Genomic DNA, 72,089 nt, shown 5'->3' on the forward strand with positions numbered 1-72,089 from the left:
CCCAGGGTACTGCGGTGACCCAACAGCCTCACCTGGCAAATAACTAACAGAAATGTAGTGAGTTAATACCTATACGGCTACATATTTTCGCATCGTATGAAATTGGTAAGAATGCCACCGAATTGGAAAAAAGGATAATTACCAATTTGAAGAGTATTTGAAGAGTGAGAGATTAATGGTAAGAACCACAAATAGAACTCATTTTCGTGATGATACAAAACACCTATTTGATTCGCAGGTTGTCAAAAATGATTGCAGTCTTTACAATTTAAATTGGCTTAAAATGGTCGGATGAGATCGTCACTGCAGGACACACAACTCCAAACACATATATGCGGAACCATGTTTTTTGGATCCGAGTGTAATTTGAAACTCATCACAATCATACACCAAAACATGTCATTTGGTCGCTTTTAGGGCCTAAAATCATGTGAAGGAACCCGATTAGCTCCCTGAGCAGTGACGGTGCTAGCCCATTGGTGGGCCGAGCACAATTTATTTATTTATTTTGGGTGCCCTCACCCCCCACTTTCAAACTATAAAATCCTAGTGATATAGACAACTTTGAATAAGATAAGAGAAATATAGACAACAGATAATTCTCGATGAAGAGAGATGGAGATAGCAAGGACATGAGAGAGCTAACTCGCCTTTGCTACATCAACTAGAGTGTTACATTTATGAGGATATGAATTTGAGCTAAGATTTGATGCATTGCTTTTTTATACATATGTAGTGACATAGAATGGATCACTACGGCAGGTAGCGCTTAGAACAATAGATTAAGGAAATATGGGGGTAGCAGCCAGTGCAGCATGTAATACCACACAGTGGGTCGCTAGGGTGCGTGGTGCTGGCTGCTGGCAGAGAGGTGCATATGAGTCCTCCAGAGCATGGTATAGCAGCTATCCCACCAGCACAGCAGGTAATGCCACATACTGGGTCAATAGGGGGTGTGGTACTGGCTGTTGGCGGAGAGGGACATGTGGGGACACGTCACCCCGGCCGGCTGGCAAAGCACGTGATGGGCGGGGTGAAAGATGTAGGGCAAAGGTGACCGACGGGACATGGGGAGCATGGTCCAGGACCTTCTGGAGGGTTCCAGGAGGGGGAATGGTTAAGGGCAGAGCTGGGCAGGTGGCACGTGGAGGTCGACCCAGCACCTCCTGGAAGGTTCATGAAGGGGGCGTGGCGGAGGGCAGAGCCAGGTCACGCTGAGGGGCATGAAAGGGAAGCCCCGAGGCTGAATCAGGGCTGTCTACAGGTGGAATGGAACCCGAGGTGCTACATCTTTGTCTCCGTCTCCGGCGTCGTGGGTCAGACAGCATGTTGGCTGCTCTGACCCGTAATTAGTTATCCCGTATGTAAACTGTGTGTAAGATATATAATGTAGAATAAACGTTTTTGCCTCCTAAAATAGTGTCTCAGAAGTGACTCACTACACATTTGTAGAAATCCTATGCATCTGGAGCTGCATGGGGCTCTTAAGATTTGTTTGATTTGCTGATCCAGCATGAAAATAGAGATTTCAGCTACGTGTAATTAAACTGGGCTCTTAATTGCAGAGTTGCTGATAGCTTCAGCCTGCTTACCAATGATTGTATGGGAAAAAAAACGTAAAACTAAATTGGATTTTTTCACTTAATTGTATTTCTTCCAGCTCTAAGAATTAATTAATGCAACGTGTATTCTCTACATGCATACAAATGTCAGTCATTAACTTGGCTCAGCAGGTGGTTCAGTGGCTCCATCTTTTGGCTGTCTTCATTGACGAACAGCGATGCGCCCCTTTTTGAGACTTACGAATTGAAATGTACGTCTCGTGACAAGATGTCAATAGCACAATTGAAACACAGTTTGAATTAAATTAACAGATAAATGCACATAGTATGTCAACATGATGAGTGGGAGTCACGGACACATCAAGTCACTTTAACCCCTCCACCACTTCCTACAATAATAATTTACAGCCTTTGGTAAATCCATTGCTATATGAGGTCCTCCCCATCAGGGCCGGATTAAGTTTCTTGTAGGTCCTAGGCACTTTTGTTTCGTAAGCCTTCAGTGATAAATTTCTACACTTGGTTCTGCTGCCCCATGTTACTACCGCCGCTGTCACTCCGCTGATACGTTCATTATTTAGTCTGTGCCCTAATTCGATGGGAGCACGCTGTGCGCCACAGATGAACAGATTTTATTTGAAATTATTGAGAAAATAAAACAAGGTAAGCCTAAACATGTTATAAGCGAACATTTCTTCAACAATTTTTTACTATGATTATCATATCGGATGACGCAGCTTTAAAAGGATCTTTTTCATTTTCATCGATAACGTATTCAATGTTCTGATAGGATGACTGCATGGAAATCACCATATTGGTTTAATTTAGTTTAAGCTTAACCACTTATCATACAAAAATAAAAACATGGCAATATTTTTTCGTAAGCCCTTTATATAATATGGCCCTGCTCCCCATGCTTGGTCAGGTATTGGTGTTTGGCCATCTGTTTAGATGTCATTCGCCATTGAAGCGCAGAAGTCACCAGGTTCACATTGCACTCTATAACATAGTGGGAGTAAATGCACTCTACAACTTTTCATTGGTAAACAGTGGAACATATAGATCTTGCTCAGTATTCCACCAATTCCACATAAAAAAAAAGTCCAACGCACAACATTTAATTCCATCAACGCTGCTATCTCACTCATCTATGCAGGCACAAGTACCAAGAAAAGTCATCCAGCAAAGTGAAAGGAAACGATGTCATTAGCAAGTAACTTCAAATACCTGATTTTTACATCTGGGATGGACGCACACGATGTCAAAATGCAGAAACACCAGATTCGCTGACTCACACATAATACATTTTCCACAGTTAAACGTTTTTTTTCGAGGCCGTGCTGTCCTTTTCCACGATATAACAATGGATCTCGCTCTTTTGTCCTAAGATACGGTGAAATGCATCTGCCATTTAACCTTCAAGTTGCATTGCACGTAGTGAACGTTTACGGCCGAGTAATGCAAGCTGCGATGAAACGTGTTTGTGTAAAAGGGTATACGTGTGTGGAGGTGAGTGCATCGCGCTACGGAACCTAGCAACCCAACTTCGATTTACGCTCACGGCCAACATCAGTGATGAACATCTGAGCTGATCTTGGGCCTCCCCTAGGTTCACCTGACTCTAAACGAGTACCCGAAGCTGTAAGTAAACATTGGTACGCTCCCACCTCTTGTGTACTTGCGAACGGCACTCGCCTAAACAGCCTGCCTGTGCTACGTGGGGGATCCTTGTCTTTGTATGTGTGCGAGACAGACGTGGCTTTTCAGGTGAGCAGCGACGTGAGGACATCAAGAGCCATGCATAATCGTGATAACCTGGGTTATAAGATTTGCGCGCTTATAAATGTACTTACATATGCAAATAAGAGCAGGCGTGTATAGTAATTGGTGGTCATGGATTTAAACAATCTGACAGCAACATACAAATAAAGTAAAAAACTTATTTTATTACCAGTTATTTGTTTTGGCGTTCACGATGTGAGAATTACATAATGGTTAGCACACTGAACTTGCAATTCAGAGGTGGTTGGTTCAATCTCCCGGAGCGGCAATTGCAGCAATTATGCAAGTTTCTTAACTATCCACCACGTCCCCTTACCGCTCCTGTCCACCCAGAAACCTCTTCCAAAACTCCTCATTTGCGTGGACGAGAAAGGTGCAATTTCCTCGAGAGGGGCTTTCTACGGCCCTTCCCTTGTGCCAGCAGAGGTGTGAGCAAGCAATGGCAGAGATGCGCCTTTACCTCTTGCCAAGTGAACCTCCCGCAGGAATGGAATGCCAGGCCAGCAATATGCCCACGCACATTGGGCGCAGCGCCTCGTGCTCGCGTGTGGCGCGAGGATAACATACCAAAAAAACCCCCACACAAAGTGGGAAAAAATGCTCAAATATAAACATGTTTTTCTTTCATTAGGTAACTATGCACAAACATTGGCCTTGCTGTCAAGATGTCACCGCAGCTGCTCTGTGTAATGGCTGCTGCACTTGTGTACCGAAGCTTGCACAGAGCTCATAAAGCAGCGGGCGGTGTGGAAGTTGCCCGTGACCCATGGTCACACCACGCTTCCAGTTTAGTCGCAACTCTCGTAAATTGGTTCTCAGGCCAAGTTGGCCCCCTCCCATCTCAGTAATTCCCACTTTGTTTACGGGTGTGCGGCGATTTGGCGAAATCGCGTTTATTTATACGTTTTGCAATTTACGACGCGTTCAATTCTTACTCCAGGTTTATTCACCCAGTTGGCAGTGTTTATGCCTGCCCGAACATGGATCAGAGAACATATACACGCAAGTCAGAGGCACCGTATGGACTGTTAGTAAATTGTGAGTGGGCACCGGGCATTGGGCACGACACTTCACCAGAAGGGACGATGGGTTGCTGGTGGTCGAGACTAACAACGGGGTGGCAGTCAAAAGAGGGAACGTGCCCGAAAGAATGCTCGGAGCGTCGATGCAGGGATGAAATCATCTCGTGGGCAGGCACGAGAGGGGGTCCATTTTCGCCGATAAGACATAATCGGTGTGAGGGCCGCCACACATTTGAAACCATTGGGGGTTTGACAGCACTATGATTATGGGGGGGGGGGCGGTCACATGTGGCCCGCGGACCTTGCAATAAAGAACACTGCACTAGAGGGATTGTGACCTCGCGAAACAGTCATAGATGGCGACGGCTTGGAGAAGCGTTCATTCAGCAGTGGATAGACCATGATTGAATAAGTTGAGAATCACGATGAACGTGCCGTGAATGACGGTGGTTTGCCGATTCCTGTCCTGCTGTAAAGCTGCACAGGCTGGTGGTGGAAATAAAAAAAACCTTATAAAGTTACAGTGCATTCCTGGTTTTTAGTCGATTCTGTCTGGCTTGGTAGTGCTTGAGGACAAGGCTGGGCTGCAGTCCCCCCCCCCCCTCGTACTTGCCATCTTCCACTTGCTCGCTCTCATTCGCTCCTTTGGCGCACACTGGGGGAAAGAAGAAAGCGGGGAGTGGTCGGGGCAATACATCGCATTGGCAGCATTCCAACCAACGGGGCTGAGCGTCGCAGCTAACCACAATTATCACCCTTGCCCTTCACAAATTACACTGACACGAGCACTCACTCACATACAAGCACTCAAATACGAGATCCCCCCTCCCCACCACGAAGCCTTACAACAGCAACAGGCGATGTGGGCGATCTTTGACATTGGCGAATGCAGTGATACCCAGAGACACGTGTCCCACCAACGTGCGCCTCCGTATGGCATTTCAGACTGCCGTGGTTAAGCGCTGTTGGCGTGCACCTATGAAGGCCGTGACGACGTCGGAGGCATTTTTTAAAAATTCATTTAAATTCTTTGTTCGCACTATAAAAAAGAGAAGCGAAAGACAAACAACTCAAATATAAAAAATTAAGCAAAAAGTTTGTGCAGGTGAGGTTGGAAACCCAAGAGTGCTTATATGAAAACCACACCGAAAAAAAGGACATTATTCAAACAATTAAACAAAGCATACAAATTACAATTAAACGTGTTAAACTCAGTTTTCTAAAAACCATGTGTGCGCATGTGTGCGTATGTATGTATGTGTGAATGTTAGGCTACATGGAGGAGACTACTGGGTAGTTTGGCTTCTAAGGCTGACCCGTAGTCCACGCTTGAAGTTATTGAGGGATGATGATATTTTGGCAATGTGAAGACAGGAATTCCAGAGAACGGAACCTCTGTATCTGATAGAGAATTGACTCTTTGTGTGGTGCGGCAGTGGGGAGGGTGAAGGTTACCGGAGTGTCTTGTGTTGTACGCATTGGTTTGGGAATTCACCTCGAAGAATACTTTGAAGGGTTTTGGTATGATGTCTTGGAGATACGTGTATTTATAGATTAAGGTGCACATTTGGACTATTAATGTTGTAGATGGAGATGGACGTGATATTGAGCTTCGTACATACATGGGCAGATAGAGCCAAGTAGTTAGAAAGGCATTGGTATGACTATCATCATCACGCCCGGCTATTGTTGTCTTCCCAGTGCTGATTTTTATATTATACACCCCACGATGAACTAATTTAAGGTTGACTCTAGCTACAGGAGACCCAGAACAGATTAATATATTTTCGCAAATGATGTTGGCGATGAGCGGGAGTCGAATCCAGGTTATCAGGATCGTAACACAGCACACTGATCACTACAACAAAGACAGGTCCCCGTATAGCCTCTAACATACTTTTGGCATTCTCTGGTCGGACCCTGGTGAGACTAGGCTATAAAGAAGGCTGTCACTGGTGTAGGCTAATCAGTTTCAGAGACAATGCACATATTCTCAGAGCATGTTTGTTTGCATGCTCACCACACGTACGTTTGGTTAATGCAGACTTGATTCCTTGCAAAATATATCTATATGGTGTTTGAACATCTTAACACCTGTTTTATTGCCCAAAAGGGTAAAATCTATTGTTATTTTTCATACTTTAATACTGTTGGGGCAAATGCTGTTTGCGAGCACCTATGAAGGCCAGCACGGCACGGAACACGAGGGGGTGGGTGGCCAGCACCACGTCCTACTGCCTTTGTCTCTCGAGTGGCAAAATTTACACACCGCACTAGGTATTCATTTGAGGCTGAGTCGACCTAGGGGAAGCCCAGGACCGGTTCAGATAATCCTCACTGGTGTTGGCCGTGAGCGGGAATCAAACTTATTTCGCCTGAGTTCATAGCGCGAGCGCTAACCACACACTACACTACCGCTCAAATCACACGCGCACACACCTGCACGCTCACGTAACCACACAAACACGCGTGTGTGCAGCTATGTGACGCACACAGATGCGCCACACATACGCATGGGCCGTACACACCTATATCACAATACAGCTATAAACGGAGTATGAGATCAACTAAATTGCCTGGCAAGTCTCATCTGCTTCTCTCCATGGCGATAATTGTCTATCAATTTTACCTTGTGAATTCCAAACACGTGCTAAATAATGAATTAACCTGCAATTGAGTCCGAGCTAACGAACTAGTGATGGAACTTGTAGTTCAATGAGATGTTTGTTTTTATTGTAAGCGAATTGTATGGAAAAAACTGGGAATTCCACATGTGTGGCTTGGGTAAGAAATAAAATGTCATTTTTGCTCGTTGCAGTGAGGGTAAAATGCAGGAAAGAATACTGAGCAGCACAGTTCGAAAAACAAGTGGTGTAATACAACAGATGATAATGCGAAGACAAAACAATCTTAACTAATGCAGCATTTTAATAGCAGATATCAACTTGTACCAGACCTGTCATTTATCTGCTCGTGTAATAAACATTGCAGCTCCTTTTATATGAATATACAGCAACAACTAAAACAATGAAGAATTAGCAGTTGACATAGGGCGGGATACGGGAAAGTGGATGGGGAGTGTAGGTGATGTTTAAAAATAGAACAGGACGGATAAAATACCCATGTGTTACTCGTTAAACTAACGATGTTGTGGGGCCCTGGTTGCAAAGGGCAGGGGAATTTCATCCCAATTATTTCACCAGATGCCTCCTTACAGCAGCGGGCTTTAGCCAAGCACTCCACCAAACCACATTTAAATCCATTGACAAATCCTTCCCACCCCCCCCCCCCCACTAAATTGGCAGGTACGAGCTAATGTTGAAAATAAATAAAATAGTACATGTTGTCAATCAAATAAAGTGCAAATAAAGAGGCAGAATTCGCACTCTTAGACTTGTGGCAAGCGCATTTATTTAGTTCCAACACAACGGGGTAACTTCACCATTCACAACACAATGACCTCGGGTGATGACCACCATGGCAAACTACATTGGTTACTTGAGTAACTATTTACTACAGACCCGGTGTAACAGGCCATAGTATACCCACAGGCCGTAGTATACCCAGGGTTAAAACGGCCTTGGCTAGATTATACCCAGGTATATAATGGCCTAGGCCAATTTATACTCTGGGGCAGGGGCGGTTTCTTCATTAGGGCGATTGGGCGACGCACCACCAATGTGTGAAAGGGACTTTTTCAATCACATTAACAATCTCATTCAACCACAGAGCTATGCTAGCCGTTACTGTGCTTCTGGATATAGTCCAATCAGCGTCATGTCACGTTCTGTGGAGTACCGCCTCTTTTTGGGCGATTTCACTCTGGCTGAGAATCGCCCAGAGTGTTCCCATAGACTTACATTCAAAGATGTTTTTTTTCGAACGGCGGGCGCTCCAATGCATTCTCTATGGCTTCCGGGAGGGCTCGCACTAACGTGCTTACGTCATCATACGTCAGCACGTTTCATTCAACAATATTTTTGTCGCCACCAAGTGGAATTTCGATTTAAAGCTTTCGTGACTGCAGGGATTCATCTTCTTGGTTCTTTCGGTAAAGTCACGTAGAAGGGAAGTAATAAAATAATAAAAATAAAACATAATAAAATAATTCTCACGACGTTTCGGCCACAACGCAAGTATCCCTCCTCAGGTGAAAACCAGGTCTGTCGAGGCGACAGCGTCTGAATGAAACAGCACACGTGCTTGGAGCATGTATATAAGCTGGGTTGGAAGGGGGGAAGAAAGGGGGAGCCTTAACAAAGAATAATGAAATATCAAGAGGAATTTAGCATATTTATGGAAAATGCAGGTATGTGACTAGTACTGCATGTCCGTGCATTATGCAGGATTAGCAGCATCAAAGGGAGGGGATATGGGAAATGCAGGTATGTGATATGGGAAATGCAGGTATGTGAATAGTACTATTTATGCCCGTGCATTATGCAGGATTAGCAGCATCAAAGGGAGGGGATAAGGGTAGCATTAATGAAGGGAAGGAGTGTTAATAGTATGTAGCTGCAGTAACTAAAACCACCACGTAAACAACTAAAGTATAAACTACATATTATCATCAGTATACTAAATATACTCTACAATACGCTGAGTTACTAACAGTAAGTAATACATTACAATTCTACGTCGTAAAAAAATATATATAATATGCTTGCATCTAAACTTTATTCTCTTACATCACACGAGTCTACACCCTACTATATACTGCCATAGACAAACCCAACATTAAATGATATACTGTATTGCACACCAAAGAAAGGTTCTCCTTTACCGACCACCTTGTAAGTGCCACGCTGCTACAAGGAGAGATGTTTCAACAGCATGGCCATACATCCCTGTTGAGGCTCTGAACATCACTGTCAGGGCATACCCTATGTTAAATAAGGCGAAGCTGAAGACTGAACTGTCTGTCCTTTATGAGAGTCCAGAATTCAAGGGCTGCTGTGGTGCACTAGCGCAGTACCAGGTTTTGCTGAAGTACAACCTCCAGGATAGTTTTTTCAGAGACTGTTGCTCTGTTGAACATCCTCATAACCACTCCCATGACAACTGCTGAAGCTGAGAGGTGTTTCTCAACCTTAAAGAGAATCAAGACATTCCTGAGAAATGTAATGGGACAGGAACGTCTGAATGCAATGGCTATGCTTTCCATGGAGAGGGAACTAGTCAGGAACATGCCTGCTTTCAATGAGAGAGTAATTGATCACTTTGCTACTTTGAAAGAGAGAAGAGCAACATTTCAGTATAAGCAGTGTATTAAGCGAGTAATGTGATGTAAGTAGTGTAATAATAGTGAGTATAGAAACAAACAAGGAGATGTATTGTAAGAGTCACTTTATTTTTCATTAATATTAAAGTAGTGAAGTTGCCTTTACATGCTTAAGCTGTTAATTTATCCATTGCATGGGTGGACCTTATCCTTATCAATCATCCAAACATTTGCCCCCCCTGAGAGATTTTGCAGGAGCCGCCACTGCTCTGGGGTATATTATGGCCTAGGCCAAATTATATCCCTCTAGGCCAAATCATACCCCCACTATAGTAATAGTGTTGAGCGATATACACATGAATTCGCTGTGGCCATGATCTCGGCATCTGTTGCCCAGACTCTATCACGAGAGATGCCAGAGGTGTTTACATATTCATTGACATCTTGGTCCAGGTAGTCCTGTAGTTCTTAGTTCCTAACCCTAACGCTAACCCTAACCCGTGACTTCGGACAACACTTCAATGGAATTGCACGCGTATTCGACTTCACTGGCTTCGACTGCTTCTAAAAATGCTTCAATTGATCAAATTGAGATTCTTACTTCCATTTATACGCTTTTTAGATATCGATTGAAGTTAATTGTCGGCTGTTTTCTGTATGGATAATTGCCTTTGAACTTTCACATGGGAATATTCTGGCCTGGACAGGTATGGTCTGGCCAAGTCGAGTTTAAACCCCCAGGTATAGTTTAGCCTAGAACATTTTATCCTCCCGGGTATACTCTGGCCTGGGCTAAACTATACCCGGGTTTAATCGGGGCAGGGGTTATTTTAGCCTGTTACACCGGGACCAACAACATACTGCCCGGGTCCACATGCTGGAAGACTCGTAGAACGTAAATCGTAGATGAAGGATTTCTTCCCTGATCCCTCTCGGGACTGCGTATATTCTCTGCGGCGTGGTCCGGCTCCACCCTTGGCCATGTACCCTTTCCAGAACCATCGGGAAGAATCTGGGTTCCAATCACGTGACCCTCCTAGCCCCCTCTTGGGGCCCCCCTGTCATACAAACCGGTCACGTGTCCTACTGGGTCAACCAGAGTGCCATGGGCTTACCCGACCTCTCTCTTAGGTCGGCACACACACGCCGTTCACTGCACTTACAGCATGGTGCCATTCCAAGCACACCGTGCCCCTCTCGGCCCGAGACTGCACCGACAGCATGGTGACATCCAGCGATGTCACTACACATTTATATACAGTACAACCTACGGCGGCCCCGAACAACCATAGCCTGAGGTGCACCCCAACAACCACACCGTGCGGCAGCCCCCAACAGACTGGTCAAGTAAATCTTTACGATCCACTCGCACAGCATGCAATTGGCCTTCATCTAGTAGTGAATTTAAGCACACAAAAAACTCCAGTACTAATGTAATGAACAGAGCACGGCTCTGTCTCAGGGCAGCAGTGGAGATAGCGCGGCTCTCTCTCAGGGCAGCAGTGGACAGAGCACGGCTCTCCCTATGGGCAGCAGTGGAGAGAGCATGTCTGGCTCCCTTACGGCAGCAGTGGAGACAGCGCGGCTCTCCCTCAAGCCAGCACTGGAGAGCACGAGGGTCCCTCAGGGCAGCAGTGGACAGAGCACGGCTCTGCCTCACTCTCACTCAGCCGTCTCCTCACTCTCACTCACGTGATGCACTTCAACCAATCCGGGGGCGTACATGTTTTGGAGGGGCGCACCTCTGGTTGGCTGCTTGCTCGCGGTCACGTGACGCACTTCAACCAATCCGTGCCGCGTTAATCACAATGACAGTCAAAGAATGACAGAGCTGGGTGTTTATATATGAATAGATTGGCATAAAATATATATCAGTCATCTTTAGTGAATCGTATTTTATAAACAGAAGCCACCTGCACTGTGCAAGATCTTGCAGTAGGCAACCTGCGAATGCTGGAAAGTGCTTGCCACTGGAAGGACATTTGACTTTAGTGGACGGATGTGAAATATGAATAATCAGAATTAAAAAACAAGGTACAGGTGTGGCCCTGCATTTACTTTCTCATGCAATTGCTGGCACAATGTCCTTTTCTGCAAGGTGCTTGGCCTACTCTTCCACGCTGCCCAGATGTCTTTGGTAGACGTGGGAGAAACCATATGTTACCCCACCACGCGTGCATGCCGATAGCTGTAATGGACCCATTTTTATACTTCTGGGTGGGCAGAGGTGGGAAGTTTTAAGAAATCTGCTCATTGTTTCCAACTGCCGTGCCGGGAGACTAAACTTTGCGAGAGGGATGCAAATTTAAACCATGCACTGAAGTAGAATAAACATTCAGGCTTGCGTTGTCCAAAAGGTCTTTGCATTTTTTTGCTAAATGAGCCAAAATTTGGTTTTAAAATTAACTGAGGCCAAGAGGTTAATGAGGCTTATTCCACTGTGGAAAGAATACATTTGACCGCTGTTATTTATTCATATAGGTTGATGCTTTTATTCATGAGGAGGTGGCTGAAGGATAAATGAGTGTGGCTGCTCGTGTTTACTCCCGCAATGGTCATAGAATGACAATGAAAGACACTGGTGTGTTTAGGTAGTCTGATGTTCTCCATCTTAATTTTAATTATATATCCTGGAAAGCCACAATGAGTCCGAATTTTTTGAGGAGTGTCCTGCATTGGGATGTTTCACGAGCACCAATGACAATGTGTTTTTAGCTATACCAAGGATACCAGATAACTAAGCAAAAACCCAAGCAGACTAATGGGAGAACATACAAACTCCACGCATGGTCCGGAGGAGTCAGGAGTTAGGTATTGAGCAGTGATGGATTATGCTAGTGTGGGGCCTGTAGCATGTTATGAAGGGGCCATAAATAAAAAAAACACAAATATTAAAACACAAATGTTTTACTTGCATAGTAAAGTAATTGTATTTTTTTATTTGGTATACTGCCAGATAATACGACAAATCGCTAACCTTAAACACCCAGTCGTTCATACAAGTTGAAAACAGTATAGTACTATTGTAATAGAGCAAGTGCAGAATCACTGAACCGGAATTGATAGCTTGAAAGCATTTAGCGTAGGGCCCTTGAAAGCGCGGGGCCCTTGAAAGTGCGGGGCCCGTACCGTATGCTACTTTTTGTACTAAGATAATCCGGCACTGGAATTGAGCCGTTATTTGTGTGAGGCACAAGTCTCACCACTGCCAGCACCTTGCCACGCAATTTTTCAGCTGCACGCCAGCTTTTTCTTCAGTTAGACATGCGTGTCAAACTTGGAAACACGTAAAGAGAGTTATACAGAACGTCCGGGTAAATCTACCCATCAGGGGAGAGAGATGTCTGTGGAACTTTGGTTGATAACAAAACCCTGGAGACTAAAATACAAACACTGACACATTAGCGTGAGGGTTAATGTACTTGTGAATACACAAATGCCAATCCTTAATCGTGAAAAAAAAATTACATTTCGACATTTGGCAACCAAGAACGAGCGTTGTTGAACTCCCACAAAAAATAATCCTGACATTCCCATGTGTTGGTGGGCTGTGTTTCATCAGTCTGGCTGAAACAGTTTCATCTTGTTCGTATCCGAATCAAGTCTTCTGAGCGCAAGCAGCGCATTTCAGTTTTTGTGAAGAAAATTTAACAATTGAATGCACTGTATAACCCGATTGTTGAACATTTTACATGCGGCCATCTAGGACGTCGGAAGTCCTTTGTCGATTGAGAGCTTTAAATTATCGACCAATTCCTCCTGTTTTTGTGCACTGTAAAAATGAAAAAAAATCCCTCAAATGGTAATATTCATTTTTCGATTTACGTCATGAGAATTGTTTTATTATGTTTTATTTTTATTATTTTATTACTTCCCTTCTACGTGACTTTACCGAAAGAACCAAGAAGGGTAATATTCATATTAGAGAAAGCGTATACAAAAGGAGGAACACTGCAATGCATTCCTCCATTAACAGTGTGCAATAGCGCGGGAAGTTTTCGGCGTGGTTTGGTGGGCTCGCGTTTTGGTGTAACATAACAAAATAGCGAGGAACCTTTCAACTCATCCAAGTGAAAAAAGAGTAATCTTCCCAGGACCTCTGCCGGGTGAGCGCAGCTCACGGCAATCAAATGCCAGCGTCATGCACCGTTATGAACTTCACCCGGAGTTGGCACCGCCCAACATAAATCGACATCCGACTCCAGCTATCCATCATCACGAGCACCTCAAAACCACGTGGGAACTTTCGCAAGGTGCGGTGGACAGACTACACTTCAACGGTTGAGCGTGTCATTGTCTGCACCCCAGTGCCATCTCAACAGATGACGCATGCTCGCGCTTTACAGTGGCACGAACAAACGCAGCCACAGAGAGCATACCACGTGGTGTTTATTCCATCTATACCCCGTGCCTTAATGCTGGGTGTGTCAAGCTATGTGGACAATACGAGCAGCCTGGTGACCCGGAGGTAGCGACTCCTCTAGTTGGCAACGACGACATCGTGCGGTGTGCTCGCTGGAAGGAACTAGTTACCAATGCAGTCTTCTGTAAATCAAGTAGAAGGGCCTGAGCAACTTGTCCACAAGCATCGGTGCTGCCCACTGAACCAACCAGGGCGCAACAGACCACCGGTTACACCAAATCAAGTCGCGAGTCACTCAGTGCAAGTTGCTAAAACCAGTTTGGTCAAGGCACATGAGCTTTATGGACGCCACGATTGGCCTTTCACCGCTGTTGATGTACATTCAGCACTGAAACAACTGAAACCTGGCAAAGCTCCTGGTCTAGATGACACATCCCCTGAACTACTGAAGCACCTTGGATCCAACGCACGGGACTGGCTAGCAATTTTCTTCACCTCGAATTGTGTCAGAACGCCGGCTGCCCAACATTTGGAGAAGGGCCGAAATCATCGCACTCCCAAAGACAGGGAAATAATCCCGGCTAGTCAACGGCCCATCTCCCCTCTGAGTGTATACAACTCTTGGAGCGATTGGTGCTAGTGTAATAAACCTTCTTGAGACGGCTTCCGGAATCAGTCCTTTTTATTTTCAACTTCCACAGTTACACTTTACACACACACTCTCCGTTGCTGACAGACAACGGAGAGAGGGCAGACTTCCCGCCAAGTCCCCACCGCGCACGTGGCACCCAGAGCCCCCGTACGCGCGTGACTCCTGCTCTTCTCGTTCCCAAGTCTGCTCTCGATTGCTCTCTCTCTCTCTTAATCCCTTCGTCACGTGGTACCCCCCAGCCAATCCTCCATAGACAGCGTTGACCGTTCCCGATGGTTCCCTGTCAATCCCGGGACCACGCCTCTGATCCGGCTCCCCATTAGCTGAGGCCTCGAATGGCCAGGCCAATCACCCCTGCTAACATGCCGTGATCACGCTGAGGCCATGCTCCCTGGCTCATCCCTTATTGGCTACAAAGCAGGACCGGCAAGCCAATCCCCACGTGAACCCTCTATGGCTGTTATTACACGAGAACGCATTTCACCTACTGCCAACAACATATTGGGCGTCGACCGGGCTTGGCTTCAGCTATGGCCGAATCACTTGTGTTCGTAGAAAAATGCTTATAGCGACGTCTCAAAATAGATGCAGTGTTCGTGACCTTCACAGCAGCACGTGATACCGCCTGGCACGCACTAGAATTCTGCTAAAGCTGTCACGAGTCCTGCCACGCTCGGAAGTAAACACCATCGCCCCTTCCAAGTGAACACGAACAACAGAGTCAGCGCCTTACAGGTGCAAAAGAATCGAATGTCTCAGGGGGTCTCCCCGTTCTTAACCCCAACACGTTTCAACATTCACATCAATGACCCACCATCGACGATTTGTCCACGCGGATGACATCTGCATCGCAAACCAAGCCTGTGACTTTGACAGCCTGAAAAAATATCCCGAACAGTGACGTGGCCATGGTAGCAGACTACTGCATCAGATGGCGACTCCAGCAAAGCACACGCAAGACCGTCTGCAGTGCGTTTCACCTGCACAACGCCAGACCCAACCACCTACGAGCTCAAAGTGCATCCGAATGGCCAGTTGATAATACATGACCCAGAGCCCGTGTTCCTTTGAGTGACGTTGCACAGGAGTCTGACACCGTAACGTCCACACCGTGAGAAGACAGCCGGTACGTTGCGCTGACGGAATTGTCTACTGGCCCGGCTCGATCGCTCAACGTCGGACCTCTCCCTGTGTGCGGGATACCCCCGCCAATGGATTCACATGCACCGCTTCTGGTGCGGCCAGTGTGTGTGTGTGTGTGCCACTGCAGAACATCGATGGGGGAGTACTACTGCGCGACAGCACGTTGTGAGCTCGAAGCCGTGGCGAACATCGTCTCCGGCTGTGACGTGCTGGCAGGACTGGTTGCCCTGCACGTGATGCAGGAAGAGGCTGTCACGTGGCTCTGAGGCAACGTGGGCTGACGTCCACTCACGGAACATTGACATGGTAGCCAGCGATTTTGCTTCCAGCTGCTACCAATAAACTTGATGCATTGTGATTGTAGTAAGACTAAAAAGGAAACTGGTAAAAATGTCAGAAGATATGCTTGCCCGGAGCCTTACTTGCAACATTATCCACCAAACGTCCACAATTGTCAGCAGCCTTTGATTCTGTTCATAGTTCGCATTCACAATAGCGCCTTGTTGTGAAATGCTAGCAGTAATAAGTGGAGCTCAGAATAAATCTCAGATGGAAACAAAGGCACATGATTCAGAGATTATTATACATATCGCAGTGTGTCGTTAAAAAGGTGGGAAATTAAAGCATAGCAAAAAACATAATACGGTAAACACAAGTTGTGCCAATGTTATGCTAATTCCATTAGCCGTAGCTGTAAACGCATTTAGCATGAAAAAGCTCATCTTCCATTGTTCATATAAAACATGTCTGAATAAATTGTTGGATACCATTATATGAATCATCATAAATATGCATATAAATGCTGCTCATAAGCATTGCTATTGTGGACAATAATCCACCATTCTCTTCACGTGTAACCTGAGAATCAGTTGATTTATGCAAACAAAAGCTCTTTTTACTTTTGAAGGGATGCATGTGCACATCAATAAACACAAAGACTCCCGTGCAGCCTATATAGTATATCGACTGTTTGGGCAAGTGCTGTCAGAGAGCACCAAGTAGAGAGCCAAGGCAGATTAAAGTACCGCTCGCCGCTGCTGTTACCTGCGACTGCAAATCAAACCCAGGTGTTTCCGGGTTTTCAACGATGGCCCCCACTCCACCTTATCCCTCATACGTGCACCTGCTTCGCATGCACATTTTCGGAACGATAAGCCAGCCCAACTTAACAGCATGTCCAGTGGTTAGCCGGGTGTTCGTCGAACATTAAAGCCAATTGTGTGCCGTTCGCGACAATGCAAAACTGCCCTACCTTCCCGGCTTGCGGGTTTGCGGTGTACCCGAAGCTGGCAGAGAGGCATTCCTGCGAATGGCCTCAATTACTGCCCGTTTTTCGCTTTACGGCTGCGTCTCTGTGGCCCAGACGGCATGTGCACACTTGCCACTCGCACCTCAAGCGGCAGTTGTGGTGTGTCTGCCAGCAACCGCTGTCCCGTAAACATTTCTATCATATTTGAGAAACAAGGCAGCTCTTATGTAAATTACTTTCAAAGTTAAAAGCACTGCTGGCACTAATAACACAGCGATCCCATGAAATACACGTAAACCAGCATGATACTCGTGGTGGTGTAATGTTGATCCCTTCAGGCTGATATATTTGAAATAAAAAAAACTAAAGCATCTTCAACAACATTCACATTGGGTATCGTCACATGCATTAATAAAGCGTAGATAATCGTGAATACATTTGAGCCTTCAGTGTTCACCAACGGTCTTGCAGTTTATTCTAAACAAAATTATATTTTTCGCAAAACTCTCAAATTAATTGTCTGGGAAGCATGATGAAAGCAGCCATCGGTTGTGTTGTGCATGTGGTCTGGAACGCCAGTCCTGTCTGTACTCGTTTCAAAAAGGAGACGCACAGACACGGATACTGGCAACACCATTTGGCTTCATTCTGGAGAAAATAAAACAAAAAACGAAGAAATATCCACAGCAGACGAGGCACGTTAGGCGTACGAGTCCATGTTTCACCCTCCAGATCGACGGTAGTGCTGCTATCAATCGGAGTTTAAAACCAGCATGGTACATGAGACGACGGCGTGGCGAGCGCGTGCCATGCTCGTTTCAATACTTGCTTCATTGGGGGCACAAAGCAAAACCTGCACGAGACAGCTGCCTGTCTGGATGCCCTATGCCTGCTTGCATAGGGAATACAGTACACAAACAATGCTGTCCCAAGTCTGAGTGAATTCCAACTGCATATAGCACATTTTGGTTAGTAGGTTAGCTGCATTTTTGCAAAATCACACATACCCAACCCGCATTAAGAGAGGGCAATCTGTATAGCAGCCCTTTCCTAACCTGCTGCCGGCTCAAGGCGTTTTCACATAATGTCATTGGGGATGTTTGGCTATACTTCACCACAACGGTCAGCACCGGTTCAGATATCACTTGATATGTTAGCCATGGCCAGATTCCAAAGAACACAGGATGAGATGTTACTAACTCGGGTAAGCTGGATTTGTAGGGCAGTGCGTGCACCATTACTCTTTCCGCTTTGCATACATACAAACCCCCATATAGCCTATAATAGACTGTTGGGGCAAGTGCTGTGAGCAAGCACCTATGAAGGCCGGCACGGCACACGATGGGGTGTGTGGCCAACACCACGCCTGTTCGCCTCTCTTGTGATGTTTTCACACATCGCATGATGTACTCATTTGAGGCAGAGTAGACCTAGGGGAGGCCCAGAACCGGTTCAGATAATCGTCACTGGTGTTCGCCGTAAGCGGGAATCGAAGTCTGGTTGCCCGGTTAGTAGCGCAGCGCGCTCACCGCTACGCTACCGCTCCCTACATATAGACACACACAAATACATACACTCAAGCACATCACAAAGACCAAAACAATCTCAGCTTGAGCCCCCCAGGCTTGTGCTTGGCAGCGCTAATCCCACTTCAACTGCAGCGCACGCCACAATTGTAAAACACAATTGTAAAACACAATTTCCATAACAGTTGAATGGATGGCAGACAATGGACGAGACTTCTGTTCCTGCTGAACTGAGCCAGTGCTTTTTATAGACGACTGATGTCAGAACAGTAGGCACAGAAGATCCGGCCCAGATAGGGGGGGGGGGGCACTCTACCACTCTCCGGTTCTAGCAGACTTAGGACATAGAAATAACTAAAATAATTCGGAATCCGCAGCTATCCCCTCTGAAAAATCACAGCCACCCTCCTCAAGCGACGCGCGCCGGGGTCCACTGCGTGCAATCAGCAATTACATTTTTCAAACGTCACCTCAAAAATAATAATCAGCAGTTCGATTTTTACGCAGTGCACAGAACCCTGAGTGTTAATTACGCGTTTCTTTGTGTGCTGATTGAGACCATTTCGTTTTTTTCGGCTTCACCTAACCTTACGCTATGATGGGGTTTCTCTTGTCGAATTCAGAAGAGCATTTTCTTTTTTTCCTTTAACACGTAAGACAGTGCCGGGTCTGCAAGATACTTGCTATCGTGCCGAGAGGAGGGGACGAAATGTAACCCCGGACTGCAATGTCGCGGTATGCGCGATGACGCGCCCCACAACAATGCAAGTCTCTTCATGCATGGCCTGCGCTGCCGTTTGACGCATGGTCTGCTGAGGTGTGGAACTTAGCCACTGTGAACAAGACAGAAAGCAAGGCACTGCTCACAAGCAACTAAGTCCTGCACTGCAGCATCTAGGGAAGAAATGTATAGAGTTACTGTTGACATTGTGTAGGGTTTCTCTTGCGGGGAGTATTGGTGGCAGCTGAGGCTGGGCAAGATCAAAGGCTGCGGTGTCTGCGCCAGCGTTTGTGTGCGCTTGTTGCACGTAGGGAGTGGTGGCGCAATGGTTAACACAATGTGCTGCACAACTGGCAACCAGAGTTCAAATCCTGGCCACACAGCTACCATCAGCGGCGAGTGATGTTTGAACGAGTTGTGGGGCCGGCCCTAGGTTGACTCAACATTAAATGTGGTACTGGTGCAATGTGTACACATTATCACTGGGGAGACACAGGCAGCCGGCCATAGTTCTTACCACACCACCTTGTGCGCCTTAATAGGTGCCCGCGAACAGAACTTGCCCCAAAAGTCTGAATGGCTATGCGGGGGCCACATGCCCGGAGACCACTGCATCTGTCATTGTAAAATACTGACTGCAACAGTCATCTAAATCGCACATGGAAGCAATCTATATGTCAGCGGTGGCTAAGTCTCCCGTGTCTTCATGTATTAAACCTCCTACTGCTGTGGATATTTAAAATAATATTTATTTATTTTCATTCTCCAGCAAAACCTGACAATCACCCAATCCCGACTTACAAACTCACCCAGACAGGAGATTATATGAACCCCACCAATCCTGGTGAGCGAGTTACAGAATTATAACAATTTACTTTTGGAATGAGCTCCAATCTTACAGCAGAAGACAATCAAGAATGTGCTCTGTTTCACAGATTAGTATAGTCTGCAGGTAATGGGTCAGACTATAAATTGGGACTTAATACGTTGTCTTTTCATGAAAAAAGTGAGAGAATGGATGATGTTGCTACGTGTTTTTAACCCATTAAAGCAATTTGCGAGTAATTTAAAAGAACGCGATCTCACCCAAAAACTGTATTACGAGTAACACCCATTGTGACGCACCCACGACGGGACTCGGCAATAAATAGCAAAGCTCATACTCCATGTTCCAACTTTTAAAAGAGGAAGCAAGGAACAAACACAGAACCAAGAAACACAGACAAAGTCTGAGGTTTTATGATCTCCATTAAGCTTGGATTAAGTGTTGCAAACATGTGTTGTGCAATCTGCCCAAAAAATTGGAGGGCGTGACTGAGTTTGGTAGCTGCTTATACATGGGAGGAACAAAAACCGTAGTATAATTGAGGCTGCTTATACTTTTTGATAAATGCGGTGACTAATAAAACCGATTCTTAAACTACATTTTTACGAATGGTAACATGTTAATGATTGTAATGAAGGATACACATGCTCAGGACAAGTACATTTTCTTTAAAGTGGAACATTGTGCATCTCTCTCCAATCATGTCTGATGCGAGAGCTTTTTCAAGAACTGAATAGTCTGTTCTTCACATTTAACAAAGCACAGAACACCCTGCCGTTGAAGTAAAACTTTGGACAACTGAAGAACTGATCATTTCCTAAGGAGGCTCCCAACACGTGCAGTGAAACATCAGACATCATGCCGAATATTCAACTCGTTAGTTCCCAGAGAAGCACCTAGGAAGTGGAGCAAAACATCGGGCATCACTCCGAACGCGCCGTACAACCGGGAAACCGCATAGACAACCGTAAAGACCTACGCAATGCCCTGCACATTTGAGACCGCTGTTGGAAATGTTGATTAATACAATTCCTGATTAGTTTTCATGTACCATCAGTCAGTCGTAGCATTTTGAGAAACAAGGTCAAAGGGCAGAGACGCCTCGGGAGATCTTATAATTGGGAAATTTTAGGTGGCAGGCGCTCGAGACGTGAGACAAAAGTCGATCCAGCAGAAACGACAATCACTGAGCGGTAATCCCTGGCAATGTGATTTTTGTCTCTGCACATTACAAATCACCGTGCCAGGAACCCCACTCGGCGAAGGCACAGACCCACTTGCACGCGCGCACGCAGGAGCACGCTGCCACACATGCAAGGAAACATTTGTCATTCCCGACAGACTTTCACAGCCGGGCTCGACCTCTGCACATCAAACGTTGCAAACACCATAACATCAGAACGAAACAACTCAATTATTTTCCTCTCATTCGAAGGTGCGGGACGGGAAGCACACTCATGTTATAATTTAACTCCGGCCCGATGACCAGCACTATGGTCCACAGCGTGGAGGCGAGGGTTTGTAAATTGCACACAGTTTATGTAAAACTTCCAAACTCACTCAGGCTGCGAGGAGGGTCAGAGATGGCACTACAGTGGTTCTTAACCTTCACTGCAGCCTGTATCCCCCCCCCCCGCCTTTGGTGTTCAGAAAGGCCATCTCGCACCCCCGGGGGGTGAGCACACCCCAGGTTAAGAATCACTGAAGTAACCTATGTGGAGCTTGAGTGTTATCCTGTCGTGCGCACAAGTTTTCCTCTGGACACTCCGTTGCCTCCCCACACAAAGCTGAACACCCTCGTTAAATGGAATTGGCCGAACGTTGAAGATGGCAGCAGCCTCCTGAAAAAGAAGACATGAGACTCGACCGAGCCTTTCCTGGGTAAACAAAGGGCATCATTAGTTGTATTACTGTTACGTTATAGTAATGGGGAAACTCCGTAGCTTTGTGTTCAATAGCGCTGGCCTCCCGAGGCAGTTTGAATGTAATTCAAGGGTTCAATTCTTTAAGCCCCCTCTCAGCAAATCCACTACGTGAAATAGTACTCTACCAAAATTCACCATTTGATTTGCGAGATTGTTCACAAGCGGTGAGCAATTGGGCCAGTGTGTGCCCATGTAATAATCCAATTTCTGAAAAACCTACCCACAAATGAATAATAATAATGATAATCCTTTGAAGCTATGGTATCCCAGACGTCCCTTGATAACGATAAGTAGTAGAAAATCTCAGTGTTCTCACCTGGTTGAATGACGGATTCCCAACTGAGTTGCACAACAGATGCAATGGCAACTTTATCATGCTCATTCAGAAGGTGTCTTGGCTGCTGGGGAATGACAATACATAGCGAGGACATTTTCCATCGTGACTCATTTGGGATGATTCATTCTCTCACTTTTGTTTGTTATTTAAATAAAAAAAGACTTACCCACCGTATTAATTACAATGCCAATGCAGTGGTCTTACAAGAGCATTACATAATACGAAATGAACTTATACAGTACAACGTAGCATATCTGCCCCGTAGCCATCATTCTCTAAAGACGTTCAGAATTCCGACCGTTTCACACACAGTGATGCGTTCTTAATCCAGCAAACATTCGCTCACTTCTAAAAGCTCAGTCAAGCATTTCCCCATTTTAAAGCATATTGTGCTTTATTTAGTTCAGTCATTATCTATAGACGCCCATATAACCAGCCTTTTCGCCTATGTATAGAAAACTTTTTCCACACCGTATGTAGCCAAACGTGCTCATCTGAGAATACGTGACACGGTTACCGCATGTAACATCTTCTTACTAACATGCAAAGCGTTTTATGAAGCCACATTCATTGTAACGTCATGTGGGATGTATTTTACATAAGCACATTCGAGAAGCAATTTCGAGATGGAGCTGCTAAGCTTGTTCAAACAGAAATGCATCATATAACACGCTGTCTGGAAAGAGACGAGTGAATGCTGCCTGGGCTAAGCCAGCGTGGCAGATTGGTTGATGTACCTGTTGGGCGAGGGCTTACAGGTTGCATGGCGCATTTGAGTCGCAGGGCTTAGGGTGCAATGCGTGCGTCAATCATCAATGCTGAGGAATTGGTCCAGCTATGTTCCGTGTGATGAAAATTTCCACGACCCAATATTTTACGCGTGCCAAAACCATCTTGCCATCGAGTGTGCACAGGCTGGAGGTTAAACGACAACTCAATAATGTAAACCCATTCCAAAAATTGCCTTCAGTTACACAGTATATTTCAGCAAACCATGCTGTGAAATGCATGTCTTTAATACGGGGCTGGATATGCTGACGTGCGTCCGTGTTACCTTCACATTTCAAGATGAAAACTTACGGGCATACATTTCACGTTCGATATACACCTAACTAAAAAGGTGTAGCTCTGCAACGTATCGCTTGATGCCACTGTTGCGGGTGAAGCGTCTACAATAGAGAGCTCCGAAAGAGATTTTTTGGCCTACTCTTCCACACTAGCCAGAGACTTATTGAAGGTGGCGGCAATACCCACACTCACTCTACCTCACTCCACGTGACCTGCCGATCAACTTATTGTGGTGAACTCATTTACACTGCTGGGTGGATGGAGGCATGGGGATATTTCAGAAACTTTCCCCATTGTTCCAACCGCCTTCGTCGGGATATTGAACCAGTGACCTCTGGAATGCAAGTCCAGTGCGCTAACCATCCCACCGTAGTAACATTCCTTTCAATACATTTACATAACTAGATACGATGGCAGAGTCGATGTACTTCCCCGTTATCCACACCTGCAATGATTATTCGTAATCTAAGTTTATATTTTGGTTTAAATATAAAGTGAATGTGACTGCTCACCTCAAATAGGCACTTATTCATTTGCACCGTTTCATATATGAGGGTTCCTCTTCATCGCGTGCCCTCGTTCACGTGACCCTCTGTGCAGGGACCTGATAAGAAAGCAGATAGAAGAGGGAGTTCATCAAGATAGCAATGCTTTTCAAAATTGTACTATGAGTGGGGGCTCCTCCCCTTATCAATCCATATCAATGTATTTTGCTCTTTTTGTTCTTTCATCCATAAACGAACATTAATTAATTTGCTATTTATTTTAAAAACATAGTTCGGTATTATTATTTTTATATTTTATTAGAAGAATATTGAATAGGGCTGTTTTTTTACATGTAATCAAACACATACCATCTTCATCATAGCAATTTCAAGTATTGTTAATGGCATTTACTAAGTCGGGCTGTGAGATTCCCTGGTGTAAAGGGTGCTCCATAACAAGCCAACTCTTATTGTTATTAGCAGTTAAGGTAAAAAAAAAGACACCGTACATGCATCGAGGAAAATACTCAAAAACAAAAGTGTTGGAAGAACACAACTTGGAAAACACAGAGTTATAACACGCTTGATGTAGTCTCAAGCAAAATGTCAGAGATAATCGCTAAATTGGGTTGCGACATTCTTTTACCTGCGGGGTGAGCTGAAAGAATAATGACGTCAAAAAAAATTGGCCAGATAATTTCCATGGCCCATCCCGACGGTCAGCTACGAATCACAACAGGACTTGTATACCTTTGGCAGTTACTGAATGTGGATCAGGATCAACACGATGAAATACAGAGGTGAACCGTAGCAGGTCGGAGTGCTTTTGGAAAACCTACGTCTATGCTGGTATGCAACATACCAGTCTGCCTAAAAAAATTTAGACTCTCTTCGATCAGCGAATATTCCCTGTTAAGGACATTACCATCGTAAAATGTGGACAACGATAAAGGAAATGCCCAAAACCTGGCCAATACGCAATAAAAAAACGGAGAGGTGCACATTTGGAGTAACAATGTGATGCATGAAGAGGGGAACGCAAGCTCGAGAGACCGCAAGCAAGTCTAGGAGGCATCGGATTGACTGTTAAAAAAAAATGTAGGAGACCTTGGGTGGTTACATTGCGAGAAGGGATGGACAGCGGTGGAGGATAACTGTTGGGGAATAGCAGCTGAAGGATGAAACGTGTGCAAAGAGAGGGTTGAGCACCACCACAGAGATGGAGTAATGCGCGATCGGTTCATGTGAACAAGTAAAGATGTAATAATTGGTTCTTTACCCTTCTATCTGGCAACAAAACTGACACCTTTTTGCAAGGAGTCATGTTTGCATAGACCGCAATACCTGCAGTCATAAATACAAACAAAAGACATAACTCTGATAATGTGCACTGTCCTTGAAGTTGATTGGTCCACACCCGAGACAGCTTTCCTTCGAGCCTAGTCTCATATGGGTTGGACCAGATGACGCCAAAAGGCGCCTTTTGGCGTCATCTGGTCCAACCCATATGAGACTAGGCTCGAAGGAAAGCTGTCTCGGGTGTGGACCAATCAACTTCAAGGACAGTGCACATTATCAGAGTTATGTTCTTTTGTTTGTATTATGACTGCAGGTATTGCGGTCTATGCAAACATGACTCCTTGCAAAAAGGTGTCAGTTTTGTTGCCAGATAGAAGGGTAAAGAACCAATTATCATATTTTTACTGGCAAATGAGGTCCCCATAAAGTAAAGATGTACTCTGGCATTGTGGGATTGGTACGCTGTGGGGGATAAGGAAGAGGGCCTTCATCAAAAAGTGAATGCATCATGGACCAATAATGGTGACATGTATATGACAGTGTTGAAACTTGCTTTCGGTAATGATTAGGCTAAACGTTTATATTGTTTAGGTTAGTTGTAATTTGAACCCCGATTTATGACTTTGTATGTTATAAGCTAATCAATACTTTGATTGTACAAGTCCTTGATAAACAGGTAGTGTGTACTGCCCTTTGTTAATCCACTACTAGATGAAGGCACCTACCCAACCTTCGATCAAGGGGGTTGTTTGACCATACTTCACCACTCTGGTTTGGGATGGGGGTGGGGGTTTAAGAAGACTGATCCAGATATCACTCGCCAGAAGTCTTAGCCATGGATGGAGTTTGAACTTGGGTCATTGGGTTTATGGTGGAATTCTCTACAAGCAACTGCATCACCACTCCTCCCTGTAAGTCATTGAATATATGTGTAATGACCGGGTTACACCTGCTGACATGACAAAGTGACACCTGCTGGCCTGGGAAGGGTTTTACGGGTACAGCCACAGAGGTAACAGCCAATCAGGGAAGGAGACGTATCTGAAGCAAAGGTAACAGGTGGGGTTAGCCGAGATGTTCCGGGAACCTGCTCGAAGGTTCCACGAGAGGGCGTGGCCGGAGACGGGGCTTAGCCACGCCTGGGGGGATGTAAGTGGGAGGGGACCCGGGGCTCGGGCCTCGTGTGTGGGGTCCTGGGTCCTGGCTGCGTCGCTGTTCACCGACATCTCTCTCCATCGTCCGTCCACATGGATGATCTCCTGCGTGGGTTTCATCACCGTCATCGTCACGCCGCCAGCCAGCGGCGGAGACGAGTGAGGGCGAGAGGACCCCGCCGAGTGATCGGCTGTGCGTGTAGCCAGTAGAGGTGTTATTGCCTCGAGTTATATTCAGTGACAGGAAGAACCAGTGTTGGCCTGTGTTGTGCCCAGTGTGAGAAATAAAGAATACGTACCCTCTATACAACATGTCGTGGAAGTCGCTCATTACATATGTAAAACAAGAGTGCATGGCAGCATGAATATAGTTAACTACTTCGTGTCCGCTGATATACATAAATGCACAAGTACATACATATTGATGTTTTGTCTCGAATATGGCAAAAAACATGAATATAATAAACAAACTCGAACGTATTAACGTTTAACGATGTAAATCACTCTAGTATATCACACGTATAAGGAATGACGTATGTAATAATAGCTATTATTGAGCAAATAAATAAAATACGATTTTTAAGTGTTGACATTCGTGTTTTGCACACGTTTGCTGTGGCCTGCTTACACATTTCTTCATATGCACGCCTGTTGCCAAAATATTGTCCGCAATCTATATACAGTATATATAAACAATCTACATAAAAAACCAAGCTGAACCAATTTAACCAGAAAACAAAAACTGGTTAATTAAGGTAACGTTATCAGATTTGACTGACTTAATTTCAGCATTGACAAGTAAAAAGTATACACAAAAAAAGGGATGTCATGCTTTAGAACACTCGACTTGTAGTTCAGAATCTCCGGGGAGGGCAGTTTAAACGATGGGCAAATTTATGTGCCCCCCCCCCCCCACCTGGCCCCCCACCTGCCCCCCCCCCCCCCCCCCACCTCTGTCCACGCAGCTAGTACACTGTATAAATGGGTACGCCACATTTAGTCGATCCTGCACAGGTGGCGTGTGGTAGGGCAAAGTGCGAGTACTCCTACCTCTTCCGAAACATCTGGTCAGCATGGAAGAGTAAGCCAAACACCCTCTAGAGAGGGGCTCTCCACAACTCCCTGTAGTGGAGGCTCCTTTACCAGCAGTTGCACGGCAATGCAATTGCAGGGCTGCACCTTTACCTTTGCAAAAAACACCTTAAGTGAACCGTGACTAAAATTGGGGAATTTAAAATATCCATTGTGCCGTTCGAGGACTAATATTAGCTCTGCACGGGTTACTGCAAAGAGATCCATACCGTCCCTTGGCTTCTACTCGCACTTTTCTTGAGCACCTGTGGGGCATGCAGACTCCCTTCTGAATGGGCCCGAAAAATTCCACAACATCTATTGCCCCCAGCCCAGGGAAGACACAGACAGACAGAGGAGATGGGACACACACGTAAAAAAAAGTTTTGGCGAGAATCTTTTTGTTGTTGGCCAAGTGAACACCTCTTGCTCCACCCAATGTTCTAGGAGGCCATTAACCTGTCAAGGTGATGGGTGAACCCCATCCATATTTTTTTTTTAGCCAGAGCATATCTCCATAAGCACAAAGGTATATTCTCTCGACAATAATGCCCATTCAATTTCGACTTGACGTAAGGTATGCAAGAAAGGTATTAGGAACGCCCAGAGAAAGGCACGGTGCTTGTGCGCCTTTGAACTACTCACTTCTTCTATATATACACGTACATATATTTTAAACCCACTGTGTATATAATGTAGTTTTACATCATCGGCAACTATGAGGAAAGGGAAAAAAATCCAAACCTAAAAAGGTTTGTGTGCTTTTCCCCAACACGATCAAATGTTTTCACGTGATGTTAGTCATACGGTCTGTTCTCCAGCGTATATACACACATCTATAATATAGCATGTCTATGTGCAATTGGAAAAACACGCACGTATATATTGCAAGCATGTTTTTCCTATCCTCGTGCCAGCGAGCCACTTATTATTCCACTTATTTTAATGCTTCATAGTTATTTGTGATGTTGCGTTTGTATGCAAGACTTTCCTGCAAGGGAGAATAAGGCTCAAGCACAGATTCGTTTTTCAACTTAGTTTTTTTTTCATATGTTGTGTGTGTGTGTTGTCGACATTGCGTTGATTTTGAACATCAGATCTGGTCTGCAATCACCCACTGAGTAATTATCTTGAACATCTATTTGTTCCGGTACTTTGACATCTACTCCATGGGAGTTATGGTAGACATAATATAAATAATAAATGACGACGAAGACTTATATAGCTACCTCATCAACATGGGCGTCACGGTGGAAAAATGTTAACTACTTTGCCTGGTATGCAGGAGGTCGTGGGTTCCATCACGACCCATGGTCGTGTGGATATTTATTCGGGTCCTCCGGTTTTTCCCTCCACATTTAGGAACATCTGTTTAGACTATTTGGCTGATATAAGTTTCCACATGATAAGCCACTTCGTTGCTCTTTCATTTGTGGCCAGGTCGCTTATGCAAAAGAGCTATATAGCTCTGTGGGCCTTACCTGGTAAAATACAAAAATAGTTTACTCATTTTAGTTTTTTATATAAAGCCCAACATTAAGTCTACCACCTACCCCCCTTCCCTAGCCACCACACTCACAATGCACTTACCACATCTAGTTGAAGCTCCGATAACACCCTCTGGGTGCGAGTAGCCACATCCTCCTGGAGTGTTGCCCCACCGCAGCTTTAGGACATTTGGTTTCACTTGGAGTGGCCATCATCACTTTATGATGCCATATGAATAGCGGCAACCTTTGCAGTCAGTTTAACACGTAGGCTTTCGCGATAAATATCATCCATAACCTTTGCAGTATCAATAATAACCAACGATGATTTATATAGCCACTTCAAAAATACCAAATAATAATATTTACTTGTTAAGAACGCTTCTGTTAGTCTCATGAATGATTACCAACGTAGCGCAAACTAATGCTGAAAAAAAAAGAATATACTTTACCCTTTAAAGCAATACAACAGGTGTCAAGATGTGCAAACACCAATTAGACACCTATTGCAAGGCATAAAGTCTTTCTGTTCCATCATCTTGATACCGCCAAAAAAAAGTCTCTAAGATCACAAACCAAAACTTTGGAGACTGAACGTGGTTCAGCGGCCATCCCGGTCAGAATAGCGACCACCCGTCAGCACTGTCATCATCGCTGCTGCCCCCCCCCCCCCGAGCAAGCCGTACCACTGAGCGACCTTCAGTTATGCAGGTGCCATGCTACGGGTCGCCGTGGCCCGGCATTGCTACCAAAGCATTCGGGTATGCAGAGGAATATCGCGGCGCTCCGCAGTTCCCACCACCTACGCGAAATCGACAGCACCCAAAGCCCCTCTGCAGGGAAAGTGATTGCAGCTGTGTTTGGGCACTGCCAGGCCGTAATCCATGTTGACTTATTCCACCCCCACTGAGGAGGGGAGAGGGGGGGCACGCCGACGCACACCGCCCCAAGTCTGGAGGACAAACAGTCGTCTGGTTATGCTTTACAAAGGTCTTTTTCTGCTGCTGGTTGACTACCCACGCCTCTGCATGAATCGCGTGATGACTGCAGCTACAGCCGTAGCAAAGGCTGCCACGTCTGGATGATATTAACTACTGGGACGTATCATGGGGGGAAATAATATCTCGCAACCAGAAGATGGGGGGGGGGGGGGGTACAAGTGGTTACCTGGGGAAACTAGAACAGGTGGAGATCCGAGCTTCAAGAGCCACACTCGTATATTTGTAACTCCAACGTGGCAGCCCTCATGACACCGGCAGCACAAGAGACCAGTTTTGACGAGGCTATGAGGTTTCCTGCGAATCTCCCTGTCTTAGGTGACCTATACAATGTGCCTGGTTCATTAGAATATGAAGGCTTCATGTAATTAATTATTAGCTTTGGCTTACCGGCTAGACCAGTTTCCTGGCAATCTGCATCTACTGCAAGTGCTTGTGCAGGACGGTTTGGGACCTGCCTCCCACTATTCGTAGGCCCTTCACTCAGTTGCTATAGTTTGGCTGTTGGAGCCTTCGGGGTTTACACTGAATTGTACGATTCATAAATATAAATTGTTGCGACCCAACGTTTTTAAATACATTGGTTGCGAAAGTATTTGTATTCTTAACTTTCAACTAATTATTATCCGCATGCAGCATGCTATATGCGCTTTCCCCTGTCCCATGCTCGTACTGTATTATAAAATCACGAGATTCTCATGTCTAACATGAGATTCCTAAAACTGAGATTGTTTCTCATGACGTGCTAACGATAAAAAATGTTGCGTCTTCACCAGAGTTCAGGAGCTTCCATTTGATATGAACCTCACATTTGTAGATATCGTGTGAAGGATATGTGTATGATCTGGCTAAATGTATACGTTTCACCCTGTGAGATAAACTAAAACTGAGGCAGACCTTAGAGTAGAGCTGAGACCGTTTAGTCGATTACGTTAATTCATCTGCTACTTTTTGTCGTCGATTACTGAGTGTCCCTTAAAAAGTTACAGCCACCCCAATATCCTGAAGGCAGGAAACCCCCCTACAAGCCACGCCCAGCGCGACACGGCTGATGATGCCAATGAACGGTCCAATCCCTGCCGATCACCTCCGGCACATGCGGGAATAGATGAGAGACTTTTTTTTTTTACCCCTGACTGTTTCCGTCATTCTATTCAACTCATGGGTGGACAATCGGGAGAATAGTAAATTATTAACACGACCGGATATCCCAGCACCATCTTTAAACTGGGATGATGAGACGGCACTGCTCACCGAACCCTCCCTGTTTTGCTCCTCCTGTTCGGACGTTCCCAAGAGCAGAGGAATACATCTCACGATTGGCAAGGTAAACAATAATGTCCTTCAGCTGCTGCGATGAGAAAGATGGGGGGCAGCAATAATTATGCGCCAGTTACACCTACACCATTATTCCAGGACGGGATGAGTTGAGGCTAACTAGTCTGGGGGGGGGGCGTGGCTTAAGACTGTAGAAAAATAACAGCTGTAAAGTATTGGATTAAAATTTAAGTATTAATAGTATTTGCTGCGCAATAGTGGTCCCTGTGCATTAGTGTACACCGATAATTGACAGTGTGTGCTATATGTATATTTATACACACAGCGGCTGTGTGTTTACACGTACTTTGAGCATAGGAAGGAAGCGAAATTAATAGTAAATTCTTAAATATGAAAGTCAAATGTGTGTTGTTGTAAAGCTGGCCTTCATGTTGTTTATCCTGAAAAACATCACCCTACAGTGGTTTAAAATGTCCGGTATACATATATTTTTCTTATTAAATAAATATCTGCTTCAGTTAATAAGCTATATTACGATGAAATATATTGCAATTCTTGTATGTACATTAATACAGTAAATAAGGAAAGAATACGACACTAGAATTACAATAACATTTGTACTAAGTTAAAATTATACTCACAAGTGCTGCTGCATTACTTATAGATTGAACAGAGCATGATGAAGTGAAAAAAATTGATATTTATTTTTGAGGCAATGAAGACTGCTCTCAAGTAATACGGAAAAAATGCCTTCAAACATTTTTATGAGAAGTAATGATGTGATTGCTATGATGCGTGTGGACAGCAGTGTTGTAGTTATTATGATCATATTCCACTCATCCCAGAGACCTGACCCCTATTCCAGAATGCGGACAAAACTGACAGTTCAATTTCGATTTAAAGCTTTCGTGACTGCAGGGATTCATATTATTGGTTCTTTCGGTAAAGTCACGTAGAAGGGAAGTTATAAAATAATAAAAATAAAACATAATAAAATAATATAATAAAATAAAATATGTTTTATTTTTATTATTTTATTACTTCCCTTCTACGTGACTTTACCGAAAGAACCAAGAAGATGAACTGACAGTTCGTTATCCGCACGTGGCTTGGGCCTCCCCCCGAGTTAAGTGCGACCAACAGCAGCATTGGGGAGATAAAGACTGATGGGCGTGTGCGGTGCAGCTCTGTAAGACTTAATAATGGGTGGTCGTCGACAGATCCTCATACCCAACGCGAGGTTTGTAATGCTGAAAGAGGGATCTTTGTCCGTGTGGGTTTGGGACCAGATGGGTCATTTTGAACAGACGATCCACTGAGGCCTGGTGTTTACAGTGAAACACGGGTCGCCTGAATCTTTCCTCCCACAAGCCAGCCAGTTCTCTTTATAGCTGTTTTACAAGGGGAAAAAATGGAAGGAGGGAGGGAATGGGGAGGGGGGTGTGAATGGTCCAAAATAACGGGGAATCTCGACCAGGAATGAAAAACACCCTCATAAAATCACTGCTCCAGAACCACGGGCACAAAGGCAACCCAGTGCAGAACGCCGTAAAAAACACACGCGAAAATGTTTCACGTGAAGCTCCTGCGACCCGAGTGAATTCTCTTTTTTACGTGGAATAAAAAATATATATATTTACGAGGATACGTAATAAAGAGTATTCAGGCGTTAAGCAACCAATTTTGCACAAAATAATTACTGTGAATTGTTTTTGGAATTCTCGACATTGAACGCTTACCACCTTTAACCGGTGCTTTGTGTATTTTTGCAAATCGCGTAATGCATTTGTACGTCAGCGTTTCATGCGAATATATATTTCAATGATGAGCACACCTTGGATTATATTTGGTTTTAATCATGCACTAAATTATTAATTGGATGGCCTGTGTTCATATATTCTGATTTAAAATTTTATTTAATCATTGTGAGCATGACTGGATAGTCACAAAGTGTTATGTCTCTTAAAGCGTGAGGCCACGCACGCATATAGGGTGGCTCAAAAGTCAGAACACAAGGTATTATATTTTTTTTAACAAATCACAAAGAGTTATTTAATTTATTTTGACAAATGTTCAAAATTACTGCCATTAACATCAATGTAAGCTTGAATTATCTTTAAACGTGCATTTAATAATATTTGTTTAAGATTACAGGTGGAATCTGAACGTTTATCAATTATGTTGTGTCAACTAATTTTTGGTTCTTGGTCGAGTTCTGTCAATGACAAATTTGAGGTAACCCCACAGGAATAAGACAAATAGATATAATGATAATATATAAATGATTAACTTAAAGACTAAACAATTCATATTTGTTCGTGTTTGTGTTATAATAAATAGCATAACCCGATGTGTCCTCTATTTTGGGCCACCCTGTATGCAAAAAAAAGCCTACTTTATACAACTTTTCGAACTGGGCAACTTTTAAAGGCTGGCCAGGACTTTTAATCTGCTTCAGTGTCTATTAAATTAATAGTTATGTGCATCAAAAGGGACACTAGGCAAACTTCAATGCCACTTTAGATTAACATCTTCCCACCACTATAAATACAGGATGCTCCCACATCAGAGTAACGTTGAGCACACATCGCACTTGCAATCCAGAGGTCGCCCACTCGATTTGTTTAGATCTCCTGGCGCAGCATTGATCACAATGGGGACATTTTCTTCAATCCCCCGACTATCTTTGTCCATGCAGCAGCATAAATGGCTACACCACATTTGACAGGTCATATTAGCAATAGTTGGCTATGTACTGTGCGAAAAGAAGTTCACAGACATACATACATGTATATGCGGTGGAGCAAAGTGTGGGCACTCCCACCTCTTCCAAGAAGTCTGGCCAACATGGTGGAGTAGGCCAAACATCCTCCAGAGTGGTTCTCTACAGCTCCTCCTAGTAGAAGCCCTTATGCCAGCAGTGGCGTGAGTGAGTAAGTAAGATTATTACAAACATAAACAGGCAGTTTTTTTTAAATTTATCAATAAAGTGTTGCAGATGGAAAAAAACATGTGAAGAGAGTTTAACGATTATATGTTTTTGTTTGAAGATTGGAAAGGTAAGATTTTTAGGAATGCCCATGCCAAGACTTAATGCTCAAGAGATGTGGATCAAAAGCCACTTTTGGTGTAGCACAGAAATGTTTAAAAGAGGTGCATTCACTGAGAAAACACTGTAGCCCTCTTAAACACTGACTCGCAAAGCCACCCAACTTGTAGGAAGCAGGGGAGGGTGGCTCAAGAGAGAGAGCGAGAGAGCGGAAAATAAATAAAATTACTGTAAGATAAAAAAATGGCCAACCCAAAAGAATGAAAGTTATTTCCTGAGAATATTCAGAAACTAAACTTTTCCACTTTTGGCTCTTCTCATTCAACTGAAAGGTCGGGTAAATACCTGTAAATTCCTGCTGTGAAATGCACACACACACCCTGGCAGGGCCCGTTTTTATCAGGAGTTATTTTGTTCGACATAGATTACGGTGAATGCCTCTGAAGTGACTTCACGAGTGCTTAGCAGTTTTGGGAACACTGCACCGTTGTGTGCCAATGGACCTATATCTTTCCTTGCGGCTTCCCCACCATTTCCAAACTCAGCCTGATGTATATGTTTTGTTATTCAATTACTGACATTACATGTGACAACAACATGTTGTCAATAGAAGACGTAACAAAGCATAAGTAACGTGTATTTGAAAGTCAAGTTAAATGCTTTTTTAAATCACATCCGGACAGGCATATACATACAAATTCCAGCCACACCTATGTAACTCAAAAGACTAGTCAAGAAAGATAAATTACGGTTTTTCGATTAAAAGTCAAACAAAATTGCCACTAATGGCTCTCGGATGTGTCCGGCACGATGTTCGACAATTTGCAACACATTTTTGGCGTGAAACCTCGGACATTACGCAGAACAGCACACGGTACAACCCTTAAAAAAAACACACGTCGCCGAACTGTACAGCGCAACCGCAAAAACCTACTCGTATCAAGCGGATAAAACTGAAGACCAAAACAAGCTTTAGTCTTACACCATAAAAACGAACTCATATCTCCAGCAACGGCGCTGCTGTCGAGGACACACGTCGCGAAACAAACAGAAAATCATAAAAGTCGGCACCACCTGCGCTCACGTACCTTTGCGCCCCAAGTACCCTCCCGCACAGGAGTTTCGCGGGCACGCATTTGAGCAGGATCGGTAAAGCGAGCCCGAGGACTCGGCAGTCTCGCCCTTGAATCTGACTGCCGGCTGCCCAGTGCCACTAACTTTGCTCGCACCGGTTTGGAAAGAGGGGATGGGCAGTCACGCATTGGAAGGAGTAGGAGGGGCGTTTTTTTTTTTACCATCCACCCCACCGCCGCCAAAACTTATAGCCCCTGACACTGAATCCCTTAAAGGCAAGCTCAATGATGTCAAAGTCGCACGCCCAGTTGCGGAAACGGTGGGGGCTGCAGTGCGAGCGGGTTGTTATGACTGCTGCCATAGGATCGGATGAAACACGAGGTTTTTTTTTTGTGAGCAAAATAAATGGCAAAGTGCTAGAGCGTAGAGCACATGGGAGAATGAGCACGAAAGGAGAACGAGAGATCTGTAGCAAAGACAATGCACAAAGGGACGTGCGGGGGGGATTCTATTTTGCAGACTACTTGGAGCCAGAAATGTTGAATATGCCACACGTGATGTGCAGCCCAAGTGAATTACAGTGAGCTCGACCATGGCTCGACTTTGGAAGGAATTTTCATGTATCCGTACAGTAGTTTCTCAACAATTACTGCCGTAGACAAATGAGCCCATGAGCATAATATTTATCATTTGTACAACTGATACGCGCAAGAACTAGCTGTACTCTATCAAAGTGTTGCTGTAAAGTAACATTTCAGACGTTAAGACGTATATAGTTTATATATTTAATGTTATAATTGGGTGTGACCGCTTGCGCAGGCCTTCATCTAGCAGTAGATTGACCATGGCGGACAATGACCATTCTAATACGCTCTTAATATTTGAAACATATATGTTATATCATATTTTACTTGAATCAGCACAAGCGTACTGTAGTTGATGGGTGGATTCTACTTGAGCGTAGCGAGCTTTTGAGAGATGGGGACCCTCATCCAGCAGTGGATTGATCATGGATAGTGAAGATAATGATATTTCACAGGATATACTATATTTATGGAAGCATGGATTTCTGTTATATTTTCAAGCAACGTTGTCTGTATCGTTCAAATCATGATGGCAGACGTAACACACAAAACTCGGTCGCGTTGTTGGGACCTATTACGTAAACCCGTTGAACAGTTCACGTGCTGTAATATTTGGCGACTCTTAGGGGTGCAAACATCCGAATAACTTGCTAAAATACTTTATGAAAAGAGGCGGATCGTGTTAAATTGTAAGTAGGGTCTTGAAAATATTAAGATTGGAATAACGGAATGCATTATGGGGACCTCATTTGCCAGTAAAAATATGATAATTGGTTCTTTAACCTTCTATCTGGCAACAAAAAAAAAGGTGTCAGTTTTGTTGCCAGATAGAAGGGTAAAGAACCAATTATCAACGGAATGCATGTTTTTTTTTTAAGCTTTCGTGACTGCAGGAATCCATACTCTTTGGTTATTTCGGTAAAGTCACGTAGTTAGAAATAAAATAAAACAAATCACGATGTTTCGATCGCAACACAAGCGGTTGTCATCAGGCAAAGGACGACCGCTTGTGTTGCGATCGAAACATCGTGATTTGTTTTATTTGATTTTATTACTAACTACGTGACTTTACCGAAAGAACAAAAGAGTATGGAATGCATGTCATTAGACAGATCTTTATTCTTTGGCGATAATTTTTTCTCGGTGGAAACAAATTTGTGAAGAAGAAAGCAATGCAACAGTTAGTGTCAGATTCTAAATACATTTAAACAAAATTTATAAATCTTCATGCCAAAATACACATGCATACTCGGAGAAAACACTTGAGTAAAAATAGCATTTGGCATATGTCCTATTGTTCGATTCGAATAAGTGCTATTTACTTGAATGTGTTTGGAAAACGGGTAATGGAAAAAAAAATACGTCCTTCCAAAAAGTATAACCTCGCATGCAGGATGGAAATGCACGAATACATTTTGCGAGAAATGGATACATAATTAATTAGAAAAAGGTTACAAGCGATGGATTCCAATTAATCACAGTTATGATGAGGTTGCGACTATAAAGACAAAATGCAAATTGTCATCATAATGAGCACGCCAGGCCAGTAGTGGCCATGAAGCCAAAATCATTTCAACTGGTAAAGATCAAAAAGTACTTCATTCATAGGAATACATTTTGTTTCAAATAAGCAGTTATTTCTCCTGTTTAGTATTCGATTCCCAGTGATTTTCTGTACAAAAGTTATGACGTGCACTTGCTCTGTTAAATTACGTAGTTTTCACCATACATCAGAAACTCAAAAGCAAACCACAAATACACTAATACGCAAGTTTTTGACACGGAATCACAATACAATGAAGGTGATAGTGCTTAAGGGAAGAAAAAAACAAACCGTCCAGGGCTTGAAGCGTAGAATGAGTGGAGGGCGACCTGGAGTGGGTTATAACACCTGGAACAAATGACAAAATTGCATTTCAAACAAAGAACAATTAAAGGCAATGGTTCCGCCTTGTTATTGGCATTATCTCCATCGCAACCATCATCATGATCACCACCTTTAGCATGTCACTTTGCCGCTGCCAGCACTCAGGTGGGCGCAGGATGTCTCTCTCCGGCATGGTTAATCCTAAAATTAAGCCTCTATAAAGAGGGACGCAGTGAAGCACTTCATGTGCAGACCTGCCAGTCTCTCTGCATCACTTTTTAATCGCCTTTCGAAATTGCACATGGACCGGCACACAAAGTCCACATGGGAAATCCACCGAGGCGCCAATTTGTATTGCCACACCACCAACGCCATGATGGGTGCCACGGTGGCGAGATGTTGACTGCCTCGCCTGGTATGAAGGAGGTCCGTGGGTTCGACCCCGACCTGACGCCTGCTGTATATTTGGAGTTTGCATGTCTCTCTCCACGTGGTCGTGTGGATTTTTCTCTGGATCCTTCGGGGTTTCCCCTGTACATTCAGACACATGCTTTTGGAGTATTTGTGCTGCTACACTTTTTCACATACTAAGCCACTTCATTGAGCTATCATTTGTGTCCAGGTTGCTTCTGTAAAAGAGCTATATAGATCAGTGGTCCTCAAATGGTAAAATAAAAAAAGTTCGTTTTAATAGTTTTTACGAATAATCTCGTGTGCAAGAGTGATATTTTTCTGTTGAACGTGAGAGATGCTTATGGATTGGTAAGCCTTCATCTGGCAGTGGATAAACCATTGCTGATTATGATTAAACAAAATATTTAGCTGGTTTTCAGCTACATAGCTCAAAATTTTGGCCAGAGTTGATCATTATCATACTGGACATATGTGAAAAAAAGCTTCATCGGTCATCGGATTTTCCAGGATAAATACAGATTCTAATCATCGTCAATCCCATCACTCCGCTACTATCACCACTACCATCATTATTATCGTCATATATCAGTATTATTTATTTATTCGGTCAGTGTCCTGTCTGTAGACAGCGCTCCGTGTGCAAAAAATAAAGAACTCGCGCACCACGAATGAAAATGCAGCGTTATTATGTTTTACGTGACTCGTGCAAATGATGCCTTTCGCTCCTGTCGAAACGGTTTTGACAACAAGATGTGGTGGGTCGCGGCACAAACACCCCCCACCACCCCCCAGCGCGTTGTGTAATTTGCCCCACCTGGGGCTGACGCCTGCCGCCAATTTAACTGATGAAACGCGCGCGCAAAATTTTTTTATCCTTCAACCCAGACAAATTAAAGCGTGAGATTGCGCATGTTAACCATAATTATATAATGATAGAGAGCGTGAGGGAGTCACTGCCTGCTATTTGCTTAATCCGAGTAGGGGGTACCTATTCACAAATCAAGAATAAAAATAGTTTACGTAGTCGTGAAAAACTAATTAAATGTGTATTTAAATAATAATAAGATTTCCATTCATAACGCAGATTTCTATCAAATATTTCAACGCGCTGCACAAGACGCATCTCGGCATTAAATTAATTACATTATAAATTCATTTTAAAATCAATTTACGAAATGAAATAAAAGTTGAATAAGCGGAAGCGTATACATAGGTTTTAAGACACATTTTTGAAAAACATGTCCACAGACTCAGAGATCCTGATATCTCGTCAAAGAGCGTTCCATATAGCCTGGGGCTACACGGTCTGGGGGGGGGGGGGGATATCATTTTCCTTTCACCGCGTATTTTTGTACAACAACGGGAAACTCGTGGCTACACTTCACAAGCGCTGCGCCTAAGAAAACGCTGAAAGTATATCGACGAAAACCGGAATGGCCATTTACTCGGATAATTGGCAAACTGTTTCAGCCCATCATTGCCACATGTATCGCAGTTACCCCCCATCGACACGAAAACACCCCGCGTGGACACTGGTATAAGTGTCCCTCGCCTCGTATTATGGTGGCACTCGTGCATTCTTTAACACCATATTTACTTGAAGTCACACAGGGAGCACGATACTCAACAAGCCTTTTCAAAAATCTATCAAGGACCCTTACATTAGGCTACGTAACCTCATATGCATTTCTCCCTCTCTCTCTCTCTCTCACTTTTTTTTTATTCTCCATACGCCGAACGAGAGCTGCGGAATTGCGGCTCGGGCCACAACCCACGCCCAATAAAGGGGGCGACTTCCTTTTTGTTCAGGCACCAGCGAACTTCCTCTCCGTTCGCCAACGCCCACGAGCAGTGCCAACTTTGCTGAGCAGATCAGCAGGCGTGCTCATTGTGCTTCCCGGTCGGCGGGCAGGGTGCCGCCGACCGGGAGAAGAGACAATGTTTTTTGTTTGTTTTGAATTCGCTAACAAAACTCATTTCTTCAAGAGCTGTAATGCAAGTGAACACGAGACGGTCATCCCCAATAAATAATGTCACGATGGAGTCCTTAAAGAGCCGCATGCGGCTCAGAAGCCGCAGGTTTTCGACCCCTGGGCTAGGGTGAGGAGGGCAGGCGAGCTTTGCTGCTCGCGCTGTGGGCAGGTATGATGCCTCTTTTTGGCACCCACAAATGGTGAATATGGGTCAGTACATTATATAAATCATAAGAGTTAGAGCTGCCACTATCGACTTCTTGCCATTTCCGTCTGCGATAGATGCTAGGAACATCATGGCAAGAGAGGGGATAAGCAACTGCCGGAGTTTAGAAATGAACATGGCAGGTGAGTGTTGTAGTTATGATTAGCAGAAATAAAAAGGTTGCTCTGGGTAGGACACGTTTGTGGGATGGAGGTCTCTATGAGTCCAGTAACCAATGGGAATACCTAATGCCAGACGCTATCTTAAAGGAATGTATAATGCGCTTTAAGGCGTCTTAAAAGGAATTGACAACAGTACATATGAATGTAATGGTGGATATGAAGTGAATGCAATAGATTAGATGAAGCAATGGGCAAATCTGTGAAGCGTGTATTCGGTGAAAGTGAAATTGATGACAGTAAATTGATTGATGAATGGATTTAATTAATGGAGAATGAATCAAAGTGGTATAATGAGAATATGAAGAGGAAACAATAACGGTGTTGGTTATGGGGTGGGGGAAGATTAATGTGTCGTGGGGTGAGCTAGTGGAAATAAGTGACTTGAGTACGGAGCGGAAACTAGTGAGCGAAGGTGACTGTTTAATGTGGAGGGGCAGTTTGTTCCAGTGAAGTGGGGCAGGAAAAGAAAAAGAGCGAGAGTGTGATTGAGCGCAAGAGAAGGAGGAGCAGAGAGGGAGAGAGAGCAAAGATTGAGAACACAGAGGGCGAGAAGACACATATACATATACAAACATGGCAAACTATGGTGGGGCAAGACCATGAAATGATTTGTAGACCAGGGTGCGGATGGGGGCATACTGAGTGGGTTAATTTATGGAGGTTGCGTTTTCTACTGCACAACAGCTGCGAGATATTTGAGATGGTGTTGGTGAGGTGTGGTGGCATCAATGGCTCTTGCCATGATGGCGTCTTAGTTGGCCTGGAGTATTATTGTGTATTTATTGAAAAAAAATATTCATCAATGGGTGATGGAATTTATTAACTTATGATTTAAAAAAATCACATTATTTTAAATTAATAAGTTATGTCAGCAGAACCAAGTTCTAAATGAGTGATCATTAAATAACATTATCGTCACCTCGTCAGGTGAGATAACACATTCCTGCGGAGGGAGCTGGTAGAAACGTTGGGTTGCTCGGTCAATGGCCCCTCCCCACCCAGCCCCACCCCTCCCACCCCCCACCCTCCCCAACCAGCCCCTCCCCACCCAGCCCCTCCCCACCCTCCCCTCCCCACCCAGCCCCTCCCCACCCTCCCCTCCCCACCCACCCCTCCCCACCCAGCCCCACCCTCCCCACCCAGCCCCTCCCCACCCTCCCCTCTCCACCCAGCCCCAACCCTCCCATATTTGGATGCACGACGAACGGACCGACACAATAATCCCCTGTGGGCTGGTGGAACCAGGAGGTTCCTACCAGTATTATGGAGATGTAAGCTGCAGTGAGCTTCTCGCATTATAGAGACAGAAATTGGTGTCTGCTATTTTAAAATGGCTCCAAACGGTGCGATGGCAGTGGCATAGCTACATTATCAGCTCAGGGGGTGCTGCAATCGATCAGATGCAGATCGTGGCTCCTCATGCCTAATCACATTACGTAAGTTTTTTTTTACACTGTTGTTGAAAATGTAATGACGACTTGACACACTTCTCTTGAGATGGCACTTAATTGAAGACACGTTCACTTGACTTCAGGCATAGATCCCACTGCAACAGCTCCGAGTCTCCCGCGCATCTCCCTTATATACCGACACGAGGCCACGCCCCCCTTCTCGATCATTCTCGCTGACTCTGGACGCTCGCTCCACCGGCAGACTCCACCGTCCTCCTCCGTCACCTGACCACGCTCCCTTCTCGAACATTCCCGTAGCCACCAGCCCCTTCGCACTTACAACTGATACCCCTGTCATTACCTCCCGTGGCCACTCGTGCATTTGTACTGTAAGCTGACCTCCCTGTCATTACGTCCCGTGGTCACTAGTCCCCTCACACCGCATGCAGGCTCGATTGTCATTACAAAAACACATCTCATGGTGGTTGTCAAGAGGGCCCCAATTCGTAGCTTTGGCCACCAGGGGGGTGGGCAAGAAACTCCCTACCCCCCACGCTCGTTACGCTACTGCTTGATCGGCTTTCATCCAGCAGTGGACTGAGAAAGGATGTACTTACTGTATATATATACATTAATGTCCAGAGGTGCAATATGAATAGTGTAACGTTTTAAGGACATTTTTTTTTCATCAGCTTATCTAAATACACGGTAACAATTTACGTCGTGAAATAATTTTTAGTTAATACATCCCTTTATTAGAGACTTACTTCAAACACATGGTATCCATACTCTCTGGCTATTTCGGTAAAGTCACGTATTTTTTTCTATCTACGTGACTTTACCGAAATAACTAGACAGTATGGATCCCTGCAGTCACGAAATCTTCAAATCAACATGGTATCCACTTTCCTGAAACTTTACACGTTGTATTTCCGCTGGACGTGAATTTCACTGGCGAGACAACACCAGCAATGGAGACAATGGAAACAAGTGCAGACATCAGGGCAGGAGGAATCAAGGGACCATTTGACATCTGGAAGAGGTGGAGGGCAGTTGGTGGGTGGTGACATCTGGAAGAGGTGGAGGGCAGTTGGTGGGTGGGGTGAGGGCAAGTGAGACAGGAATTAGTAGGTCTTGTCGGTGCATTGACTTGTCCGGTAATTCATATTTTCCATCCACGCCGCTTGCAAACCCACGCTAAGTGCATGACGCAGTTGGGGTGGGTTGCGTGCAGTGTGGGGGGGGGGGGTAGAAGATGAAAAAACGCCACGGTGAAGTCATCATCCACACCCGAGCCACACCCAGAGGCATCATGCGCCGCCGGTTGGGGAGGGCGGAGGGAGTTAATGTCACTGCCATTTTTGGGATGTGTCGCTTTCTGCGTGATACATTGCAACGGGTGGGACGATTTGTTTTAACTTCCCACGTCACTGGGGAGAAGGCACAGTTGCATCTCTTGTGTCACGGACGCGTTGGCCTTTTACCATTGACACTAATAAATAGCCGCCGACCCTAAAATAAACAGCATCGTTAACAACAATAATACATCGAGAAGATCAGTATTCGTGGAAGAAGCCGCTGGCGAGAGTGAATACATTTACGCCGACTTTAGACGTGGTTAGGTGGAAGACGCGTCACCCTCATACCCGGTGAACTACCTCCGACCAAACGTTTAGGTGGAGTGGTGGCGCAGTGGTTAGCGCACCTCGTTGCATTGGACTGGTCGCCGGTCGTGAGTGATATCTGAAGCAGTCCCGAGTGCTCCGCCTTTTTCACCAACACATGGACGTCTTGTTACGGGGAAGGCCTTTATTCAGCAGTGGCTGAACACAACGCTGTACGTTATTATGCTCGTGATATACAGCACACACGCAATGTAAGCACATACGTGCTGTCTGCTCCGAAATAATATGAGCACGACATTTGACGAGCACAACACTAAATACAAGCAAACGACTTCTTATTAAACGGAACGACGTGATCCTCGAAGCTAATGTTCCATGATTAGCATCAACAAAAACAAACCTCCGTTAAATGCACGAGTGCGCTTCACCCTCGGAGGGTGAACATCTGGTTGTCTGCAATCACGTGCAGGAAAAAAACACTCGTGCCAGGAAACTGGCACGGGAAGAGGAGGAATGCGACATGAGTGCAGGGAAGTTATTTCAAGAAGAACTCTCAACTTAGCTCTCCGAAGTGTTTTTCGGGTCGTTACCGTGCGTTGTTGTGGGACGATGAAGTCGACACATTCAGTTCCAGTAGAAGCTCCCAAGCATGTGTAGTGAAATGCTGAATGCCGTGCCGAACAACGCGCAGCACGACCCGTACACGCGCCGGAGAAGCCGCAGAGCACAAGTGCGACAACTCAACGCGTCGCTGCAACTTTCAACTTGCTCAGTCTTGCCCTGGGATCACTCGCTGCGAGTTTTGCTGACGTCCAAGCAAGAGGAAGAGAGGGTGGCAGGGAGGCAGAGAAATGAATGGGGTGGGGGACGGGAATGTCATACCCTGTCTTCAAACTCGACACTCTTGGTTTAGTGTTTTTCCGCACACCCCGAACACGGAGAAAATCCGCCTTGGACAGTTTAACCGAGCGATTAAAAAAATACATCCAGCTCCCACTCGTGCATGAATAATGTCGCTTTGTTTCACGTGCTCGCCTTAGCCCCGGGGGATTTTTATGCGTGCCAGGCAAGAGTTCCACAAAACTGTTCAGTTTATGTATTATTAATATCAAAAGGTTGCTTTGGGCCTCGACGAAAGGAGACTTTGGAGAGCCCCTCCAGAGGCAATTTAAGCCGACTCTTCCACGCTGACCAGATGTCTCGGGGAAACTTGGGAGTACCCACAGTTCACTCCACCGCACGCAACCTGCCCCTGCCAATCGAGTAACTGGTGCGCCCATTTATACTGCTGGGTGGACAGAGGTGCGCTGTTGTTTATACTCTCGAACCGGGAGGTCGAGTGTAAAACTCTCTATTGCAAGCTCACTGTGTGAACCCTTTCACCACGGCAGCATCCCTACCATTATAAAAAAAAATTAATATAGGGTTTCGGCACCAGATCACCCCTCAATTTACCACTCAAACGTTGATTCCAGGACAAAAGGCGCCTTTTAATAGTGAAACGTGCCTGCTTTGTACTGTTGTCAACCAGAAGTCCCGTTTAACCTCTCTCAGCTGTATTTTGCAGCTTCATACATGGGACCTGCATTAATCGGCGTAACCGTGTGTTTATTGAGGCTTGTCGTACGACAGTGGAAAGCCGATTGCAGGCAAGTTTTCCATTTGAGATATTGGCTCGAGCACCAAATGCACTGCGCCCCGTTCTCTCTCACCAGACATGCCGTGGGATCTTTCACATTACACAAGTAAAAAAATGGAACATCTGGCTTGGTTTCCCTTCCAACGAGAATACACTTGTATATATATATAAACTATTTTGACTTGTTATCTGGCTGACACAGACGCTGGCGAGATGCCCTTCGCACTGAATTATTGTTGCGAATCTACCTGCTCGTCAGCAGCAGCACTACAAAGGAAGAATAGCACCCCAGTGGACAAAACGGCGACAGAATGCAGCGCATCTGCATCGCTTTAATAAAGCAAATGAGGAGCTGGAGCATTTCCATGAATCTGAAGAGGGCGTTCATTTCATTCCCACCTCTCTCCACCCCCCATTACACATGGGGTTTACAGCACGATGAGTCAATGGGCAAGTCGTGTGCGCACCTCCGATTAGCACGGTTGGCCACGTATGGTGGGAAATAAGTTCAACATACGTACGTGCGTACAAGTGTGGGTATTCCCACCTCTTCTAATGTGTCTGACCAGCGTGACAGAGGAGGCTAAATGTCCCAATAAAGGTGCTCTCCAGAGCTCTCTCAATTGGTGGCCCTGTCACTAAGCAGCGGTGTGAGCAAAGCAAATAGCAGCGCTGCGGCTTTTACCTTTTACACGATTCCTGCTCAGTGAGTTCTCAAAGGTCGCACATAAACAAAACAAAAACACACAAAGTTGCATTCATTTGCAATAACTCTCATGACGTGACGTCTTTTCCCAACACTGGCAATCAAAGGCAAAGATATGTACGCTGATACACTTTAGCCAACTTTGCTTTTACTCCGAGCAAAACAAGTACACGTACTTTAAGGACTATGTTAAATTGCATTATACACTATGTAATATCTTTATGCCTAAATTGTCACGTTTTTTACATACTAGAAAGTATGTACTGGTTGCCCCCCATGCATTGAAAAACACTCATTGAGAACCTTATCGTCTTAACTGAATTTATACAACACCTTGACCAAGACGCTTCACAAAGAAATCACAAGAGTACATGTGTGAATGTAATGGTGGAGATGAGGTGAGTGAAATAGATGAGCGGAAGCAATGGGCAAATCTGTGATGCGTGAATTTGGTGAAGCGAAATTGATGACAGTCAATGATGATGAATGGATTGAATGAATGGGGAAATGAGTTATAGCCATGCAATGAAAATATGAAGAGGGAAGAGTATCGGTGGTGGTTATGAGGGAGAGATTAATGGGATCGTGGGGTGAGCTCGGGAAATTAAGTGAGTTTTGAGTGTGGAGCGGAAACTCTTGAACGAAAGTGACTATTTAATGTGGAAGGGGACGTTTGTTCCAGTGAAGCGGGGGCGAGAAGAGACAAAGAGCGAACGCATGGGTTGAGCGCAAAGAGAAGGAATAGCAGAGAGTCCCTTTGCTTCTAATTTCATACCATGACTCATTGCGATAATGAGGAGTGGAGTGGTCGTAGGACCCCCGTGATTCATGTACTGCGCTATGAAACCAGTGAAGTGAGTAAAATTCAGAGCCACATAAGAATGTCAGCGGCGAGTGATAACTGAAACTAACCTCTTCTTGGTTTTTTCGGTAAAGTCGTCACGTAGAAGGGAAGTAATAAAATAATAAAAATAAAACATAACAAAATAATTCTCACGACGTTTCGGCTACAACGCAAGCAGCCGTCTTCAGGTGAAGAATGGGACACTGCCAAGCTAGGAGCTTATATATAAGCTGAGTTGGAGGTGGAAGAAGAGCGCCTTAACAAAATAATGTGCATATCAAGAGGAATTTAGCATATTCATGGGAAATGCGTAGGAGGTGGGCGGGGGGGTTTCAAAGTCATATTATGCCCATGCATTATGCAGGATCAGCAGTACCAAAGGGAGGGGGCAGGGGGTAGCATTAACAAAGGGAGGGAATGTTAATAGTATGTAGAAGCAATGAAACATGTGAATGGGAGAACGGTGGCAGGAGACCCGCAGCGGAGAAAATAATGCATTCCCTGTGGAGAACACAAGATACACAGTTAATGCCAGTGAGTGGACTGCGGTCTGAAAGTCACCATAAACGTGAACAACAATCAGTTAAGATCCGTGAAACTAACCTGCCGCTCACCTTCAGCATCCCCTGCTTGTGGTGAAGTAGATGCCAAGCACTCATGGCAGCTATGCGATGCATGTATGTGTGCTGAACTTCTTTCGTACTGTATATAGTCGACCGCGCTAATCGGAGGTGTGTTGGTAATGGCAACAAGCTGAACACAAAAAGCTGTTCTAAAGAAATGAGCTTTAAATCTCGATTTAAAAATGCATAGCTCCAGTGTCTTCCTAATGTCGGAGGAAAGAGCGTTCCAGACGGTTGCAGAAGCGCATCTGAAAGTGCGCGATGCAGTGACCATATTTAGTTGATGGGCAGCCAAAATCTGCTGTGTGGATGACCGGAAAAAGACCTTCATCTAGCTATAGATTGACATAGGGCTACAAAGAAAGACATACCGTGTATGCCGTTATGAAATGTGCATTTCCCTTTTTCCCATTTTCAACCGTGCGCAAACATTTCATCAATGATGTTTTGAAGGGCATAGTGCCAACTATGTGGAGTAAACAAACCACGGTTATGTAATTATGCGTTTCTGTTCAACTATTTTACTCAAATCTTCCCTGGTTCTTTTTACAAGATACGTTTTACGATTAAAAAGAGGCCCGCTGCCAGACTTCCATCCTGAAAATGTTTACCGGCTTGTTCATTGTACAGTCGACTGAAAGAGTGCTTGCTTTATAAGCCAGCAAAACCCGCTTACGAAAACAACCGTTTTCATAAACGTCGGAAAACAAAATTGCACACAACTTCATAGCGGTCTAGGAAATGGAGTGCTAAGAGAAAAAGAACAAAATGCACACACACACACACAACCCACTCATCTCCAGTTCTCCCGTACAAGAAAAATAATGTCACTGTTTTGGAAACGTTTACACTGACTTACAACAATCTTCACCAAAAAGAAAGAAAAAAACCTCCTTTAAATTGCTTGATATTTTTTTCCAGTCAATAAATGTATCATGTGCACAATAGACAGCCAGCCAAACCAGACAAAATAGTGTAACGAGGAACTCATCAGTTTCCTTTTGTATCTTGTGCCAGTGACTTCAAAGCCGCGTGATGTCTAAAATGGGGCTAGTTTACTCCTGGAAAGCTTCCAGTGTTTTGTAGGCGTACACCGGTCTGGCTCAGCATCTCTTCATCCACTACTTCCAGAGATAAACTATAATTGTCTCTGTTTCAATCTGAAGGCATCGCCACCGTGTTCTCAACCTTAACTGAATTTCCACTGTTGAAATCCAATGTTAACTGCAATACCTTCCCAGCGTACATTTTCTGAAAGCTGATAAGTGCTTGCTTGGAATTACAATGTTAAACAGAAAGAGCAACAACATATGTATCAGGCCATCATCATGAGCATCAGAAACACGCGGGAGGCAAAAACCCATTGCACCAACCAGTGTACACATTTCATCGCATTGTAGAAGGCCTCCTGCAAAGTGAGGCCAGTGTCACAACAGATCTGATGAACCCACGAGTCCCATAGACAGCTGACTGAACGGTGCCAAAATGGACACGGTTGACATCCACCCTTTGCCTGAATGGGTAAAGGTTAACATCATGGGGAGGCCTTCATCCAGTAGTGTATTGGCCATGGCTTTCTGGCGATGAAATCTCTGGTAAAAGTTGTCTTTGTGCATCAATACATGAATACAAAGGCACATCGTGTGTGGCCAGGTTCTGTATGTATGAGTTCCTTGTGGTTATGCAGGCATGCATGATGGCATGTGTGTGTGCATTGATGCATACAAAAGACAATTAATATTACTGTATATTATTTATGTATTTTATAAAAATCTGAGCCACACAATTATCTGGTATAACCAGCCGGATAACTTTAGTTCATGTTTCATAGTGCAGATTAAATCACTGATGTCTCAATCTATTTGGGAAGTGTACCAATTCTGGCAATCTACAGTGTCCATATTTGCTCATGCTTGCAGGGGGAGACAAGCTAATAATCACGTATAAAAAGATGTCTTTTCCTAGAGCCCACAAAATGAAATTCCTCCTCGCTTATACAGCAATCCAAAAAAAGCCCCAACCATAGCTCCTTCTTGTGGTGTGAATGACAGATGCACACTTCCATCCATTTTCACCGCGATTATTTCTTTTTTCCTCCGTGACCCCTGGTGAACTTACATGTTAGTGCGATACGTACGAACGCACGGATGCACGGGGGCACGCACAAATGCACGGCGCCGCAGAAGGGGGTCATGGTCGTATTGACGTTTCATTTCCAGCAAATCGCTCCATGATTGGAGACCACTGTGCCCCTGCCTTTCGCTCTTCGATTACACGAGATGCAGTAAGAGGTGGCAAAGTAACTCCGGGCTCCGTTTAATCATTACTTGCTGCCGATTCCGTGATATTAACCCACGTTTGCTCGCTTACAAGTTATCTATATTCACACAGCCGGCGACTGTCCACATAGCCTGCTTCTTCTATGTTGAACCATGACACGATCTATTGATAAGCTCAAGCCACATTTTATGCATTGTGTTTCATTAAAATGTATTATCTGGAGAAACGAAGGCTTTTTACATGATGGCCACACCAAAATAACAATAAAAAAATGGCACCTCAATAACATTGTAACGGCGGGGGTACTTTTTTAAGTGACATTTTTTGTTAACTCACACGTCAAATATTGGACAGGATGGAAGCTATCTCAGATGAAAGATGTAGAGACTGACTTAGAGAAGTGGAGAGACCACTGGCAGGAGACATCTGTGATGGGAACAGTTATCAGAATAAGAATCTTTATTTATGCCCAAAATGGCCCAAAAGGCAAAGGGACTGGATAAAGAATACATTCTTTGGAAGTTTGATACATTTAAGTGTTAAGACAGTGGAGTTTTGTCGGGTACACTGTGTTTATGAATCAAATGACGTGAGTTAAATTCCCAGCGACAGCTAACGTTAGCGGCAAGTGGATCCTTCCCTTCAACAACCTGCACTAACAAGCGTGGTGACGTATGGCCAAGCAACTCCCAACGGTATGTTGTTGAATCAGGTTTCTCGCAACATGTGTTTGGTGACTGGTGGTATAGTGGCTATTGCGTTGCACTCTGCACTTGGGGTACCCGAGTTAGATTATAAACGGTTGTGAGTGATGTCTGACCTGGTCCTGGGTGCGCCTCCCACGCCCGTAACCATCCCCCTCTTCACTAATCTGCAATGACGGAAATGGTGAACTATAGTCAAATAAACTCCCATTAATAACACGGTGTGGGGAGGCCCTCGTCCGGCAGCGGATTGACAAGGGACTGTATTTTAGGTTCAAGCGATAGAATGGTTGTGAGGTCTCAAGTTGATGTTTCTTAGTTTTATACCTTGTTTTTCAACCTATTTTCATTTCCTCTCTGAAAATATTTTCAGGCACTATGCATGCCCGTGGCACATGCAAGCAAATACGCGTGTAAGCACGGTTGGCTATGTACGGTGCGAAAGAAGTTCAACATGCATGCAAGTCCTTGCCCCTCCAGTTGCCAGAACATGCGCCCTGGACAAAAGCTCCCCTTCACTTTGCTGTCCGGATATGGAACTGAATCTTCGAACACATTGTCGGCGAAATCACCGATTCTGGTCATGGGCATCTCCTAACTTCACCACACCCCTTATAGGAACTGAGTGTTTGAGCTGCAGCGAACCAACGATTATGCCGATTAGATCTACTCATGTTTGATATGGCTGTTGTTCACAATTGCACCCAATAACAGAAAAAGCACAAGCGCGTACTGCTCTCAGGTTGTACTATGTATGTTGAACTTCTTTCGCGCCATACATAGCCAACCGTGCTCATCGTAGGTGCGGATCTCCATGCAGAAGAACCACTCAAACAACAACACACAGCTTGTACTGTGTGTTGTTCGGCACGGATGCGCGACGATATATTTACCCCAACGTGCTGGGGAGTTTCTTTGGGGACTAAATTCAGAGCCACACAGCCGCAAATGTGAAAACCTACTCAGCCGTGTACTGCTTGGCTTCACATTTTCAGAGGACCATTAGGATGGAATGCAGGGAATGAGTGCTTTCAAGTTCACCAGAAAACCTCTTAAGTAGGGTTATTTGTGGTTGACTAAAAGGGTTACTTTAGCAAAGGCAATCGTGAAAAAAATCTACAGGTGCAATGCAAATACAATTTACTTGAAATTAATTACGACCCTATAAACGATGAGAAGGTAAGCCCGTGTCACTGTGAACAACAATGCAGGGGCGAGAAAGACGATGTGTTGAAGGAACTTAAAGGACAGCTGAGGAAAGCGCCGCTTGGTTTAGCTTGTTGCTTAGCTCTCAGAGTTTATATACAACCCGCTGTGCCAAACCATCTTCGATCTGACCCTAATTTTGGACACTGATGAGTATTTTTGGGTCACAGAGGCGGAGACCAGACCAGACGAGACAGCAGAGCTTAAAAGCAGTCCTTTATAGGGGCAGCATGATACGAATGCAACGGTCCTGATGTAATTTAGCTCTCTGATGCACAAATGCTGAAGAATGTGAACTCCATTTGTAGCTGTGTTGTTCTTTCTGAAGACAGTTGCATTGGGTTTATTCCCACCTTGCAGGGTCCTGTAACTGCCTCTACCGTCAACGTTATTGTTCGTCCTTTTAAACGAACTCTTTAGCTCAATGGACCACAACCAGCTGACAATGTGAGTCTATTACTATTTACACCTCACCTCTCATTTAGTGAATCTCCATGCAGCCGAACAAAGGAGGATATGCAGTGTTTAATTTCAGCTGGAACAGTCCACAATATTGTTCTGGGAATTATTTTGGCAACAAACTATTTATGTTTTTATTTAGTTTGCTGATGTTTTCGTTTTCGTTGTTTCAGTGTTTTATCGTATGACTCTATGATATACAGTAAATGATTTAGATTATGGATAGGCATACTCTGGATGTAGTTGTAGTGCCTTATACTCGAGTGGTAGTGCCTTGTGCCGATAATCGCTACTTCAAGCCAGTCTAGCAGTATCCTGGAAAATATCTAGTATTTGAGAGTATTACTCAGTAGAGAAGTGATTGAAAACCAAATTCAACGTTCAAAACCAATACAATACAGACAATACACACAAATTAAGATAAAAAAAATACATTTTGAAAAGCTAAACTGTGCTTCAAGCTCCTCTCTTTTTTGTACTCTTCATGTGAGTTATTCATACGCTATTTGAATTTTTTCTTCATTTCATTTAGTCTTGAATTGATTATTTGAAATTATTATATTTGCATGAGATGTTCCACAACTGAGAAGCAGTGGAGTGTACCCATACTTTACCCCACTACAAGAAAAACTATCTAAAGGTGCAGTTTTGCAATCATTTGCTCATGCCACTCCTGGCAGAAGGGCGTCCATGAAAGGGAGCTCTAGATAACCTCTTTAATGGGTATTTTGTTCTACTATTCCATACTGTACTGGCTATATGTCCTGGAAAAGGTGGGAATACACACACTTCACCCGACCACACGTGACCTGCCAATTACATACTTTATTCCTTGCAAAATGTATCCATTTGGTGTTTGAACATCTTAACACCTGTTGTATTGCCAGAAAGGGTAGAACCTATTCTTTTTTGTAGTGTCGTATGTATCTTCTTCCTTCTCCTCGAGGCTCGTGTGTGTGTGTGTGCGGGTGCCGTGTGTTGCACACACACTCAGTCGGAGACGAGGTATTATGTTCACACCACCAACTCCGGCCCCCTCTCTCATGACCACGCTGCCGTACGTCCTGGCCCGGACACGACCCTGTCCACGTTGCACCGACGGCGTCGACCGAGACAGCCAACTACTCTCCGGCCGCGCAACGATCGGGCGAAGGCGGCAGCGACGAAGGCGGCGACGATGACAGCGACGACGAGACGAGTCCACTCCCAGAACCGGCAGCCCAGAGCTCTCGTTCTCCGCTGCTTATATTCCCCTCGGCGCGGCGTGGCTCTGCCCTAGCCGTGCCTCCCTTCTCGAATCCACCAGAAGGTTCCAGAGGCATCCCCACGAGGTCTACCGTGACCCTTGCCTCAGTTCATCCGCCCTGCCGGCATACCCGTGTATACGCTAAACAGCGTGTGCGCTAAATGTCCATCTGCTGTTGCAACTGCTGTACAACAGTCAGCGCTGTGTCACTACACTTTGATACTGGAAAAAAAGGTCCCATGATATAGCTGCTCACCCTGAGCTATAATTGCTCTGATACGTGCATTGTCTTTGTACTGCTTGTCTTATGAGGTTTTCTGGCCTGAGACTGCTGAGACTAGGCCCTAAAGAAGGCTGTCTCTGGTGTATGCCAATCAGTTTCAATTACAATGCATATTCACTACTATTATAATCAGAGCATGTTGGTTTGCATGTTCACCACAAGTATGAGTGGTTAATGCAGACTTGATTCCTTGCAAAGGGCATCTATTTGGCGTTTGAACATCTTAAGACATGTTGTATTGTCAGAAAGGGTAAAACCTATTCTTAGTTGTCATACTATGGTGTAGCCGTTTATACTGCTGGGTGAAGAGGGGAGCATTTAAGATATGATTCCATTGTTTCCAATGCTACAATGGCCATGCCCATCATCCACCAATCACATCACTTGCAACACACACGCATTTCACCACTGTGCAGACAAAGGCATTGCCAGGTTAAATAATGTGGATAAAAAAATTCAACACGAAGTGCACCAAATTAAACACAGCACGGGGATTGTGTGGCCACAAATATGTCCGTGTGTTATGGCCACATGATGGTGCCCAGACAATGTAGCATTCCTTTAAAAGGATGTTAATTTGTCTCGAGAACGACATGAAGTCTTGAAACTTGCTTCCTGCTACATTTCGTGGCCAACGATTCATTGTAATCATGGCACACGATAAACTCAAGACCCTGTGCGGTGTTGTAAGTGTTCGGAAATTGGGCACATGTGGCTAAGAGATAGACACCAAAGAAATCGTGGACAAAAGTCTGCTTTTTTTCTACCCTCAAATAGAGGGGGGGGGGGGTGAACGCCGATCACGCTTACGGCGTAACCTGTAAAATCACCATTTTGCCCAAGAGCAGTCAAGTCGAACAATAAGAGCTATGAGGCAGGAAGCTGTTAAGAGGCTGGCGTGAGACGGAAAGAGGTGGACTGTTCCCATTCGACTCCGTCGTCTCTGAAGGAAGACGGAACGAGAGCAACAGTGGCTCAGTAGCTAGGAGTTGGGTAGATTTAGCATACGTAGAGTACAGTCGAGTCTGTTTGGTATTTGAACATCTTGACACCTCTTGTTTTATTACCAGAAAGGGTAAAACCTATTCATGGGCGGAGTTTCGGGGACGGCGGGGGGACAATGCCCCCCCCCAAACCGAGTACCTTTGTTCATTTATTTCCAGTACTTTACAATTTTCACAAAAAAATACGATAATTAAATGCACCCGGGATTCCTAATGTGAGAAACAAAACAACCCCCCCCCCTCCCCCAAATATAAAAGGCAAACTCCGTCTATGAACCTATTCATATTTTTGTCATCAGTAGAATTCCTCTTATCCTTGCAAAGTGGGGGTGGGGTGGGGGGCTCTAAACTTCGCCGTTTCTATCGCCAACCCAAACCAATAACCGCCGGGAACCCATTTGCTGGGGACACTCACCAACTTCCACGGTGCAGCTTGACCTCCCCCCCCCCGATAGTAACAAACGGTTGGATCAGTCCGCGAGGGCCGCCCAACCTTTGCAGACCGCAGCTCCCCCCACCGCCGTCGAAATAGTCGCTGCGTGACCTAATGCCTCCGTTGCCGTTAGGCAGTGGTGACATTTTTTGGAAGTATGACATGGCGATGATATCAGCGGGCCAACGGCGCGTGTTCAAATGCGAAACGCTCGGGCGCGCACATGACCGCCGCGTCCTCTCAAAGACGCACGTGGGTTTTCGTCGCACAAAGCACCACTTTGTGCAAAGTCAAAATGAGTCGCTGCTCCAATGGACACCGAGGCAAGTGCTCAACATCTCCTGTTTACAGCCTTGTGCCAGTGGTGGAAATTCCACGTTATGCCAGGGGGTGAGGCTATCCATAGGTAAAAGCAATGTTGAGTTCTGCACACATATTTGCTCGTAAGTTGAGTCAACCCTCAAACTGTATTTGAATTCGCAATCTTCCTATTCCGAGCAACTCGCTCTTCCGCTAAGCCTTCTTTCTGGCTGGATACATACAAACGGCAAAACAGATTTTCCATCCAACATTATAGAATGCTGGTGTAAGTGCTGTCAGCGAGCACCTATCAATCCTTGGCATGGCACACAAGGGAACGCTGTGGCCTCTGCCACACCCAGGCGCCTTTGTCTGCCTGGAGCTGATGTTATCACATTACCAGACTAAGTGAAGGCTGAGTTGGTCTAGGAAAGGTCCATACATAGGCTATGGCAAAGACAAAGATCCCACTTACAGCCTTAACAGACTTTTGGGGCAAGTGCTGTTAGCGAGGACCTTTTAAGGCCGGCACGGTCCACGACGGGGTGGGTTGGGCAGCCTGCTTGCCTTTGTCTTCCCAGTGGCGATGTTAACACACCACACGAGGTACTCATTTGAGGATGAGTCGACCCTACGGGAGGTCAAGGACAGGTTCAGATAATCGCCACTGGTGTTGGCCGTGTTCGTAGCGAAGCATATACAGTCCACACTTATACATGTGCACTGACAGTTTCTATATTACCTCTATAGAGCAGTGGTTCTTAACCTTTACTGTAGTCTTGCACGCCTTTGGTTCTCATTCGTTAAAAAAACATGTTAATAAATACATAGGTTTGATTACACAAATTAGTTGCACTTACGTGCCCGTGCTTAATTTGTGTTTCGATTATTTACCTTCTAAAAAAGTTGTGTCCATGTCTCGCGCCCCCAGAGAGGGCATCTCGCACCCCCAGGGGTGCGTGCAAACCCAGGTAAAGAACCTATAGACTGCTGGCGAGAGTTGTTAGTGAGAACCTATGAAGGCCCATAGGCCACGAGTGTGACTCGTACTTTGGCCACCTTTGTATCCCCAGTGCTGATATTTACATGCGGAATTTTAAGGCTGAGTCAACCTGCCCAGGTAAGGTCCAGGACCAGGTGGGATATCACTCGCCACTGATGTTAGCCATGGCCCGCAATTGAACTCCAGGTGACTAGGTTCATTACGCAATGCACTCGCCACTGCACCACCGCTCCACAAACCCCCACGCAGGGCCTATTTAATGCAGGGGCTTAAGGAGTCTCATCCAGAGAGCCTCGGATTTTTACAACCACCCCCCCCCCCAAATACAGCTTTACTATAGATCAAATGTAGTCCTGCAAGACAATGGTAAACCCTGTATATATAACTTGGTAATTACTGCCATACCATCACTCGGTGTAAACATCCAGTTGCGGTCCAAAATTAAATACAATAATTGTGTTATTCTTAAGTTTTGGTTTATCTGTACAATTCGTACATTACATTTAAAAGAAGAACTAAAATATCCAAGGTGAATAAAAAATAAAATTGAATGGTTGGCATCAGGCATGGGTGGTGTGGTACAAGTCAAGGGGTAGGAATAGAATATGCAATGGCTGGCCTCAAAACTAAAACAGCCCTAAGTCCCCATCAAACTTCATCAGGTCCTTCCCACACACACAAAGACAAAGATCCTCCTATAGCCATACAGGATGTTGAGGCAAGAGCTCTTCCCTATAAAGGCCGGCACGGCGCACGGTGGGGTGGTGTTGCCAGCCCCACACCATGGCCGTCTTTTTTCTAATCAGTGTGCGCTCACCGCACAGGCTGCTCATTAAAGACTGAGAAAACTTATGCGAGGCCCACAGCCAGGTCACAAATTCGTGTATGTGTGTGGCCATACCCACACGTACACACACACATATATCAATATCTCACAGACTAGTTGATCATCACATGCTTGTGACTACAACGCATTTGGCAATACGTATCACGTGCAGAAAATGAGGCACCGTCTTGACACAGAAAAGTGAACACTCGTAATAAATTACCCTAGTGTGGGCAGCCAGTGTAAACTGAGTCTTAGGGGCATCCCCTCTGAAGGTCAGAGATCATGGAATCAAAAGCCACCCGAAAGCCCCTATCCAGAGCAGTGTGCAAAGCATCAGCAAGCACGCCATCCTTCAAAGGAGACATTAAGTCTATTGACCAACTCACTCATGGACAATGTAATAGCCCTTGGACACACTCTGCTTAACCAACATTTTCCTCTTCTTACATAGATGATTCAATATTTCAACGAAGAAGAGCCACAACACCACCCATCATGAACACACTAATCAATACGCTGCTGCTTGTGTGCTTGACCCGGGCTGCTTTGACTAATTCCACTGCTTGGAATTTAAATTGATCGTCTTTTAGGTTCACAGGGCATATTTGTAAAGGAGGAGATGTGATACAAAGAATATTAAGTACACACTTTATATAGACAGCATCTTGGTGATTTTGAACTTAGTGCCATTGTCCATACCATGTATGTACTGTATGTTTGGTTATCCTGAGCGGCAACAATAATGGTTAATTCATGAATGGATGAAGATCTCCCCAAGTTGTCACCATCTTGCATAGTCCCATGATGCCATGATCCATCTCGCTTCTGCACACGGGCTGATCTCATCGGGTGTGTCTCAATGGTCATCCTCTTGTGCGCATTTCCTTCCTTGCCCACCATTAGACGATCAGCCTCGATCAGCATCCATAGTTTGTTGTCCTTCCCCCCGCACCTCTGATACACAAGGTTGGCTATATATGGTGCGAAAGAAGTTCAACATACATACATCATCCCTTCAAATGATCTTGTCCTGCCCAAGCCCAAATATTTTTTGGAAGTTAATGATGTCACTTATTGTCATTTCTCACCCTATATTTTCCTCTTTCTGTCTCTCAGTGCAATTGCAAACGTGTGCCTATGTACTCTTATTTACAGATTTGTATTCTATTTTCGCTGTAAAGTGTTCATCTCGCTAATCCATATGTTACAGCAGAAAATATAAACTTGCTGTCACTCACCTCCTTACTCTATCGTTTAGATTTGTATCTGCCTTTAATATAAACGTTTGCTTCAACGTAATTTTACACACTTGTATGTTAAAATGAGGTTTGCTATAACGTGTCACAGGGAGTGGTGGCACAGTGCCTAACGCGCTGCACTATGCACCCAGTGACCTGAGTTACATTGAAGGTATCAGCTAACAGAAGTGGTGAGTGAAATCTGAGCTGGTCTCGGGCCCTTCACTAACCCGTGCTGACAGAGCATGGATGAAATACGGTCAAGCAACCAGAAGTGGATTAACAATACATGTTTCACGTCTAGAAAATGCAATTCAGTGCTGTACATCTTTTGCATCGACCGGTGTCATACGAATTACATGTACTGTAATCTATAACAGTCATCATCAGCAATGATAAATCTACAGCTGGATGAAGGCCTCCCCCAAGCCACCACTATCTTTCACGGTCGTGCGATGTCACAATTAGGCCTCAGTAAGGTAAGGTAATTTACCCTTTTTACCGGGTAAAAGGTGTCGACCATGCCAAGGGGTACGGTAAAGGGTAGGGTAAAGGTAGCGTGGAAGAATTACCCAGTAGGGTAAAGGTAGCGCGAAGTAATACCCGGTAAATACCCTGTTTACCACTCGCTAAAAGCTCTGTGCAGCAGTCCGTGGCCTCCATTTGAAATTGGAATCATTGATGTCGGACCAGATGGAGATGGCCCACGTTCTTGAGGGAGAGGATGAGGTCGAGGATGCCAGCAATGGCATTTGCGGGGTCGCTGCGAACAGCAATCAAAAGAGGCAGCGGCATGCGTTCCCGTGGGAGCAGAAGCACGGTTGGATGGAGGGTGATCCCCGTGTGCAGCAAGGAAAGTGGCAGTGCGTGCACTTGCGCAAGTGTTTTTCCTCCCACACGAATGCGTCAGGGTGGAAAGCCAACCTCAAGAAGCACAATGTGCTCGCCCCAGGCAGCGAGGTTGGGACGTCAGCGAGCCACCCAATGCAGCAAACGCTGAGCTGGCCAGCAATCCCGGATCGCCTCCTGGTAAAGTTTGTGAACGCGGTGGTCGATTTGGTTATCCAAGGTGCAATCTCTTTGCAAGCCACCAGCAGCGACAAGTTCAAGACCTTGGTCCACACATTGACGCAGGGATACGAGGGCCCGTCGACCCGCACCACCATTCGCAGGATTGGCACCACTCTGTTTGAGCACCTCCAAAGCCTTGGGCACAATGTCTCGACCAAGCTGCTCGCTGTCACCAGCGACAATGGCTCCGATGTGATCATTGCTGTCAAGACGTTGTTTGCCCTGGTCAACGCGGACGCCAGATATGAGCAGTTGCGGGCTTTCCACCATATTCGCTGTGCGGATCATTCGGTCCAGATCAGCGTCGTCCAAGTTCTCAAACTGATCAAGTCGACCAACGCCAAACTGCGCGAGGCGCTCGTCAATATCAGGCACAGCAAGCTCGTCCGGCAGTCATACCGCCGCGAGGCCGAGATCGCCAAGCTCGCCAGCAAGAAGCCGACGCACCAGGACTCGCCAACCAGGTGGAATTCGACGTTTGACATGGGCGACGACGCCATCAAAAAACATGTCCCATTGGACATTTTCATGAAGCGCTTCCAGGATGTGATCAGCGTCGGTGCTTTCTGAACTGCAGTGGGCAAACATCGAGGGCGTGACAGCATTCCTGTGAATGCCGCGCCAGGTCATCACCTCATCGGCGGACCACAAGTCAACATTGGATCTCGTGCCAGTGACGATGGAGCATCTGATCTGTCATTGCGATCGCAGTGAAGCCGCTCTTAGAGCGATCGATGAGTCCTTGACCGCGATGGGGATGAAGGCCAAGCTGGTGTGGTACCGCGACTTCCTGGTTCAGGAACCTGCCATTGTGGCATCCTACTTGAATCCACAGCAGCCGAAAATGACAGACCAAGACGAGCTGGCTACACTGAAGGCCACGATCCGGTCTATTCTGCAGCATCACTACTCGGACGTACTCGCGATCCCAACGACAGCAGTCGCTGCCCACATGGAGGAGGGGTCGCTGTTCAGCACCCTATTCAGCAACATCGGCAGCTCCATGGACAACAACGATGAAGTCGATCGCTTTCTGAGCATGAGAGTCACGACCGCCAGCACCTTCATTGATGTAATGCAGTGGTGGTCTCTCTGCAAAGAGCTGCTCCCGCCCATTAAAAGATGGCCTGCGACTTCTTGAGAGCGCCAGTGACATCAACTCTCTGCGAATACGCGAATAGCAAAGCCAGGCGGGAGTTCACGTGCGTTCGCCAGTCGATGTCGTCGATGCTCTTCATCCAGTCCATGTGCTTGCCCTCGTGGATCGCGGCTGGCTGGCTGAAGGTCCCGTCTAACTGGGCCGGAGCGGCGCAGGATCTTATTGCCCGTCGTTCGTCCGAGGACGACAGCAATGACGAACTTGATCAGGTTGTTGATGAGATCGTCATTGACCAAGACGACTGGGATGAGGAGGTTATGGAGGACGGTGTCGTCGACAGCCTCAACGCCCGATTCGATTGTATTCTATACGAATAAAACGCTTTACCTCGCATTTACCTGTTATAAATCTTTTTCATGTGTAGTACCCCAGTAGTTACCCTGTAATCGGGTAATTTGTATGGGGTAAGGGTAAAAGGTAGGGTAAAGGTAGGCTCGTTGCTTTTAACTTTTACCTTACCTTGCCGCGGACTAGTCGTAATCAATCTAGCGCCGGCACATGAGCTGAATTTATCGCTCCGCGGTCAGCGTGTCCCCGGGCACATTAAATACATAGCGCGTAGTACGCACGAAAAATATATTTACAAGCTGAGCTGCAACGGGGATATCGGTTCCCATGGGCCTGCAGGCCCTAAACATGTGCGCGACACACATTTATCTAACACACATTGCTTTCACATTAAAGCAGAGACAAAGGAAGCACTGGCAACGTTTTCAGCGTGAGCCCAGCCACCCAGACTGCCACGGCGTTACAACATTCACGTATCTGGCGCAATTGGCACACCATGGTGAGTGTGCACACATTAGGCCATATGTGTGTGTGCGCGTGCAGTTGTGTGGAGCGGTGGCACAGTGATTAGGGCACTGTGCTTTGAACTCGGTGATCCGAGTTCAATTCCCGCCCCCGACCAATAACAGTGGCGGATTTCGTAACTGGTCCTGGACCTTCGCTAGTTTGATTCAGGCTTAAATGAGTATCTGATGTGGTGCGTAAACGTCAACACTGGGGAGACAAAGACGGCCGAGTGTGGTGTAGGCCACGAACCCCCTCGTTTGGCCATGCTGGCCTTAATAGGTGACCACTAACATTCACTTGTCCCAACAGTCCGTAAAGGTTATAGTACGGATCTATGCCTTTGCCTCTGTGTGCGGATCTGGGGTTGAATTTTTATGGCCACCACTTGCAAGAACTGTGCCGCGAGGATTTGTGCCAGCTTTCCAAAATAGCGCAGCATTAACAAGGACGCACAAGTTTGTGCACATGTGTGCAAGATTTATCCATCTCATTTTGAGCGATGTCAATAGCGGTGTTGTTGAAATGTAAGTCCCTAAAGTTGTTTGAAATGGAAGAGTAAATTGCTCACCAATTGTTGGACTGTGTCGAAACATTGTTAATGGGATAAGCATATTTCTCACAAAATGCAACGTTGGTTTATATAGCGTCTGAATGTGTCTGCGCCTTAAGACGCTGTGCTGAAACAGTGGGCACATTTAATTTGAACAGGGGCAGGGAGTTAATATCGTGGAAGGCTGGAGGAAGGGAATGTCAGACTATGATGGTAGCAGAGGCGAATGAGCGACTGCCCACTGAGTGAATGTTGATCGAGGTCTTCTATAAATACGCAAGCCTAGGTTGCAAAAGTAGAATCGTTTGCTTCTTCATTGGCAATTTGTAAAATAAATAATTGATACGTTACACAGCCCTTTATCAATCCACTGCTATATGACGCCTTCACATTGCATTTTAGTCATAACAACAACCGCCATTCACTTCTAAGTGGCAGGGACGTCACCACGGCGCTTGTGCCAGGCTAGGTGCTATTTAAGGCCACGTGAGGTGTCGAACGCCCGCTGGCAGGAGGTCACGGGACAGACCCAGGTGCCATAGGTTGACTGAGATGACTGGTCGATGCACAACACATGTACCCTATTTATAGTCATGGGTTTAGTTCGATCATACATCAACATGGGTTCCCAGTGCAAGTTGTTTAAGTGCTGAGGGAGGTGGGTGAGGGTGGTGACGGGTGGGAGCGCGGATCGTGTGCAAGTGCTGGGTGGATTGTTAGATCGCAGAACCAGAAGCAATGGCAACGGCTTGGGGTGGTAATGGGGGGGATACATTAGTTCACAGACTGCGCCATTATTGATGTATTACAGGATTAACACAAACGTAAACAGTACTTGGCATGAATCGCAGGATGAAAAGTGGCTCCCATGAGCAATCGGGGAGCTTCTTGCCAGCCTCGCAAATTATGGAGAGCTTCTAGAAATGCAGCTCGGAGAAATGTTTTGGAATCAGACTCAGTTGCTTGATTCCATAATAAAGACACATTTCTGGAACCGCTTAAAAGATTCGCCAGCCTAAAAATGAATACACCGCCCAGGCCAACATCCACGCCTAAGAGGCCTGTCTCAGGGAAGCTAGGCCAAGAGGAAATGATCACATCAGGGGAAATTGCATTACCATCCGAGGCGCAATCGTTGATAAGTTCACATGTTTTGCCATTTTTATTAAGATGAGTACGCCAGTGCTGAGTGACATCTAAATTATTCCTGTTCCAACCCCCACACATTTTACCAACCGCACTGACAGCACGTTGACGTGTGGTTATACACTCCCATGGTCAACATGGCATGGGTAGGCGTTCATCCATGAGTAGATTGACAAAACGATGTATAATAAATTTGATTGCTATGTGCATTAATTGAGGCACGGGATTTCACTTATTATCAGGAAATAAAGCTTATTTTTTAAATGTAGGCCAGTAGGCTACTTGCTGTACTGCCTTTTGCAGATCACCTATCACCCGTAGATGGGAATCTCTTTTTGTGATCCACTCACGCTCCGTCCAAGCGGACGGATTGCAGTTCCATGGCACCAGTGGTGTGACGTGTTTGGCATAGGCTCTGGTGCAAGGGATTAAATGGACACCCTTTACAATTTCCCCCTGCTTTATAGCCCAGCGCCTGGGCCCTTCCAGCCACTGGCCCTCTGTGGAGCAGCCCCATAGGGTCTGGGGGGATTGGAGGGGGCTGCGGGTACCTCTAGAAGGCTCAGCTCCATCCCCCCTGCTAAAGTATTATTATTAAGTAAAAAATGTAGTGCAAAATGTTGAACAATTAGGCTACGGGCATCCCTGCCTCTCCCCATACACAGGGGATGTGAGAGGGAGAGAGCAGAATACACACTAAACAAAAGCAGCTCTTTATGTTTAAAATGAATGATTGTCTAGAGTTTGTTTAACATTGACTGTGCCGTACCCATCCTATAAACAAGACCACGCTACAGGATTGCTGTGCAATTGCAACACCTGCACGCTCACTCCGTAGCTATGCCGCTGCGTGGCACGACAACCCAGCTACCACCACTCCCCCACTATCGCCACTCCTGCTCCCCATGTCTCACCACAGTTTGAACCAACGCATACCGCCCACCTTCATCTTGGCACATGTGATGATTACCATCGCTGCTCCCTCCCGTGCATTCCACATGTGCCACTCACCTCCGCTCGCCAGCCCTTGTGGCCACTGCACAAACATGAGGACACACGGCATCACCTCGCGAAATACGTATCCAGGCGTGAGTGGAGCCAGCACAAATGTTGTTGATATCAGCGCGTGAACAAATGTTGTTCGTGGCTGGAACAAGGGGTTGCCACATCATTTTGCATTGATTGATGAGCGTCTATTTGTTTATACAAAACAGACATAACTTTTTTTATGGCAGAAACATCAGGATTTCTTAGCACATGGCTAAAATAAAAGTCTTCACAATGCCAGTAACGAACAGCACCGTTATTGATTGTGTAATCGATACGAGTTGATGTTTATTTAATTGAGCTTGGTGTAGAGAAGATGGGAGTCGAGCAGTGCAAGAAGTGAAGTGGAAAGAGACCGTTTATTTACGTGGAGTGTTTACGGGAACGGTGTTTTCACTGACATAAGACAGTCGTGGTTTGTTGCAACATTGATACTGCTCACGTTAAAATAACATGCACATATTTTGTAGATAAATCATTGCCAAAATATGGTATTCATGTTATTATTTCGCGATTCCAAGAGAATGCAATTAAACAGAGGATGCAAATGTCTGAATGATAACGGTTGTCTGAACGATATAATGATTTTCTTATTGGCTTTTTTAATTTCTAAGCATTTTCCAGGATCGATGTATTCATGGTGGCCATTGATAGACGGGGCCAACAGAGTTACATATGGGACGATTTCAGGGCTGCCCTATATGAACCGTGAATAATTCCGATACCACATTTAAATGTTTGTGGATAAACAAGGAATCAAAAGCAGAAATCATACCGATGTTTTGCTGGCTAATTTATCGTCCACTTATAAAATAACTGCAGGAATGGTTTGAAGGAACATGGGTGGGTAAAGGTTCAAATGAGTCGGCATTTTCAGTTGTGGTGATTAAATGATCTGCAATATTTATTGAAACTACACATTCCACAATACAATACGTCGTGTTTTTTCACCCTCAGAATTATAAGTAAGCGCAATCTTTAAATATAGCCACCCTCTAATATTATTTCAGCATTGCATTCCAAACGTATCAATGTAAATGAGATTTAAATGATCCAATTTAAAACAAGTAGGACTCAATTTTAAGCATCCGCATATAAATAACAATAATAATAATAAAACATTGTTTAAAGTCAATACGTATTTTGTCTTTCAGGCTTGTAAAACAAGTGCTGCTGGGTCACTAGATGTTATTGGCAAGAGCACTCTATGTAAAACATGGGACACCCTGTTCAATGCAAAAAAAGGACACAAACTCAATATCCGTTGCAATGGAACATCATGGGTAAAATAAAATATAGGCAGAACACAAATGTTGTGTCTCCACATATGAATACAATCCAATAAACAATAAGCTGCAATAATTTAAATTCCGTAAAGCTCTCAGTAGGCTCAAACTATATTTTGCATGCTATTTCGATACAATCTGTAATCACATCTACTCCATTGAAATAAATATAAGTATATAGTTTTCTGGTATTACCTATTCATTTATGTATGGAAAATAGATTGATTCAAATGCTGTCCTTTAATCAAGAAATTAACTGGTTTCCATTGGAGGCTGCTCTTTCTGCAGTCAGCAACGTCAATATAAGCATCAGCAGCAGCACGTAACAGGAAATGTTCTGGCATCAATGGCCTTCTATGTCCTTAATGTCAACAAAAGCGTTGGCGGGAATCATCTGTCAGGGGTTTGGGAGCCCCAAGCGCTCCTTCAAAGGTAAAAGCATTCAGCCAGCAGTGTCTCCTTATACGAGTTGGGACTTTGCCTTGCTTATAAATAGTCTCCATCGCAGACTGCCCAAACAGCACCCTCCCCCCCATTTCCCCAGCCCCATGCAACCAATCCAGAAGCAAGCGGCGAACTAAGGCCAACAATCTATTTTCAATAGGCCTCCTCTTCCTCGTCTGCTATTCCTACCCTGGCCCGGGGCAAGGGGATTTGAAACAATTATTATAAGAAGGCTCGCTTTCAAGGGAAGGAAAAAATAAATAAGTAAAAACCAGTTCTGTTTTAAGAGAGTCTCAACTTTTTTGGTGTGTATTCCCCCCACCCCAACCTCCCCAACACCCCATCAAATGAAGGTTGTTTTGCTTGCTTTGTAAATTCCTTGTGAGACCCGAACCTCCAGTGACATTCAGCGAGCATCCTTGGGTGCACAATGTTTGTCCTATGGTGGTCTTGTGGTGGAATGCCTAGGATTTTATGGCAAGTGGAATCGAGACAACTAAGCTAGGCTCTCGAGTAAATGCAATTCTTTCTCACCCACAACCTGTGAGTCCACAGCACACAACGCTATTCCTATACAAGCTAAGCACAAGTGAATAATCACATGCTTAATTGAGCTGCATATGCACTATAAGCGCCTTTTTATGCCAACTTCACTTGTTACGTCATTGTTTTATATACACAGTATGTGTGTTTGTGTGAATATACAGTACTATATTTAATGTATAACAGTTAATAATAATTTTCATCTCCAGTTTTTGAAAATCTATTGCTGGATGAAGGCACCCCAAGTTATTTGACCATATTTTACCGTGCTGGTCAAAGCAGGTTGGTGAAAGGGGATGTGGGGGGGGGCGCCCAAGACCAGTTCAGATATCACTTGCCACTGATGTTAGCCGTGGCTAGGCATCGGACTCAGCTCACTGGATTCATAGCGCAGTGTGCTAACCACTATGCCATCACTCCTGTCCTTATGTGTTTATATACGGTACTGGGGAGTGGTAGCGCAACGCTTAGTGTGCTTTGCTACGACCCCGGCCACCGGAGTTCAATTCAAGATTTAGGCCAACACCAGTGAAGATTATCTGAACTGGTCATGGGCCTCCCCTAGATTGGCTCAGCCTCAAATCAGTACATGCTACTATGTGTAAACATCGCCACCAGGAAAACAAAGGCGGCCGGGCGTGGTGTTGGCCACCCAGCCCTCATGCACCGTGCCGGCCTTCATAGGTGCTCGCTAACAGTACTTGCCCCAACAGTCAGGTAAGGCTATATGGGGGATCTTTGTATATACTGGATGTGGATTTTATTAAACTTCTTTCGCACCATACATAGCAACCGTGCTCATCGGAGGTGCGTATACATCTTTAATCCTTCCATTAAGTAATTCATAAGCTCTTTTTCGTCTTTATCAAAGCCGAGATGAAGTAGACATAAGGCAACCCATAGAAGCATTATGTTAAGTAATGTATGTGTAAAGACCGAAATCAACAGACTACTTAACTGATATGGTACGTGTGCAAATGGACAGTCAGGAAGTGTGTCAAAGCCTCTAATTGGTGCAGGGAGGCCTCAACGAGCATTGATTAGTGCCAAGAATTAAACTGATTGGTAGAGAAATTCCACCGTAAATGGCAGGGTTGACTGTAATGGTTGACAACCGTTAGAGAAGGAGGAAGGGAATTGACTGAGAGAAATAGGGTGAGCAAACCTTCGAGAAAACGGGCTCGATGGATATAAAAGGGTACAGCACAAGCGCAAGGTACACTTGGAGAGAAGACGAAGTTCGAACCTGAATAACCGAAGTCCGGGCCTTAAATAATCGTGTTGGTGTCCACAATGAAGGCTCTTAGTAAAGCAAGGATGTGTGTCGGCGCCGTTACAACTGGTGTCAGAAGTGGGGTATCTAGAAGATGTGCCCAAGCCGAAGAAGAAACCCACCTGCGACATCCGACAACGAGGAAGTCAAGAACATCCCGGGTGAAGAGGATGCGAGCAAGGCGGTGGCGGCACCGGTGGAGGCGGAACAGCGGCAGCTGCAGCAACCGGAGCGTCCACTCACCCAAGCGCCACTGGTGGCCAAAGGGTGGGAGCAGCTGGAGAGTCAAATAGACTGCCTCATGGACGCGGTCTTCCAGCTCGTACTGCAGCTCGGCGAGAAGGAGGGGAGGTCAGAAACTGCGGAAACAGCGATGGGAGAACCGGTGGTTTGAGCCATCCAGCCAACGGCGGCAGGCGCCGGGAAGCTAGGGATACTCAGGGTAGCCACAGCGGCAGCAGCGATGGTCAGGGCACCATCACTGGAGGCAGCCCCGGCGGTGCTCGAGAGAGCGCCCGACAGACCACGCCGGCTGGGGCCAGTTAAGGAGTTTGTGGCAGGAGGCAGTAACTGGGAAGCCTTCACTGGAAAATTTGAGGCCGCATACCAAGCCTTGGACTGGACCAAAGAAGAGGCACTAAAGACACTACCTATGGCCTAAGATGATGAAGCCTTTGCCATCTTCAAAGCCATATCAGCAGAGTGGAGGACCACACTGAAAGCAGCCTGTCACTAGATGGCGGAAGTTTTTGATCTGCCATCCAACGCAAAGAGACAATTTCAAAAGCGCAAGCGAGAGGAAGTCATGTCACCCCTCGCCCTTCCGCAGCACTCTGATGGCGCTCAGGCAGGCGGGTTACTCTCAGCTGGATGAAATGGCGCTCAACTCACTGGTGATGGAGAAAATGCTGGCACTGGTGCACGAGATTGCTGTGGTACTGCCCATAGTGGAGGAGGAAGCACAGACATTCGTGTGGGTAGCCCGGTGTCTGCGGACACAAGAAATGAACCCGAGTGGTGGCACGAATAGAAGAGGTCCCAGGAAGCGGCGCCTGCACCTCCTGCCCAACCTGTGAAGCAAGGGTTGCCATCAGTGGGGGCCCGCCCGTCGCGGTGGCAGTTGGATTGGAGGCAGAGGCGGGCTACTGGAAAGAATGGTGGTGGTAGTCCACGGGTCGATGGGGCCCAACGGGATGACTAAACAATTACCTCGAGGGTGGCAGCCGAGAGCGGAGATGGCGACTCCACAGCGGAGCACACCCATCATCTGCCATCGCTGCGGGTGGCCAGGGCACATCACGCGTGGGTACAGGAGCGAGCCACTGCCGTCAGCGCCGACAGCATTCACCTCCCGATCGGTGGCTACAGCTCAGCAACATCAGGTTAGTTGTGTAGTGTCAAGAATAACAGATGAAAAAACTCCTTTAAGGCACACACTGTTTATTTGTCTTTCTTCCGAAACGATCCGTACACACAGAGGGATATACGGTTCCCTCACCCGTAGCCTGAGGAGGTACAGCCTCCGAACTGGCGGGACCCACCGCTGGCTCAGTGGGTCCCCTGACCACTGGTCACGCAGAGCCTTAGCCCTTAGAAGGGCTGGAAGGCTGGGACCCAGGGTCCTGCCTATACAGGACCTATTCTCCCCTTGACCACTCGAACATTGAGCCTCAGCCCTTAGAAGAGCTAGAAGGCTTGGTCCAGGGTCCTATCTTCTTCAGCCCGGGCTTCGGTCTTCGTGTGAGGAGAACTGAGCCAGAGCTCTCAGCGCTCTGGCTTTTATGCTGGTTCATGGCTGGGCTTGTCCAATCCCACGCTACTTTGTGGACCCTTCTGATTGGTCCTTCCCAATCTGTCGTTTGGATCCTCTTTCCCTTAGCTGACCCTTGACCGTTTGTCTGGCGGAAATCTGTAAATACGATCTGCTCTCACCTCCCCCTGACACTGACCGTTTATCGAGGGAGGCAACGTTGTACTCTAGGTCCCTGAGTAGTGAGTAACTATCACCACTATAGTTGCAATACCCCAGATACCTGATTAGATACTCCATATCATGCACCTAGGGACTCATCGCCTCTCACCGCCTCCATCGCCAATCTACATGTACCATCTGAATCGGTGAGCATCACGGATAACGAGGTTGCTAAATCTCTGAAAGAGGGTTGGGACTTGCTTCTCCACCAGTCGCCCAAGTGGGACAATCAGTGGAAGAAGCTGACTTGACGGGTTGTAGCGGCAGCTGCAGGTACCTCGGTTGTAGTGGGCACAGTAGGAGAAGTGGAAGTCCGCATTTTCATTGATACGGAGGCGTTGGCCACTATTATTTCCAACTTTATATTTGATCTGTTACCATCCAGTAGCCGTCGCTTGGCATCGGTCACCAGCACGTATGTGGCAGAAAATGTGGGTCGTCGAGCAAATCAATGTACAGGTAAAAATTGGGGAGCTCGCCTTGTCGGGATCCATATTAGTTTCCAACACATTAGCTGTGTAATGGGTTCCGGAGACACTTGTAGAGGTAACTTCTTTATTACAAAGCAACACTCCAACAGTCCTGATACTCTGTTACAGCCTAGGTACACAGCCTAGGTACACAGCCTAGATACACTACTCTGGCTACGCTCTGGAACTCGCCCTCACAAGGACGTAGAGCCGGGAGTTCCAGAGTCCCACCACTGGCCCTCACATCGTCCCAGGGTCCTGAGATGGCTGGTCTTGGGTCTTGGGTCTTGAGCTACAACTGGCCTCGATCGTCCAGGGAGTTGCCCTTTAATGCCTCGTCCCCAACGAGGGGTGGGGTTGTGTGCGCCCCCAGATATCCCACAGAGCACACACAGCCCCCCCCCCCCCCCCCCCCCCGTTGGTGGTGCCAAGGGGCTTAAGCGTCTGGGTTGCCTGGGAACCTAGCGCCTGGCGCCGAGGGGCTTAAGCGTCTGGGTTGCCTGGGAACCTAGCACCTGGCACCAAGGGGCTTTAGCGTCTGGGTTGCCTAGGGTCCCAGAGCCCCCAGCAGCCCCTCCCCTCTTATGTCACTACAGCTGTTCCATGGCTGCTGGGAACCAATTTCTTAAATAGAATGCCTCTCTGGATACTTACTGATCAGCGTTGCATAGAAATGCCATCGGGAACTTAATTTTTTTTCTGCAACCGGTAGAAAAATGTACAGAAACAGGGGTGTCTGTGCAGGCGCCGGTCAGTGAGTCCATGATTGTGCCTCCGGGCATGCAGATGTTGAAACCATTACGTTACTGAAAACCAATAGTGACAACGTGAGTTGACTCGCCGATCATGATCACTCCATCAAATGTGACGACCCGCAGGTTAATCTTGGTAGGTACACAGACGGTTTTGAGCGCAGATCAAAAACCATTCCTGCAAGTGTTAAATCGAGGAGGTTCTGACTACTGTTCAGGCAGGGACTATATTAGCCCATTCGAGGCCTGTGTCTCTTAAATCAGATAACTCAACGAAAACTGTGGTTGTAGGAGTCGATGAAGAACCACTATCAGCCAGTGATAGCTGGCTTGCAAAGCTCTGTGGGGGAAATCCGGAGCTGTGAGGCGCAGGGGTGCTAGTTGAGATCGACGCTCCTGCAGTTCTCAGATGTGTTCAGCAGGAGGTAGTATGACATAGGCCATACATCCTTAATGTCTCATCACATCAATATGGGAGATTTGCCCCCTATTCGGCTAAATTCATATCATATGAGCCCGGTAGAAAAACGACACATACAACAGGCTGTGGACAACATTATACCCGCGGAGATCATTTTTCCATCCACTAGCCCTTGGGGAGCTCCTGTTGTGCTAGTTAGAAAGCCGGATGGGAGTCTACGTTTTCTCGTCGATTTTTCGCTTCCTTAATAAGGTGACATTGGCTGACTCATATCCACTCCTGCTCATGGATGATTCCTTAGACGCTTTATTCGGAGCAACATTTTTTTCCACATTGGATTTGTTGTTGGGATTTTGGCAACTGCCCTTAGACGAGTCCTCAAAGCCTAAAACGGCATTTCGTACACCTCAAGGACTGTATCATTTAACTGTCTCCCAATGGGACTGCAAACGGCATGTACTACATTTCAAAGGCTGATGGAGTTGTTTCTAGCAAATTTGCAGTGGGACTCATCTTCTTCTATATATATAAAATTCTAAAACATTTGTGTGTGGGTTTGTGGGTTTGTGTGTGTTCGCGTGCTTGCGAAGGACTTGGCTCTCCAATGGTGGGGCTTATGTAAAATAAAAATAGCCAGCTATCATGCCGTAAGCCCCGCCGTGAGCAAGCGCTATTCCTTTTTCACATCTGGCAACTTAAAATTAGTTTAATTAGCGATTTTGTGCGTTTTTTGTGTGCTTTTTAGTTATTTATTTTTGACACGTGCACGACCATACCAACTCATGCGCCTTTCGTGGGGGAGACGGCCCATGCCAAGTCGCACGCCTTCG

General features: G+C 45.6%; 1 long non-coding RNA gene across 1 annotated transcript; it reads right to left on the reverse strand.

Moving 5' to 3' along the window:
• Positions 1-22,257: 22,257 nt before the first annotated feature.
• Positions 22,258-35,442, reverse strand: LOC133351874 (uncharacterized). The gene is made up of 3 exons (XR_009756233.1): positions 35,307-35,442; positions 23,910-24,001; positions 22,258-22,393 (listed from the first exon to the last, which is right to left on the reverse strand). It is a non-coding gene; the product is annotated as an uncharacterized LOC133351874 (long non-coding RNA).
• Between the last annotated feature and the right edge of the window lie 36,647 nt (positions 35,443-72,089).

This window comes from Lethenteron reissneri, chromosome 39 (genome assembly GCF_015708825.2).
Source record: "Lethenteron reissneri isolate LAM-NWPU_2019-01 chromosome 39, ASM1570882v1, whole genome shotgun sequence".
NCBI lineage: Eukaryota > Metazoa > Chordata > Hyperoartia > Petromyzontiformes > Petromyzontidae > Lethenteron > Lethenteron reissneri.